This window comes from Falco cherrug, chromosome 7 (assembly GCF_023634085.1).
Source record: "Falco cherrug isolate bFalChe1 chromosome 7, bFalChe1.pri, whole genome shotgun sequence".
NCBI lineage: Eukaryota > Metazoa > Chordata > Aves > Falconiformes > Falconidae > Falco > Falco cherrug.
In genome coordinates, this window is record NC_073703.1 from 35,415,859 (window position 1) to 35,486,923 (window position 71,065).

At 49.0% G+C, this 71,065-nt stretch overlaps 1 protein-coding gene and 1 long non-coding RNA gene across 15 annotated transcripts; both read right to left on the reverse strand.

Annotated features, from left to right (window-relative positions):
• Positions 1-18,768: 18,768 nt before the first annotated feature.
• Positions 18,769-40,267, reverse strand: LOC114015504 (uncharacterized). 14 transcript variants are annotated; one of them, XR_008733143.1, is made up of 9 exons: positions 36,364-40,267; positions 34,847-36,269; positions 33,645-33,743; positions 33,232-33,440; positions 32,406-32,505; positions 32,009-32,111; positions 30,977-31,081; positions 19,778-19,946; positions 18,769-19,147 (listed from the first exon to the last, which is right to left on the reverse strand). It is a non-coding gene; the product is annotated as an uncharacterized LOC114015504 (long non-coding RNA). The 14 variants fall into 14 exon arrangements; XR_008733147.1 differs by having other exon boundaries at positions 30,977-32,505; positions 36,364-36,679; positions 37,529-40,267; XR_008733142.1 differs by having other exon boundaries at positions 30,977-32,505; positions 36,364-37,426; positions 37,529-40,267.
• A 496-nt stretch (positions 40,268-40,763) lies between these two features.
• TMX1 (thioredoxin related transmembrane protein 1) lies at positions 40,764-49,810 on the reverse strand. The gene is made up of 8 exons (XM_055715958.1): positions 49,616-49,810; positions 49,379-49,494; positions 48,501-48,546; positions 47,851-47,979; positions 46,623-46,668; positions 46,437-46,538; positions 44,630-44,699; positions 40,764-43,899 (listed from the first exon to the last, which is right to left on the reverse strand). The coding sequence occupies exons 1-8, from the start codon at positions 49,768-49,770 to the stop codon at positions 43,727-43,729; spliced, it is 837 nt and encodes a 278-aa protein (XP_055571933.1). The 5' UTR covers positions 49,771-49,810; the 3' UTR covers positions 40,764-43,726.
• Between the last annotated feature and the right edge of the window lie 21,255 nt (positions 49,811-71,065).

The window sequence follows — 71,065 nt, forward strand, 5'->3', positions numbered from 1 at the left end:
ACAAAGGTGACGGCTTGTGGCCGGGGGCACATCCCCTCCACCCCATCTCTTCCCCCTCCAGCAGCTGCCAGGACAGGAGAAATCCAGGGCTTGGTGTAGGCAATCACTGGAGATCATGCAAACAAAACCGAGGGAAAACTGAGTGGATCCAGCTGAGTGGCATTGCACTGGGAGCTCGGGGTTTTCCCGAGGCAGCACTATCCTCCACAAGCATCCCCGGGGACCTGCGCCATTCCTGTCATGCTGTGATAAAGGAAACCACGGCCTGAAGGAGCACGGCTGCCAATGCTGGGCCAACTGTGTCCTCACCAGGAGAAGATAAAGCTTGATAACACCATCACTGCCCTGAGATCCTCTGCTGAGTTTCCAGCAGCAGGAAAGCATTTACAACCGTTCACAAGCCACAGGTACCAGACGGACAGGCACTTCTCAGACAGCTTCGCAGCCCTGCGTCTCTGCTGGGAGCCAGCTAAGATGGCCCCTCCAGCACCAAGTCATCATCTGCACCACCTTTCCTTTCCCTTCTGCAGCCCAATGCCATTAAAAACCAGTATTCATTTTCCTACCTGGTGCTGGGAACATCTACGAGTCGGGTTCCTCCAGCAGCTCCATAGTGTTATCTCAGCAGAGCTGGAAAGCAAAGCCACCAAGAGAAAAGCTCAGTGTCCCTGCAGAGGTGGGACCCTTCAAGGCAGGTTCCTCCTGCGCAGCCAGCGGGAGGCCATCCCGTGGGAGCTGGTGGGACTGTGGGGCTCTCCACGTCCTCCTGGGCTGGTGAGGCACAGGCTCCCTGGGAATTGTGCTCCCTTTGGAGGGACCTACCCTTTTTTGACTGGTATCCAACCCTAAAGCGCATGTTCTTACCTGCTCGGTGGAAGACGGGGGAAGGCTTGAGCACCTTTCCAAGAAATACATGGGTCTCAGCAGGGTGTGGATCTCACTTGGCTCCTCCTGCTCTTCGGCCAGAAGAGGGTTAGGAAAAAGGGGGGATGCAAAGTTGCAGCAAGCTGGAGAAAAGAGGCCGGTGGTGTGAACGCTCCCCGCATCTGGTGTCTACACAGCTCTGCTGGTTGGTTAACAGTGGAGCTCTGATCAACAAGGTATACTGATGTCAAGCTGGGACTTGTCTCCTCAGCAAGGAAAGAGAACAGCAGAGATTACTAAGCAATGCAGGAATGTGGTTTGTTTAATATGAGCCATCAACACAGAAGAGTAAAATAATGACAGATGTGTAATCACATTTCCTGAGTCTAAAACCATGAGATAGAGAATTTAAACACCACTTTTCCCAAGATCAAGAAGAGGAGCCGTTTGGCTAGGAACTCATTTGGTTACTAATTTCCTCGGCATTAAATCAGCTGTTTCCCAAATCTCTTGACATACTTTGCCGAAGCGCTCCAAGGATGGGGCTGCTCCCCGGCTTGCTTTGATGTGAGGGTAACCAGAGCAAGAAGATGCTTTGGAAACACGGATATGCTGGCTGACCGAGCTGGCCCAGATCGAGGTTCCTGAGCATTGCCTAATTGGTTTATTTTAATGAAAGATGGCAAGATAAATTTCACGTGGCTTTTTATCTGGGGAGTGGCGGGTGGTGGGAGACAGAAATCAGGATTTGGGTTAAGCCAACCCTTTGAGGGCAGGATGGGGGGAAAAAGGAGCCCTTTCCCCAGGAAAAGGCTGGCAGCTCTAGAAAGCCAGAATTTGCTTTGTTTTGGTCTCTCCTGCATGGCTGGTCTGCAGAAGGCATGTGGCCGAGGGACACCAGACCCAAAGCCCACGGAGACTGGGGGAAGAAATTGCTGCTCAGCCTCCCTCTTTGCCTCCAGCCATGGCAATTTCCCAAAGGTCATGGGTGCAGGACCTGGAGGGGAGCGGTTACATGCCCTGGACATGCTGCAGATGGTGGGGAACGGCTGGGAGGGAATGGTGTCATTTGCTTGTTGGGTGTTTTTGTTTGCCTCTGAAGATCAAAAGTGGGAAAAGCACCAAGCAAGTGGAGAAGGTATTGCCGAGTGCAGGAGCCAGCTGTAGAGAGGCTCTAGTCTGCCTCTTTTCTGGATTTAGGAAACATGGCTTTTGCCACTGGCCAAATTACCAGCCCTTCCTCTGCCTCCCCTCCCTGGCTTTGCAGGACCTGTGGTCCCATGTTTGCTTCACCCCTGTGCATCCATGGAATTTCTCAGGTGGCCTCAGATTGTTGCAGAAACAGTGCTGGAGTGGAAGAGTCCCCAGCGCATCACATCCTCCTGTGCCAGCACTGCAGCGACGGGCAGGAAAGCAAGGCTCTGCAGACCGTGCAGCAGGCTCTGCTGAGAAACAGGGACCTCCAAAGCATCCCCTGGCATGGTGATGGCCATGGAGGGGTCCTACACCAGCCTGAGATGTTGGGGAGGACACCATCAACATTAGACCTAGGTCAGGTGTACTTTTCATGTCCAAAAGGTCTGAGGGTGTGGGTGCATGGCAAGAAAGGGAAGACCACCAAAGATCCTCCGCCTCTTGGCCCTGGACCCACCAAATTTGACTTCATCTTCTGGATACTCAGATCTCCCCAGGGACCCTATCTCCAGGAAACCCAGCCTGGTACCAGTGAAGTTTATGGCTGGCCCCCACAACAGCTCTCCACATCACCACAGTCTGGAAAAAAATCCTGGACACTCACCCAGAGAGCATGGAGAACATCAAAACAAGCCTTGGTAGCCCTGTGCTCTTTGCAAGCGCCTCTCTGCCCACCCAGGAGCTTGGTGGGGTGTCCTGTTCTGCCTTTGAGTCCTTTCAGGGGAGCAGCACCCAGATGGGCAGGGAATTTGCATGGCTCATCCACTGCCCAGAGACACTGTGGCTACCAGACACTGGCAGAGATGCCCAAAGCCAGGGGTTTGTGGAGCTGGGAAAGCCAAAAAGGAGGTACCCAAGGATGCAGGACCACTCTCCCAGGTCATGGGAGACCTTGCAAGGATGCAGTGTGCTGGGGCCACTGCAGCGCACAGAGAAAATGCATGTCCTAACTGGGACCTTGGTCAGGACAGAGTTTATTCATTTATTTTGTATTTGCCATCATGGCCCTGTATGGGACACCCTTGCCAGTGCTGGCAGAGCTCCTCCCTGCTCACTGCCAGAGGAGCTCTGCTGACCACACAGCTGATGTCCTTACAGACCAGTGATGCCATCAGCTCACTTCTCCCTGCTGTGAGCTGGGAAATGGTCCTTTATTTCCAGTTACTTGAGCAAACAATGGTTCCTTTTTCAAAGGCACCTAACGAGCAGTGTCCCCGTATCTGTGGCCACATCCATGCCACCCTCCCTGACTTTATCTGAGCGCGTGAAGCTGCTGCCTCCTGCCATTGGAAAGACAGCTCCTTCCCCTAAATGGACTTTAATTAGTCTGACTGCCTGCCAACAGCTATTCTGGTGACACCCATGCTCAAATTAAGTCTTGGTTTCACCCCAAATTGTGCAGAACCTCGGCATGGCTTCTCCCTGGCTGGCAGAGCTCAAAGGTCACATTCAGTGTGGGGAACTGGGGGACAAATCCCCCTTTGGACAGTGCTGTGGGGGTATCGCTGATCATTACAGATGATGCAAAGGGATAATGTGGGATATAGGGACAACCGCCCATGCAGTGAATTTGGGAGCCTATGGAAGCGTTCATGGAGCAGTAACAGCTGTCGAAGGCAGCGCAAACTGCCAGCTCTGCCTGTGCGGAGCAGGTCGCCCCATGCCTGGGGCACAGATGGGTTCCTGGGTGCGTCTCACAGCCGGATGGCTGCCATTCAGGACTGCAATTTCATCGCCACTTAGTTTATTAAGAGTCACCTTGGGTGGGATGCAGACATTGGCTGCGAACTGAGCTGAATCACACCCTCCCAGCTGGTCCTCTCTGCACAGGGAGTCTAGACGGCTGGCTGATGTGCAGACATCTCCTCTCCAAGATACCTGCATGAGGTCTGGGGTGCTCCCCACATCAAAGGGCCCCATAGCTACTAAAGTGAGGTTATAATTAAGCCACCCTGGGGCAAGAGGGAGAGAATTTCTCCCAGGGGTGGCTGATCTCCCTCCATGGCTCCATCGTTTGGGGTGGTGTCCTCTGCTGTCATCCCAGGAGGCTTTGGTGGCTGTAACAGGGGCTCCCACCCCACAGCTCGTGAGGATCATGCCTAGTGCTGACCCTGATCTAAAAAAAGAGAAACCAAAACCCTCCTTTGCAAGCCAGTCACAGCTACTTGGCTTCCTTGCACGCAAGGAGAGGAGCGCAGTGCAAGGAGAGCAACACAGATACATCAGGAGCTCTTTATACCCATTTTGCTGCCAAATTGCCCCAAAGTCCAAGGAACAGCCTGGCAAACTGCAGGAAGGGCTGTCCCGAAGGACAGAAGGAAGCTGACACCCTGGAATTCCTTGCAAACCCCACTGCAGCTGGCCAGTGACTCGCACCATAGATGACCAAGCGTTGCAATGCAGCAGGTTGCAATTTTCACTTCAGAGAAAGCCCAGGAAAGCAGCCATTTAATTAACCAGAAGAACCTGCTTTGTGTCACTCCGTGCTGTAAAGTGCATTGGAGTCTCATGTTTAGCTACGCAAAAGGCCCCAGGAAACCCAATGCCTTGCAGGTGGGAGTTGCTGGATAATGTTTTCCCCTTTTAGTGGGGCTTTGTCCAGCTGGACCATTCCACGGAGCCAGCCAGTAACCACAAAAAAAGAGAAAACTGGCAAAAGCAAGAAGGGCATAAGCTCTGGTGGGCAGGGAAAGAGGAGCCAACCCCTGATCCTACCTGCCAGCACCAGGAGGGACAGGTGTGACATTGCTGTAACAAAAGCAGGGACATGCTCCTCAATGCACCGTTAAAACCTAAGCTCTATAGAGCATCAATAAAGCCCACATGAAAGGATTAAGAACTAGTGAGAAGATCCCAGGAGGCAGTTGTCCGCCAAAAAGCCTCCATGAAGTGGAACGTTGCTTCAGGGGGGGATGTTCGCCGGGCCAGGCACCGAGCCAGCTGTCAGTCAGCCTTTCCACCTGTAATCTGGAGATGGCTGCAAAATCACCGCTAGGAAATGATGTGCGGCATCCCCCATGCATGCAACGGAACGCACCCACACTAGTGGGAGGATGTTTTGGTAGGAAGCCTAAATGATACAAATTTAAAGAAAACAATGGATTAACAGGAGGATCTGTCATCTATCCAGCCAACTGTTCAGATGAATAACCCTGCCAAAGGGGGTTATTTGGCAGGGTGACATTCCCCCCCATACGCAACACCAACTGGCTGAGCCTTAAGCAACGTGTTCAGCGTCACCCCACGGCAGCCCCAAAGCTGGAAGTCAAACCCAGTGGTCCCACACATCACAGCGTGTCCCCCCAGCACAGCCTTCCTGCCTCAGGGATAATCACTTCTCCGCCAAGACGATGCCCATTCCAAAATGCAGGGCTGGCTGCTGAGGCTGTAATTAATCTCCACACAGGGAAAATCTCTGTTATTGACTGGCCCTCCCCAAGCAGACACGCCAAGATGCACCAGGCAGACTGTTTCTGCAGAGCAATCGAAGCTGTCCTGATGTGCCTGTGCAACTCTGATGGCTTCATGGTCATCTTCTGTTCCCACCACAACTGGATCATCACTCCCTGGATTGCCTTGGAATTGACTTTCCATTTTCCAAGGGAACAGCTTTCACTTTGTTCTTCCTTTTTTCTATCAGTCATTAAATGCAAAGCCTGTTGTGGACATGATTTGGGCACATGCTCACAGCCACACAACGGCCCCAATTCCCAACAGAGGCAACTGGGGAAAGTTTTCTTGGGAAGCATACTGGGATAAGAAGAGAACACCCCTTTTAAATGTGGAAACCCTGCTTAAAGCTGAGCAAGGATTTAAGGTTAGTAATATGCAAGGAGCAAGCCAATGCAAAACGACTTTTATGATTCACTCTGTCTCCAACCTGATCTAGAAGTTGTTGCAGTCTTTGACTCAGATGATTAGTGACATTGGGATGAGAGGGACAATAGAGGTGTAAAGATAATATAAGATGCAGTGGCATGATTTTATGGGCTAATTTATATTAGTCCCTGCCCAGCCAGAGTTCACCCATGGTTTGCTGTGTTTATCCCACGGGGTACAGTTGTGCTGAAGGGAGTGGGCTAAAGCAGAGGACAAGAGCTGGTCATCAGTATGTGCCTTTCACCAGAAGCCTGAGGGGCCGAAGGGCAACAGCATGGGGTGACCAGGAGAACTGCTGGTACGATGCTCTGCTCACAGAGCCATTCCACTTTCTCCCACGGCTTTTGCAGATTTGTTCCTCATATGGCAATACTGGTTTCAATTTGAGGCAAGAGAAATTACCCAACCTCGCTGCCTTGAACAGTTCCAGGGCAATGGGTAAGTGCAGGAACTTGCCAGTGCTACAGTTGATTTGCAGATTATTTATTTGGTTATTAGATCACATTTGGCTAACAGTTTATGTGATGCTCCATAGTACAAGTTAATAAATCTTTCCTGGAGACCCACCAGCATCTTGCTTGATGGCCAGCTTGAAGGCAACCCTAATTAAACCAGTTTTGCCTTCCTAACAGAGCCCTAGAAGTCAGCCAGCAGAGCAGGAGGCGTTTACCTAGCTGCCACCCTTTGATAATAGGAGTGGAGGTGAGGAGGAGGAGGCTGGCCTGCCTGATGCCCTGCCACGCGTGTCTCGTTGCAGCCCCGACCTACTGAGACCTCACGCTGTGCCTGAGCTCGGGTCAGCATGGGAGCATGTGCTGTGGGCATGGGTCCTTCAGCGGCTGCTCCTCTCCCACCACCTCTTCCTGCATGGGATGGGGCAGGTGGAAGGGGCTCTCCAGGCAAGCAGAGGGTGCTGGGAGCCTTCCACACAGGGTCCCTGCAGTATTTTCGCAGGGGAAGTGCTTTGTGTCTGCTCTGCAGGGACACCAGTCTCTGCTTGGCTTGGAGCCATTGTACCAACGAAGCATCCATGGACCTGGCTGCCCAGTGTCCGCCTCCAGTGCACTGAGCACCCTTTTCCCATCCCAGCTTCTCCCCGCTTACAGCACCACTGATGGGCTCTTCTCCAGGGACCCAACGTCCCTCCCCAAACCCTGCTCTTCCCATCCCACCAACACGTACGCTTTGTCTCGTCTTGCCTCATCCAGGCTCTCACCCCTCTGGCATGGGGAATGCCTCTTCCTGACACAGCTCAAGCATTGCAAAAATGCATCCCAGCTGGCTGGGGCTGAGCGAGCAGTACACCGCAGGCAGGCATCCCGAATCCACCTCCTCTCCAGCCCGAGCCAACAGCCCAGGCCCACCATCCCTCACCCTTACTCGTCTGCCTCTCCCTCACTTCTGTCCCCTGCCTGCGAAACAAAAAGTCGTTGTCTGTTCCCCCCATTCGGAGGAGTGCAAATGGCTTGAACTTTCCCTGAGTGATTTTTTCCCCTCCAGCAGGACTGTGTGCTGTGCTGCTGCCAGGTATTAACTAAGAGGATGACTCAACAAACCAGTTCAGACCAAGCTAGAACAACCCTTCACTTTTCTTCCAAGACTCCGTCCTCAGCCCAGCACAGGCTGTTCTGGAGCATCAGAAAAGGGTAGTTAACTTGAAATATGGCTTTTTAAACAGTTTATTACATCTCCCCTCCTTTGGATTGCAGCTGGTATGGGAGGATGATGGAGATGCAATCAAGGGGATCATTCCAAGGTAGTTTTTCCCTAAATATTTCTGTCTGGTTTTCAGGTTTCCTGTGAGATTGTGGCATGTATTTCACAGAAGAGATGTACTACATGGCATGTACTATGAGAAGTGGCACATGCCACAGGATGGAGATGGAGGGCTTCAGGAAGGATGAGCTTCTTGGTTTGTGTTTGTCCAGGAGATCAGAAGAGACTCATGAGAGCCCCAGCATCCTGAGCTCCCCAGCATCCTGAGAGCCCCAGCAGCCTCTGCCAGATGGCTCTGGCTTATGATGGGGCAATGGCATGTGGCACAGAGGGACCCATCCTGCTCACAGAGGGTCAGTGGCTCCAGCTGTGACTGGGAGGAGAGGCAGCACTGAAGGTTTCAGCTTGGGGATGCTGAAACACTGAAATAGGCTGATACAGGCAGTAGTTAAAAAGAAAAAGCAAACTACAGAGGACTACAGAATGCCAAGCAGCATGTGGTCTGGGAAACGTGGCTGGGCAGAGCCATGCTGGAGGCTGGAGATGCTCTTTGGGAATGAAGCTGCCATTTCCATGGAAAGCATCATTAATGCTGTGCTTTTCTCTGCTGCTCTCAAGCCTCTTACAAGCCTCCGGTGCTGCCAGGAGCCCACTGGTAACAACCCGCACTGCTTGGGATTGGACCAGCAGCCCTGGGTGATGGGACACTGCAGGAGGTGGAGGAGCAGCCTCCAGTTTTCATGTTGCAGCCTCTTCTCTGGCTGCTGGAGGGGTCTGCGCTGGCCTCAGAGCTGCCGGCATGCTCATTGCCATGGGCAGTGCCCCACGCGTCCTGGCCGAGCCATCTTGGCTGCTGGTGGCCCTGCCACATCCAAGTCACTGCAGGGTGACAATGCATCCAGGAGACATCTCCTCCCTTTGCTTTCTTGTGAAGGACAAGGACAAGGAGAAGGAGGCAAGCCAGCAGCATGGTGTTTGAAGCAGCAGTGCCCAGGTGTGGGGCAGAAAAGCCACTCTGGGTTTGGGAGCATCAAGGGAAGATAAGGGGTTGATTTGGGCATGCCAACACACAGGAGCTTTGTCCTTCCCATGGCCAACTGCTGTTTGGAGAAAAGGAAGCCAGGAGGTCTGTAATGGCAACATAACATCGAAGTCCAGCCCCACCAGGAGAAATCCTGCAATCAGCTGGGACTGTCCCAGCAGAGAAAGGAGCAAGACCAGTTTAGGAGGATTGCACCAGGCTGAGCAGTGACCTGCAAATGCAACCCAGGGAGAAGAACAACTACAAAGTGATGCAGAGGTGGGAAACCAGCTCCCCCTGCATCTGTAACAGACTCCAGACTGAGGAGGTGCCCAGAGAGGGGCTCTGCAAACTGTGTCCTGTGGCCAAGCAGATGGCAAGGAGCACACAGCCATGCGCACACAGTGTGTCAGGATGTCCCCAGCCCTGGCAGAGCCCAAGCAGAGCCATGCTCCCAACGTCACAGTCAGCCCACCGGCATACTGTGCTCCTCACCACCCATCTCCTCTCCATCCAGAGAACAGACGGGCTGGGAATTGTTTGCTCTGTATCGTTCCATGGGGACAGACAATTTCTGTGCAGTGTTACCTGAGCCGTTGCAATTCCAGCCTGATGGCTTTGTTTTCCTCTGTGATACCTGCCAAGCATGGCAGATAACTTGTTTTCAGCTTGGGAAGGAAAATCAGGGTGCTGCCTTCACTTCAAAAAAAACCCCCACTGGGTTTCCTGGCGAGCTGACCCGTGACTGAACATGGTGTCTCCGTGATGGAAGGCATGCCATGGCTGTGCTTGTCCCTGGAGCGCTGGGTGGCAGGGCTGGGGCATGATGAGCACTAGGCGAGAGGGTTGCACAGTGGGAAAGTTCCTCATGCCCCAAGCAGAGCAGGGGGACAGGGATGAGCTGTGGGTTTGTAATGGGACAGGGCTGGGGAGCAGCAGAGTTGCTCCATGCAGAGAACCAAGCAAGGCCAGGGTGGGAGGGAAGGTTTCCCAGTGTTGAAACATTTCATTTGGATGTTTTGCTACATGAAGCTTTCTGCTTCCAAACAACAAGAGCTTTCTGTTCAGTGGCTGACCTCAGTGGGAAGAAAAATTGCTGCACAAAAGGGACAGCGAGCCTGACGCCAGAAGCATAAACTCGGCACTGGTCCCACGAGCAGTTCTGGGTGGGTCCAGACAAGGCGTTTTTCAGAGCTTTTGTTAAAAATAGTGAAATAAAAAGCCCTCAAAAATCTGATTTTTTGAGAATTCTAAAGCATAGTTGATTTGGACCCCCTACGCCAGCACCCTCCCTGTTTTCTGGTTTGGCCCCTACACCAAAAGCATCCATATCTGCCCCATTACTTCATCCTCTCTGACATCCTTTTGCTCATTCATGTTAATAGAAAAATATCACCCCGATTAACAAACTCTGCAAGACCCACTGAAATCCTGAGTGTCTCATCAACCCTCAGAGTCTGGTTTTGTTCCTCTTTCTGCATCATTGCCTCCTTTACATATTCATGCTTTTATTGATTGCAGAGAGCCCGCTCATCTGTTGCAGAGCAGATGCTTTTATTGATTGCAGAACACCGGCCATTCAGCCCCTCTGCCCATGCAGGGCTCCTGGACACGTGTCCATCGGGAAGCCGCCTACCCGTTGGGCATGCGTGGCTGAAGGACCCCAATGGTCCTTAATGATGTTAAAAATAAAGACGCTGCCCATAGGAGCAATAGCATTTTGGTGACGGCTGATGGGCCTTCCCAATAAGGTCTTCTTCAGAAGGAGGAGATGTTTCCCAGAAGATGCTTCACTATTTTGACTCATGAACAGTTTGTTCAGGGTGTATTGCCCTGTTTTGCTCTCCAGGGAAATGCCACCACGGAACACATCAGTGCGGGTAGAGACCTAGGATATGGTGACTGTAAGCATATCTCCCATTATGACAGCTGGCAAAACCAAGCCGTGGTTTGGCAAACTGCTCAAAATGTCTCAAAGAGAGTTTTGGACTAGCTAAAAGGTCCTATTTCTGCATGTTCTAAAGAAACTTGTCCAGAGTTGTTGTGTTTTTTCAAGGCGGGGCGGTTATTTCACTCCAATACTTAGCTCAATAAATTTTAAAATATGCTTAGGAAGAAAAAAGAGAAGAAATGAAACCTGGACCCAAATTTTCCATAGTATTGGGCCTGTGCCAAAGTACATCTGAGCTAAGCCACCCATGACATTTGCTTCTTGATCCCAGGCTGGAAGTTTTCAAAGGGACGCATGGGCAAGGAAACCCAGCCTGGGAAGACCACTGGGATTCAGGAGTGGTGGCAGCATTGGCCCATTGGGTCATCTGAAAGCTTCTGTTTGTGGGTTTAACTGCTGGTTTGAGGTTCAGCTGCAGCATTCATCATTTTGGATGCTCCAGTGAGCATCCCTTACTACAGCTCAGTGCCTGACATGGCTGTTGTCCCTGACTCCCTTCCAAGCACTTCCCTGGATCCCCAAAACTGGCATCTAATAGGGTCACTGCTCTCATTGGCAACCCATCCGAGATCTAGACATGGCAGACAAGGATGCGCTTGTGGGATTTCTAAGAAAATGCCGATTAGGTGCTTTGGGACCCTGTCCTGACATGTATGTTGCTGCTCCCAGGACTGGGCATCTCTGACTCCCCAGCTGCCACCGTGCCCTGTTATGACCCCACTTCACTACTTTAATTTGTTTTGCATGACCCCGCAAAGGTGTAAATCTCTACATCTCCCACTAGGTATCGAAGCTGTTACTTGAAGGAGTTAAAAATGCCTGTAGAGCTCTCTGAGTCTCTTTAATGACAAGAAATAAAGGAATGCCTCCGCAGGGTTGGGTGCTGTTCTGCACCAATGAACCAGTGTATCACTCCTGCAAGAAATTATCTTGTTATGGTCTCCTGTAACAAACTGTCTCCCAGGAGCTGCCCAAGCTGCCTCAGAGCCTGATGGTAGAATACAGGCTGTGTTATTCAGCCAAAATTCACAGGCAAAATGTTTTAGGTGAGGCACCTGCACCGACCCAGGATGCCCCAAGCCACCACAGCATCCTGGGTCTGGGAGCAGGGCAGCAGGCCTGCAAAGCCCAGCATCCAGGTGCTTTCTGAGCCTGGCTGTTTTCTTGGTCCCAGCAGCATCCCATGGCAATGAGCTGCAAGGCCCAGTACTGCGGTAAGTGCAAAAATGCTGCTTTTGACACTATTTGGGTTGCAAGCTGCTGTTTTTTGTTCTTTTGTGTACTCCCCGGTGGCGATGTTAAAGGATGCTCTTGCCTTCAGCATCACAGCCAGGCTGAATCAGTCATGCTGGCTGGCAATGGCACCTGCTTGGACTTTATTTCTGATGCCAGGCTTTAAATCCCAGACTCTCATCCCAGGCTGGGAGAGTGGGAATAGATAGGGGTGTCTGCAGGCAGCAGCTTCGGGGCTGGCTCACAAAATATTGGCTAAACGACGCGCTTGTGTAAATCCCAGCTGGGTCCTCAAATCTGTACTTGGGTCACCCACATCCACCCAGCCCCTTCAGCCACCTGCCCCACTGAAATCCAGGCTCGGGACCTCAAACACACATGGGCTTCCCAATCCTCTCCTTCCCCAGGGTTATTTGCAGAGCCAAGGAACCAGTGCCAGCTTTTTGACTGGAGGAAAACTCCAAGAGAGGAAAAGAGAGAGTGAAAAGCATCACTTGCAAGAGAGGGTTTGCTTGGGTTGGCCTCTAGTAGGAGCCTGTTTAATTCAGCATCATTTGCATGAATGAACCATTGCAGTGGAGGGGCTTTCTCCATCCCTTGGTTGCTCTGCTGTAGCATATTTGGAGCTGCTGCCTGCCAGGATTGCTAGGAGCGTGCTCCACATTTTCAAACTTGTTTCAAAAACATTGTGAAATTTCCCAGGACTTAAATTTCCAAAGAGGAACTGGACATTGGGACGGATCTGGATCTTTTATTCCAGCTGTGATTAAAAAAGATAACCTGTCTTGTCATGGAGAGGAAAGTTTGTCTCTAAAGGAAAAGTCAAAACATTCCCTTGCGAGGAGGGTTAGCCATGTTCCCGCAAAAGATGAAACCATTGTTTTCTGCCAGGAAAATTGCTTTATAGCAAAATATCAGCCCATGGGAGATGGGATGTGGCAGAAATCATCCATCACAACCATGCCAAGGAGGAATTGCTGTAGCGAGCCGACCGTCCAGTACCAGGACCTTGCTGCCCCAAAGGCGTGCTGGCAGATTACCCCAATTCCCCAAAGTTTTCCTTGGCTCCAGAAAACCCTTCCAAGCAATTAATGTGCTTCTGAGCTGACATTTAAAATGCTGGGAGGTTCTGGCTGACTACGGAGTTCTACTCCGATTACGTTCCAGTGCGTTGCTTGTCATGAACTTGTTACTAGCCTGACCTGATCCAGTGTGGGCAGACTGCAAGAGTCATATTTTGTCCGCGAACACTTGCGTTTTGGACCTCCTCCTTGTCAGAGACTTACCCCAGGAGGGCTTCGAACAAGAAGGACTCTTTCCAGATTTCAGGACTTGCAATGACTTCATCGTGCTTTCTCAGTGCAGATCAGAAGTTTAATGGGGAAAAAAAAAGCGCATTAATCCAAAGATTAGATTTGCAGGGAATGTAAAAAAGCAATGATCTGGGGAAAAACAAGGGATAAGAAGACATGAGAATATCAGTTCAATACCACAAGCATTAAAAAAAAAGACCAACCCACAAACAAAAAAAGCTGCAGAAAAGGTGAAAATTTCTCCCTGCTATTCAAAGGAAGTTTGTTATGCTGCTTTTTTTTTTTCTTTAAAGACTAATATTTTGATATTAAAACTTCTGCCACAAAAACAATTCAGCCTGCTCTATGCCCAAGAGCAACCAGCGAGCTTTGGACGTGCTCCCTTTGAATGAACTGATGACCTGGTTTTGGGAGCTGCCAAACCAACTCCCTTGGCTCTGCTGGGCTCCCCCCACCCATGGATGCAAGGCAGGAGAGGAGCTGCAACACAATGGGTTGTATCTGCAGCGGGCTGAGGTACATCCAGGTGGTGGTTTGGGCTGGAAACTCAGGATGTGCATAGTTTGCTGGCAATGTGCAGAAGCGATCGCCCGTCTGGGACCAGTGGTGGGGCTTTCATCCCAGCTATCAGCAAAGTGGGGTTTAATGATGCTGTTGCTGCTGCTTAGGCTGAAGACTACACAAACGGCCTCAGAAACCTATCAGAAGGCAACAGGGCTGTGCAAGGCTAAGCTCAGCCCAAAAAGGAGTTGCTTTGCTGGTCCTTCTTAATTACGATGCTCCTGAGTGACAGCGGAGTAGGAGCAAGGACTGCTTTTCTCTCCCCAGTCATCTCTGTGCCATCTATCTCCCAACAGTTCGTTTTAATTACGCAATTACAGTGTGTACAAAGCTTTCTGTGAGCTTTAGTGGATAATTAAAACAGATGGTGAGCTTAATGGGACCAACTCCTTTTTCTTCTTTTAATTAATGTGTTAACAGTTTATGGGCCAGCCTGTGGAAATCTGTTATTCAGCAGCTCTGTGGATCTACAAGCCTTCCTCGTGTATACAGACCTGCCACACGCATAGATACACACACATGGAGATGCTGCCCCAAACATGGTGGTGGTCTCAAGCAGGTCTCCACACACCTCATGTGTCACCTCCATGGTGTCATGTACCTCACTGGTAAGGCACAAGCACCCTCGAGGCAATGCTGAGTGGATGCAGGTCTTCGAGGCATGCACCAACGTCTTGCAGGACCAGGACACCCAAGCATCTCTGAAGATGTTCGTCTCAAACCTCTGCTGAGGGAGGAAGAGGAGGAGGCAGGCATGGGCTAGGCACACGGACGAGTCCCAGGGCACAGGCCCCTGCACCTCCAACCTGCAGGCAGAAAGGAGGATGGCAAAAGGTTCTTGGGGTGAAGGTGTGGGGGCCAGCAGTGGTTGGGGAGCCGGTGACAAGGGGTGGAAAAGCAGGGAGGGGCTGAGGCAGGATAGGTTTTGCCCGTGGCTGAAGCAGTGCACCAGCATCTTAATATCATTTCATGACATATGGCCGGCAGCAGCCTCCAAAGTGATGCCAGGCACTTCGACACATGGTGCAAGCTTTTAAAGGCCAAGAAAAGCTGCAGATCTTGTGTTTCCTCGAGGAGCTACCCCACAGCAAATGCCAGGTGTTGGGATGGACATGGGGCAGGGTGAGAGCAGACGGGACCCAGAAGCTGAGGTTATACTACAAAAAGAAGCTCGGGGACAAGCAGAGCAGGGTGGCACGGTGTGGGGAAGGTGAGGAAAGCAGGGCAAGGATGGACATTTCTGAAGGAGCCCTCTGTTTGTCCAAGGTGCTTTGAGGCTGTAAGATAAGCCAAGAGCAGGCTGTGAAATCTCGGTGGCCTTGGGAAGGAGAGGCTGTGCTCGGTCCCTGCCAACGCAGGATCATGCAGTCATCAAACAATACCAGTGGGAGCCCTGTTTCACAGCACCCAAAAGAAAGTGGGTCCTCAAACAGCATGTATTTAACTTGCTGAGCAAGGATGCTGAGGATGCCAGTGGGTTCAAGAGGACACTGGAGAAGTTCACGAGATGGAAATCTAGTGGGCTGATAAATTCACCAAAGCACTATCGGGAAGCCCTTGAGCTGGACATGTAAGATGAGGTATCCATCACTGAATGGCTCTCGCGAGCCTTTGGCAGTGGGACAGGCCAGTCCAGGAGGATTAACTTCAGCAGGGCAATGCACTGTTCGGCAGTCACAAGTGTGAAGACTACAAGAAGCAAGCGTTTGGAGAGCTGCTTCCAAGCCTGTGGCTTTGCTGGCAGGCATGGTACAGAAGTGGCTAGCCAGATGAACTGATAATTTTTTGTAAACTGGCCCTGATTATAGTAACAAACAAGGAGGGGAATCCCACCCAGCCCACCACTGGATTGGGGATAAATCATGGCCAAGGCACTGGCTGTGCCTTGGGCTCAGTTGGGTCACTGGGATTAGCTTCTTGAAAGAGCAGTGGTTTCAGGCGAATGATCCCCGTGCAAAAAGGGCCACTTGATGCCATTAAACAAGAAACATCCCTACAGAGTTTTGCTTTGCCTATGCCTGATGCTCTTCCAGGCAGCAGGGACTGAGCCACCCTCCCTGCTGCAGGGAAGGGGCTGTTTCTCACCTACCAGGCAACACATGAAGCTCTTGCTGCCAAAAGCATGGCTGGAGGATGAGCACAGCTGGTCCAAGCAAGCTGGCAAGCTGAAATAATAATTCCCTGGTCAGGGGGAAAAACAATGTTTGTTATTTCTGAGAGCACTGGGGTTTTGTCTGGTTTTGATCTCATGCTTTTTAACGCGGACTGGACTGCAAAGTGGCTCTGCAGCTTCGCAGAGGGATGCAGTGTGCAAGGTGCTGTGCATTTAAGGATGAGCCCTGTTCAAGGATGTGTGCCCCGTGCACAGAGGGCAGACAAGGCTGGAGGACACGGGGATGCACACTGATGCTGCAGGCTGGCGTGGGTTTCTCTGCACATCTGCAGCCCAGCTGCTGGGCTACAGCTCAGCATTGCTCAGCTTTCCCAGCCCCTCGCGTTAAAGTGACATTGGAAAATGTTAATGGCAGGGAGAGGGACACCTGGGTGAAGAAAAGCATGGCTCAGCAGCCATGTGCCGGCACCAGGAGTAGCTCTGTACGGCACTGCAGGCATTTGGAGACTGGGGAAATGGACTCGGAGAAAACCATCCAAACCTTTCTGGGCCAGACCACAGGGATGTACTCACCCATGCCAAGCATGCTGTCCCCAGCGAGGGTCACACAGTCAGGCCAGTATTAATCACCTTGTGATAAGCCCTGTCCCCCGCCCAGGCTGCCCCAGTTCCCCCAGTGCCCCTCTCTGACCACAGCTCGCCGGAGAACCACATGCCTCCTGGCCCTTCCATTTCATCAGGAGCTTGTTGCTACAACAGAAATTGCAAAAACCATGGAAACTGCTTGTCTCAGCCAACCCCAAACTTAACCGTATACACAGCATAAAATTTAGCTGCTTTAAACTTGCATTTTTTGGCTCAACTCTCCTGGCCACATCCTGAGACCGAATGGATTGAATTACTGAGCACAAAATAAATTCCATCTGAGCAGGCTGTGGCCCTTGTCTCCCTGAACAAAGGCTGAGGTGTTTTCTTTGCCTTTTTTTTTTCCCCCTCAAATCTTCTGGAAGAAGACGAGCTAATTTTGTCCATGTGGAGGCCAGGGTGCTGGGGAGAACCGTGTTAGCTGTGAGGCCCTGACATCAGCCACCTTACCTGCAGCTCCACGATGGGGACCAAAGGCGAGCACAGCCAGAGCTGAGCTGGAGCAGAGCTGGAGCAGAGAGCACCATGCCATTGCCTCTGGATCAGCCCCATGGGCCACGACGCGGCTACCTCCAGCATCCTCCTGGCAGATATCATATGACATGTCTTTGTCCCAGGACCTCCTCTCCTCCTTTGGAGCAGGGACCACGTGCCAGGTGCTGCACTAAGATGGAGGGAAGGAAGACTCCAAGCCTTTGGGAGGGTGGGTAGCAGGGGACGGGGCTGCCTGTGGGCTCTCTTTTATCCTTAAATCAGGCAGGAGAGTGAGGAGGAAGGAGGAGGGAGAGGGAAATAGAAAGTGGTTGCAGAAGAGCTGGAGGGGAGCTGCAAACACCCACCTAGCATCCTTGGCAGCTGGGGCGTGCCTCTGAGCCCCCCACCCTGCCATGGCACACAAACCCTGTACAAGCAGGGAGAGAAATGCCACCAGCAGCTCCAGAACTGCCCAAGCCGAGGGTGTTGTGGTGGGGCAGGAGGGGTTTGCCTGGGCAGGCAGCACGTCTAGGCTCCAGGAGCCCACCGTGGCGCGAGTGGGCTGTGGGGATCCACTTGTGCAAACAAGGCATCACACGCCCCAGGTGCATCCCACTGATTCTCGGATAAACCCACCCCGATGGGGGGTCAGCAGCCAGAGCCCCGCCACCATACTCTGCTCTCACCAGCATGGGGTGAACACAAAGGAAGCCCAGGAGAAACCGCCATGGCCCCTCACCGCTGCCTCCAGCCCGCAGCCACCACGGCGGGCGTCTCTGCATGCACGCGTGGGAAGCGGCTCAGCCGGCTCTGCCTGTCCCTGCCCTCCGCCAGCTGCACCTCACCTGTCCCGGCAGCCGCTCCACCCCACAGCCGGCACTCCCCGGCCCCACGGCGCTGGAGGGGGCTTAGTCCTCTGGCTCACGCATGCCCACAGACCCACTCCATGGTCTCCTCCATGGAGAACATCTCCACAGGGTCTTGTCCCAAGGGGCCACAAAAGCCCCTGGTCCACGCTTGAATAAGCCCAACAGGAGGGCTGACCCCAAAACCATCCTTAATGAGAGGGTCCTCCAAAACATCCTTTAGATATCCCCCAGCTCTCTGCTCCCAGCCCAGCTATGCACCAACCAGCCCTGCAGAAGTGCTATGGGGAAGGCATTTCTGGAAAGTTTTCCTTGACAAACCGTAATTTACCCCATTAATTCTCTGCTGGTGGCTTATGTACCCTTAGAGAGTCTGGTCAAGGTGAACGCTGCAGCCAGGAGGGAAAGCTGGAGCCTGTGCCCCCTTCCAGCCTGTACAACAGTTGCTTGAGGATATTTTGGCTTATTTATTGACTTTACTATTGCCATCCTTTTTGGAGAAAAACAAAAAGCAGGCTGAAGTTACCATAGACACCCTCGCTATGGGGTTTGTGCATTGCATCAGTGCACAACCCAGCTAAGAGATAGGGCTGTGATGGCGATGGTTTGCTGTCACCCTAAAGCTGCCACCATTGCAGAGGGCTGTCACCGGCTCCTGTGCCAGCCCCTTCTCACAGCCTTCCCAGTGACCTGGAAATAATGGGGTGGCAGTTGAGGACATGGAGATAGTCTTCTGTGTTTCATCACATCCTATTTTTCACGCTGGGACGGTAAACATCTTCTCAAAGATAGTCTTACCCCAAAATGATGGGTGTCCTGGTGTTCGGGATGCCCCTCTTCAGGTGGGCTAACCGCCCAACCTCCCTTCCCATCAAGGTGTAACATCCCTGGTGCTGAGGCTGAGCCACCTGGTGCAAATTCTTCCTCACACCTTCTCAATCATTTAATAATAATTTAATAATAATTTAATAATTATTTGCATATAGTCTGTGGAGCTGTAGAGCAATAATTGCCCAGTTCCTTTATTGAAAACCACATCTAGCCGGGAAAGCTTGGTGCAGCTGTGGCTTTGATCTCAGGTCCCCATGACTCCCGTGCACCCATGCTTGCTGCATCACGTGTGCCGAGGCTGGGTCACGCTTCTCTGTCATGCCACAGAGTACCTGTCATCAGCTCTCCGTGAGCTACCACCTTTTTCCCAAATCATTGTACAGGTGTGACATCACCATTTCCACAAAATGCTGATGGCACGGCTCTTTCCTGCAGCTGGGCTGCTCCAGCCCCTCCACGATGAGTGGGTATGGCTGAAGAGGATGTCTACAAAGGGGGAAAAAAAAAATAATCACATGGGGTTCCCTCCTCCTCCTCCTGAACCACCGAGTCTGCTTCTTGAGACAAGCAATTGCTCAGAAAAGGGAAACCTGTCTTTCAAACATCAGCAGAGCTGTTATTAAAGTAAATGAGTTTTCAAACAAGGATGAGAAAAACAAACAAAACCAAGCCCCAGCCCTCTAGCCTGTGATGGAAAGAAGGAAACCAGCCACTTGCTGTGACCCGTGGCCACTATCCCAGGCCCCCTGCAAGCCCACGCCCAGCTCTGCTGGGGTGCAGCATGCCACCAGTAACTCCAGCTCCCCCAGAAGCCTCGCTGCCATGGGACCCCACCCCCAAATCCACCAGGGCCAGGAGCAGAGCATCCTGCAGGGCTGGCACAGGGTGAGCAGGTAGCTCAGGGCAAGCTCCAGTTTGGCAGCAAGATGGGCATGTCCTCCATGGGAGTGGATGGAGGAAGAGGGACCTTCTCAGATGAGCTTTCCCAAGAGATCAACACTATCTGCCCAGCCATTCCAATCTGAGCCAAATCCAACCGCTGGCTTGGGCTAAAACGGAAAGCTTCATCCTCACCTTCCCCATGACCATCCCACCCATCAGGGAAGGGACATTCACCTATGGGGGGAGGTGGTCTGGGGTCTTCTCTGGCCCCACAGCCCCAGCACAGGGCTGTTGCCCTCAGTGCATGGCTTTTCTCCAGTCACAGCAGCTGACACAGCATGAGGTTGGGATGCACCATGGGTGCCCGGGAGCTGAGAAGCTACAGAGGAATCTTCTGCCAGACCTGCAAGGAGGGAGAAAGGAAGAAGCACGGCTGCAGGCACGTTATTTGCAGACAAAAAGCATGCAGGATCCGGTCTGACCTCTCATTACATATGTCTGAGGGGAGATGTGCATATTAAAATAATCCCTTCAAAGAGACGGGTGAGAAGAGAGCACTGAAGTATTGAGCCAAGCTGTCACAGGGATTGATCTTGATACATTTATGATTTTTATTAATAACTTTAAGAGAGGGCACACAGAACCCTGGCACCACCACACACAAACATGTCCCACTCACTGTTGCCCTATGCCGAGCTGTGAGAGCTCCCCATCCAAGGCTGAGGGATAAAGAGGTCCCTTTACCCATGCCCAGGCTGGTACATCCTTTGCCCCACCACCACGCTGACTCTGCCTCTCCAAGGCCCAGAGACTTGTACTCTTAGGGCCTCACAAAGAGGCACAAATATGAAATAAAGGCAGAATTTGAGGCTTCAGATAAATAACAATTAAAATCAGGAAAAAAAGAGCATGAAGCAGAGCTTCAAATGAGATTTCAGCTCTGCCTCCTCTGGGCTTTTTCAAGCAATAGCACGGAATCCCCCACATTCCTATCTTCACATGTCCTCTCCTCGCAGCTCAGGTCAGCCTTTGTTCCTGCAGAGCATCTCAGCACCCACAAAGGTGTCTTGCTGCTCCTGACCCAGAAGAGCTGAAGCAGCTCTGCTCTGCTGTCGTCCCCCCCGAGTTCTCACCCCAATATGGATCAGAGGATTTTCAGGACTCTGCTGCGAGACTTGCTGCATCTTGTTTCCAGACTGGCTTGGCTCTGCTTTCCTCCCTGAGCTTCACAGGTAAGTCATATCAACAAGGGCTTAAAATGACCCCCAGTCCTTGCTGCAGACAAGCCAGGGTCTGGTGGGGCAAGGGGCACCCAGCCCTGCACCTCCCAGGCAGGAGCTTGAAACTTCCCAGTTGCTCCTGGAGGAGGAGTGGGCTGGATGTAGGGTCTGCTTTCGCCTGCCTCCTCCTCGCCCCCAGGTCTGTGCAGCCTGGCTGCTGGTCCCAGCCCAGACCCCTCTGTCCTGCGGGGAAGCTGCTTTCCCAGTCCCCTTTGCATTCCTGTTAGACGTATCTGCTGAATAGCTCAAGCCTTGGAGGGGAGATGTGACATATCAGAAGAGCCACCGGTCTCCAGGCAGGTCTGCGGGCTCAGAGGGACACCAGCCACCCCCCAAGACCACATCCAGGACCTGATCCAGCATCCAGAGATGCTACCCATCCTGTTGACTGCAGCAAGCGCCAGCTCTCTGCATCAACAAGTATTACTGAGGTCACTGAAAACATCACATGTAAAAAATGTATCCTTGCAAAACACCAGGAAACCCAAATCATCCTGTTGTGCCCATTTTAAGGGCAAACAGAGAAGGGCTGAATGAATCCCCTGGGGGCCTGCAGTAGGATCTCCCCTCCCTGTGCTCCTGCTCTTGCCATCAACTCCTCTTTCTCAAAGCAAAGACTGCCCCCAGCCCATGGGACCTCCCCATCCCACACGTCTGAGAGAACAAGGAGGCAAAGAGAAAAGGAAGAAAGAAAAAAAATCAGTTATTTTCAGAATCTCTTCAAAGACTGGATTGTTCTTTTCTCCCCCTCTTTTTCCCAAAGGCACAGCTCCATCTCACTTGATTCCTTCAGAGCAAAGCTGTGCCCGGTCCCCGCACAGAGGCACCTGCGTCTCCCCCCACCTCCCCCGTAGGGCACACCATGCCCCTCCCCAGCTCCTCCCAGAGCTGCAGCCTCCCCAGTTAGCAGAGCAGTTGGTTTCTCTTCAGCCTCTCACCCCTGTACTTGTAAATCCTCGAAACACACATGGGTGAGCAACCTGAGCACTGTCATCTGGAGCCACTCTGATTCACCGCTGATGGACCCAAAGCAGGGGGAGCAGCCGAAAAACACCGGGCAGCAGTGATTTACAGCCCAGCTCTCCAGCTGCTACTACCTGCCAGCCCCAAGGTGACACTGCCTGTAAAGGAATTAAATTTATAGGGACAAAGCTCTTTCCTCCCACACCTCTGCTGTCGTGGCGGTGACACTGAGCTGCGCTTGCATGATGGCCATCCCCCAGCCAGCCAGCAAGCTGGAGAGCATCTTGAAAGAGCATCCCCCACACATGGTGCATGTTACTCTCAGACTGGGAATAGAGGGGTACTGTGTCTTGGGCTGCGTGGGAAGGGTGGCCCCTCCTCCTCTTCCTCCCCATTTAGCCATCACTTCCAAGACAATTCCCCCAGTGCTGGCAGAAGTCCCTTGCAGCTAATTATCCTCAGACTTTGAAAACTGCCCAGAAAGCCTGACAATGCCAAACTTGTGGGTGAGGAGCCTGCAGTGGCTGGCCTGGCTGCAGTACACTGGATATTGCCCCACCAGACCGTGCCTCCCACCCCAGAGACCCCTGTTTGGCACGGTGCTTTTAAGAAAAACACCATCTTAATCATATCCTGCTTCGGAGGGAGATGGTGATGCATTGCACACAGCTCAAATCATGGCCATGGTCTATCAGCTAAAAGCAGGGTGTTACGTTCCCAGACACGTTCGTTGCTCTCCTCTCCCCTCCCCGTGCCATGACTCCTTCTGGGCTGTATTTGAACCCCTTGTCCCTGGGGCCATGAATTATACAGTGACACAGAAGCTGGGATCAGGGACTGGAAGCAGGATTTGCAATTCAGAGCAGCTCCAAGACCGAATGAGACATCTCAGACCGGCAAATGAGAGAGGGCAAAACCTGAGACACAGCCAGTCAGTGCCAAGAATAAACACACCCTTGGGTGCTCCATTGGATGCAAAGCAGTGAGCACCCCATCAGAGCCTCAGCCAGCCATAGGGCCCCAGTCTTTCCCATGGGGCACCCCATTCACCCCTGCGGTGGTACAGGTGCCCCATGGGATGCTGCAGAGCTGAAGGGGATGCTTGAGGGCGGGATACCTTCTCTGAGATCAAGCTCCATCCCTGTTGAGCAATCCCCTGGGATGCTTGAAGCATTTGGGTGGATTTGGGGTGTCAGAGTCAGCAACATTTGCAAGCCAGAGAAGCTTTCTGATAAAATAAGGCTCCAGAACCTTCATCTGGCAGTGCTTTTTTGGGTTTACTGATGAAGGTCTGCAGGTACTTAGATGGGAAAGGATTCCTGTCAGGTGCTTCCTCATCAGCCTTGAAGAAAATTGCATGGCAAGAGTGAGCAGATGACACAAGACAAATTAACTTGGGAGATAAAGTGCAAGGGGGGAGCTCTAATGGGGTGAGAAGGAGGTTAGAAGTATTGACTATCTCAAGGATGAGGGAAATAGACCCACCAGAAGCAGGTTCTCATCCAAATACTGGCAGCGATTGCCACAGCTTACACTCCCCAGAGCCATCAGAGCAGTGAAAACCTGGTCCTGTGCAGAAACCACAAACAGGAGAGAAGAGACAAGAAGGCAGGCACCAAACCCCAGAATTTGTGAGGGTTTTGGGTGGGGATTTCTGTAAGGCAGGTGAAGAAAGAAAATAAATCACAGTAGATGAGCTTACATCCCTCAACACTTTCTTGTGCTACCACAGCACCACATTGCACGACGGGACAGCCCCAGGATGCAGAGCAGCTCTCAGAGGTGCTGATGTCACCCTCTCTCTGGGCAGCCACGAAGCTCAGTGGAGCAGCAGCTCCGAAGTGACACAGGTGACCTGCAAAAGCAGCTGAAGGCTGGTCCTGGGGAGCTTCAGAGGAAACAACAGATGCTGAACTTCCCTGTATGATAAATATTGCAGGAATGCCTTGATTTCCTTTTGCAGACATCCCTCACTTGGGAGCAGGGCTCAGAGTGAAATACTCCACATGTGGTTTGGAAATGGCCAAGGCACAGAGGCATGCTGGCAGGAAACACTATGAAAACCAGGTCTAGCCCACAGCAGGGACCAACGAGGGGATGCCAGAGGTGTGAAGAAGGTGATTTGGCATTTCTCAAAATACAAGAACTAAGGCAGCTGAAGGAGTTATCAAGTGTCTGGTTTAAAACTGACTGAAGAACAGACCCATCACTAAATTGTGGAATTTTCTGGGCAGGATACTGTGGAGACCAAAAGTGTTCATCATTTCAAAACAGGAAAAGACAGGTTCACAAATGATGGCTCCATAGTCATTTAGCATGAGGTTCCTGGTGCAGCTTCTCCAGCCCAGGAGATCCTGACACCACTGACCTTGTTGATAGCCAGGCTGTGGACATGGGGGTCCCACGGTTCTTTGCTGCATCCCTTGTTGCCAGAGAGAAGATGCACACCTACAGGGGCTTTTTATTAGATGCATGAGGTGGCTAGCCTTGAACACAATCCAGCTCTGTTGGTGTCGGTGCTTCAAGGAAGATGGAAGTTTGGGAATGAGGTTGGGATGTGCTGATTTGCACATAAGAAAGGGAGAACAGCAGTTGTCTCCATCCCACCAGCTGGCAGGACACAGACTTTTGCTTTGACCAGCCTAAGATGGCCTTGAGTAGCATCACCTGAAGGAAAATGCCCAAACGATCTTGTTACAGCAGCAGACTAGACTTTTCTTTCCAGCAGGGTCTGCTCTCAGCTGTCCTCCCAGGCAGAGGAGAATCCTCCTGGTACCTGCTCGGAAGTGCTGGAAAACATTTTGGGTAGCCTGGTCTCCTGCCAGTCTTCCTGAGGAACAGGATCACTGATCCAGGCCTGCACTGAAGATGCTCATCCCTGTCCAAATACAGAAGAGATACCTGAGTGATTTCAGCAGGAGGCACATTTGTGCCAAATGCTTAGAAAAAAACACTACAGACATCAGGGCATGTCGATGTTTTGGCTGACACCGCCAACCAGGCAAGAGCTTTCCAGGGAAGGACTGATGGCAGCAGAGCCAAGCCTCGACACAGGAGGAGGGCTGAAAGCTGCCCGGCTGCCTCCTCTGCCAACCTGCTGCCAATGTTTTCCAGGCCAGGAGGGATTTTCTCTCCGTTGGAGCCAAGTGATTGTGATCTTGCGTTGATAAATGGGTTTTGATCTAATGCCCACGCACAAAGATAATGTGCTGGCAAAAGCCAGATTCAATGACTCTGCAGAGCTCATTCCAACACAGTGCATCAACAGGTGTCAAATTTGGGGGGGAATTAAGGCCCAACACTGACTATCATTGCTCTGTGACATCTATGAGGTCTGTTAATGCTAAACATTAAGTCTGTTTCCGGAGAAGGTGATGAAATGAAGCCTCATGAGATGAGAGACAGAGGACAACAAGCTCCACTGGTTCAAGGGTTTCTTTGAAAAACAAGGAACTCTCCAAGTGTGATCACTTCGGTTCAATTAAAAAAAAGAAAAAAAAGCACAATTCAGCACTGGTCTGTTTTAAATATATGTGTTAGCATTGACAGTGTCAATAACAAAATGTAATTATTTAAAAGCTCCTATATATATATCAGGGCAGTGAAAACTGCAGATGTCGGCTACCCTTGAGTATTCTTCTTTTACACCTGCCATTAAATCAATTTAAAGTTCCCATATCAATGTATCAGAATTAATTATGTGCTTTTAGGCAAAGATTACTGAACGACGACCTTCATTTTCTGTTGCACAGGTCTGGCTAAAGGATTATCCCATCTCCAGTGCCCATACAGGAGGGTGATGCACAGCACAGGCAGGGACCAGAGTATCAGGCAGATGCATTCTGCGTCACTTGCTGGCCACTTTTGCCCTGAAAGGTCTGAAGGTGCTCCAAAACATGTCACCGAGCATCTCTTATCCACAGCAGGAATAGAACAGAGTAGACTATGTTGCCCAGAACAGGTTGCCCAGAGAAGCTGTGGATGCCCCATCCCTGGAAGTGCTCAAAACCAGGCTGGATGGGGCTGGGAGCAACCTGGGCTGGTTGGAGGTGTCCCTGCCTGTGGCAGGGGGGTGGAACTAGATGGTCTTTAAGGTCCCTTTCAACCCAGACCAGTCTGTGATTCTATGTCAGTTGCAAGGAACCCACAACAATCACCTAGTTCAACTGCCCGACCACTTCAGGGCTGACCAAAAGTTAAAGCAAATTATTAAGGGCATTATCCAAATGCCTCTTAAACATGGACAGGCTCAGGGCATTGACCACCTCTCTAGGCAGCCTTGTTCTTCCTGCACACACACCACTACAGCAGAAGTTTATTCATTCCTGTCCAGAAAAAAGTCCACTCCTGGTGAACTTCAGCCCTATGTCATGTGCTTTGGAGTTTTTGTTGGGGTTTTCTTTCCCCTGTTCTTTTTTTTTTTTTTTTTTTCAAAAAAAACCAAGACAAAAACAACAAAACCCAAAAAAAACACCGAGTTTGGAAAGTTGCAGGAAATAAAACCAAGAAATTGCTGACAAGTGTCCCACTATAATTGAGTGAGAACACAGAGCTCAGCTCTATAGATTCCCAGAAATACAGTCCAGATGTGGCTCTCCATGGCGGCACAGCCAAGCCACAACCCCCAAAATTACTATCCCTGCAACTGGGAAACTTCCCCAGCACCCCTTCCAGCCATGCACGGTGACAGACGATGCCCCAGACAGCACCCAGCCAAACACTTGAGAAAACACAGGGTTGGCACCAGAGCCCAGAGGGGCCCTAGCAGTCCCTAACGTTGAAGGTCTGCAGCAGGGATACTGGAAACTCATTTGATCCACACAAAGCCCAGATTTCTTACCTGTGTACACACCTGAGCTTGAAAACATGACCTTCTACAGCTCACTTAAACCCCAGCTGCCTGCAAACTAGGGGAAACTGGGAACACACTGGTTTTGCAGCAATCCTCTGCTGCAGTCATCATCAGGGACTGAGTGTCAGCTCAGTCCAGGTGTCACCTGCTCTGTTGCAGGAGCAGCTCTCGGGACTGGTGGTCCCCAGACTATCCGCCCCCCCCCATCCCCCCCACCAAGAATGCAGCTAGGGAAGTGACAACACTGCGAGCATCCACGCACCGGTCTGCAGTGCAGCCACGCACACAGCCAAGGAGCATGATTGCGGCTACACCAGCATGTGAACGGGAAAAACCCAGCACAGCTAAAGGCGGCAGGAGGGTCAGTAATGGCTCCAGTGAGTCTGTCTTCAGCTTTTCCATGCCAAAAAGTTTTCCCCTTACCGTACCCCCCGCTCATCCTTTTATACAAAACCTTGTTCTCCATCCATCGTATTCACAAAGGTGGCAACAAGCACCAATGATGAAGGATGCACAGACAATGGCCGAGACATTTTGACGTTGTTGTATTATTTACCGTCAAACACTCAGCATACGCTAATTAGAAGTGTTCACCAGCACACAGAGCTCACATCCTCAGTACTTGACATGCTTCAGGATGGTTGCAATGGTATGGTGGGTCTGCAGTGATCACTCAGCTCCTGGCAAAGCCAGCACTGACAGCAGTGAGAAGTTCAGAAGCAGTAACAGCCTCCCACGTGGGATCAGAGCACTTAAGACTTAAAAAACAAACAAACAAAAAAACTAGTCCCCAAATCACTCCACTGGTTTCAATTGGGCTGCAATCTTCCAATCCATCTATTGAGCACAGTGGCACCATGCAGCAAGCAATTAGTCCGGCTCTCCGGAGGCCAGGCACTGGCACAGACAGCAGAGCCAAGCAGAACTCGCTGCCTGCAGAAGCGAGAAGTATATTTTGGTTATGACTCCCAGTATGAAGCCTGTTAGATCCAAGTTCTCTTCACAGCTCCGTTACAGGTGCCTTGCAAAACCTCAGGTGTGCTGCTTCATTTTCACAGAATCATAGAACAGTTTGGGTGGGAAGGGACCTTTACAGGCCCTCTAGCCCAACCCCCCTGCAGCGAGCAGGGACATCTACAACTCTACCAGGTCACTCAGAGCCCCATCCAACCTGGCCTGGAATGTTTCCAGGAATGGGGCACCTACCACCTCTCTGGGCAACCTGCGCCAGTGTCCCACCACCCTCAGCATAAAAAAAAATGTCTCCCTTATATCTAGCCTGAATCAACCCTCTTTTAGTTTAGAGACCATTACCCCTTGTCCTATCACAACAGCAGATACATTTTCCCTTTCCTGAGGTGGGGCAGTCATCTCATACTTGCTGAGTTTTCCCCAGGCACCAACTCACCCCAACTTTGCAACAGGTTCCCCCCAAGCAAAGCAGCTGAGCTGGAGGTGGCAGCAAAGCCAATATAACCCTCTCTGTCCTCCAGCTGAGGAAATGAAAATGCTGGGGACACGGTGAAGCCCTGTATCCTCTTCAGCTGAGCATCAGCTGCCCTTAGAGGTCAGAGCAAACCCACCAGGCAGTCTGTGGTCTACCATGGGGAGAGCAAGAAATCCATATGAAGATGAGGAAATGAATGCACCTTCCCCAAATCACAGGCTGCGTTTTGTTCTCCAATACTGAACATGAAGAACATAGCCCTGGGGGGGTGAAAAAGTCCCTCCCTCCCTGCCAGTGCAAACTCAGCCTGTGACAACCAGATGGCTAGCCAGTAAAGCAAGGCTGGTTCTCCAAACACCATCAGGTTGGTGTAAATCACATGTTTTTGACAGATGGTCCTTTCGTCAAGAGTATTTGCCCAGCCTTGCCCTTCCCGTGTGTTTTCTGCAGACAGATCGCTCTGTGCATCCACGAGCCCCATGCCAGCCCACGGCGTATCTGAAGCGTGGCAGCTCCAGCCACAGGGCACTTCTCATCCTTTACAGGGCATGATGAGACATCCCCCTCTCCTCCGCTGTGCGCAGTGAACCACTTTGGGAGAAAAGCTTACCAAAACCAGCAGACATGCTTGCATTATTTAAGTTGGAAACAAAAAAGTTACCTGCCGGCCAGGCTTGCACTGCAGCCCTCCTGCCTCCCTAGCCAGCCGGTGATGCTATCCCCTCCCCCAGCACTGCAGCTCTGCTCCAGCTGCCCAGACACACACATTTGTATTCCTTATACCATAATAGGCCACTAAAAAGGGCCAGTGGACAACCTCTCCCATCCATCCAGGAGGAGCTGAGTCTACATTTCACTTAAATCCCCAGCGAGACAAGCCCCGCAGCAGCACAGACAAAAGGGCACTTAGGCACTGTGATGCCCCATCACAAGCCCCTGGCCATCGGAGGCTGCGCAGGGCAGGGGACAATCTCCCCCTCTCTGCTTTCATGCGGCAGGGCTGGGAGGCAAAGCACAAGCGCTGGGACACTGCCTGGGCCACAAAACACCCCTGTGCATTTTGTCCACCTGCCGTGGCAGAGCAGGCAATGCAAGGTGCCAGGCTTTGCGCACATCAGGTCTCTGGGATGGCCGATGGATGCTCCTGGAAGCACAACACCAGGCTAACCCTGGGCCATCTGATCCACCAGCTCAGACAAGGGCAGCCCAGGGAATCCCCATTGACCCATTTCTGATCTTGCCACCCACTCCTCTCTACCTGCCCTGACAGGTAAGGGGATGTCTGTTTTAATTCCAGAGTTTAAATGACCTCTTTCTCCTGGAGGACCTGCAGCTCTTCTTACCTAAGTATATAGAAGTTCCCAAACGAAGAGTGAGTGTGTGAGTCAAACAGTCTCTCTTGCAGCCAAATCCTTTCCCTGCAATGCTGGATGTCCCAGGGCCTCTTTTTGTATGCTCTTCATTCAGGGAAAACCTCCCGCTGCCGTTATTCCCCTGGCTGGGAAGTGTTCTTCTAACGGGAAGATTTACTCCCTGTACAGTAGAGAAGATTTACTCCCCATATTCCGCAAGGAGATTATATCCAGTTGCTATTATTCCCTTATCAATAATTCACCATGCAGCCGCACTTCGGATCGTGCCTGTGCTGCCTGCATAGTTTCTAAGCTCAGTACTGACTGAAAGAGCAGCCGTGAGTAATCACATCTCCTCTGATACTGCTTATGCTTTCAGCGAAGCAGAACAAGTAACTCACACTGCAAATGAGTCATGTCCCCTGGAAGCTTCTCATTTTAGCATCCCGTCAAGGAGAGCAGCTTTGCAGAAGCACCTGCTAAGGATTGCAAGCCCTTGGCATTTAAATAAATAAATAAAGGGGAGATAATTAAACTCCATTTTTCAGTCTTATAGGAGGAGTTCACATAAAGGGACTCTTTCTCCTTCCAGAAAATCCAATACAATTAAATGATTAAAACAGAAAAGCAGACATAAAACCCAAGGAGGAGCGGTCAGACAAGCCATTGTGAATACAGATCACACACTAAAGTCTTGATCAAGACTCACTCACTCCCCCGTTAGAAGTACAAGCTTGTCGCTGTTCCCATTTCTCTCTCACATAATAACAACTGTGATGCACAAAGCTCAGGATTAAACCAGCATAATTTCTTAGCAAGAGCCCATTTGAGTAATTTATCCTGTACACACACACAATATACATGCACAAATGCCTCATTTCCCACAGAAGAGATGATCATCGGCATATGTGATACGATCTCAGCACATGAGCCTGCCATCTCTGATTAAAACCTAACCATTAGAGTGATTTATGGCTCTGAAGATGCACAAACGTCCTTCGCAACTAAATTAGGCACCGGGTGAGAGATGAAAGATGATCTACCCCTTCCCAGTTGTCACCGGGAAGCTCCATGATCGCAGCTTGGATGAACCATCTCGGATGTCCAAGACATCTGTGCAGTCATTGACTAAACCTTTAATCTTGCAGGCTGGCTTTTCTTCGAAACACCCTGCCAGAGACTCAAGCCAAACAGCATTTGAGTGCTCCTCGTTCCAGCTAGGTGGATCTGTCTCCCATGGATTTATTGGCACGTCTCTCCCCAGGAGACGCACCTCCCATTTCTCTATTCACTTGCAAGGTTCAACACATTGCTTCACAAATCCTTCAACGGGAAGGTGGGAAGCACCCCTCTGTGGGATGCTCTCCAGGATGGTTTGAGCAAGGCAGGGGGCAAAAGATAGGACTATGGCAGTTTGGAGAAGGCTCCTTGAGGGTAGTTCCCCACTGCATTGCCCGGCTGGTGTCATCAGCACACATGGGGTTCGCATTTTCAGCTTTACCTAAAAGGCTGGCTTTTCAACTCTCCAGGCTTACTCACCTGCCCCCGAGCATCTCCAGCAGCAGTCTGAAACCCCATCTGCAGCAGCGATGAGCACCTGGGAAGATCACTCTGCGGTGAGGCAGCCGGGTGTCAAGATCAAGCCTGGGGACAGCGTTGGCCACCATCGGAGACAAGTTGCTATTAGAGCCATCAGACCTCTGGAGCCAAGCCTTCTTCCCTTGGAGGAGAATGATGAGGCCAGAGCCTCCGTGCCCCCAGGCTTGTGGATAACCCATCCTCATGCAAAGCTCTGACTCACGCCTGGGCAAGCACGCGCGCAGCCCTGGGCACCAAGACTATTAGTCTATGCCTGGACCCCTTCCTATTACTTCTAGCTGGGTGAAATTAAATGGAAAAGAAATTCAGTTAGGAAGGTCTGGTTTAACACTGAGGGATCCTTCAGAGTCACTCTCTGGAGCCGTTAACAGGTCTGACAGGATTAGCAGCCCCTGGGTTCCCTCCTCTCCAGCCATCAGCTCAGGAAGCCTGTGGCTGCAGCAGGCTGAGCTCCAGCCAGGATCTGCTGCTGGTGCAGCCGCAACCACCCCAGCCTCCAAAATGGAACTTGCTGCCCAGCTGTTTTCTGGAGCCACCAAAACTCAGTACTTAACAGCAAAAAGAGCTGCCTTCCCCTGGGAAGCGAGCAGCCACCAGGTTACACACCCCACATGGAACAACCGGAGGGGCAGCCATGCCAGACCCTGCCTGCTCTGCCATGGAGGAAGACACAGGTTTGGGTAAGTGGGCTTCTCACGGGCAGCACTGGGCCAGGCTTTGCAACAGCCTGGGAAGCAGAAGACCAAAGCGTGGAGGAGACCTTTGCGCACCAGCCAAGGACAGGGTGCTGAGTCCCTGCCAGCCCCACTACAAGGGTGCCATGGAAAGGCAGGATGGGAGGTGCTGAGGGCTTACAGTGATAGCCAGGCGGGGAAATTTCCCACTCCCTCCCATGCTCTGCCAGCTCTTCATGTCCCCAGTATGCTTTCTGTGATCAACGCAGCCTACAGCACGGGAAATTAAAATGCCTACCAGACAGTTGGCTGCAGCAGCTTGCTTCAGTCTCCATTTATCCAGTGACTTGGACACGGTAAGACAGGCTAATATAAAAGGAGATGCTGTGGTACCTAATACACTGCAGAAGATGATAGTAGTTTCAGACTAATGGACAACGCTAAAGACAGTGTGACCAACGTGATAAATCAGAGCTGTGCCGCTTCAGGGGAGCAGAGGAGGGGGGAAAAAAAAAAACCCAAAATGAAGACTTAGAGCTTTCAGCCCCAGGAGTCAAAGGAAAGGCAGTGTCCTTGGGAAGGCTGAGCCCCCGGGCCCTCCCTGCTTACTGCCCCACGAGGCAGATGGGACCTCCAGGGTGCATAGGTTGCCCCTGCCCACAGAGCCCTGTCCCCCAGCACAAGCCACTACTCACAGTGCGTGCGAATCCTCAGCTACTCACACCATCCCTGCAGTTCTGCTAAGCAGTTTCCTTCAAGGCATCTGATCCCTTATCTCACCATCCAGACTTGGACCTACAAGTGGCAGAAGGGATAATTAAAGCTGAGCTGTTTCAAAAATATCTCCCTGCAGACTCCCGCCCTCTGAAAGGGACAGTGAGACAGCATGGGATCCTGTTCCCCTGGGACTCCAGAGTCCTTGCAAGAGCAGTTTAACAGGGTCATTTCTGCCATCCCCAGCACCCCTGGCAAACCCAGCACCCATGTCTGGTATCCATAGAGCAGCATCTCTTTGGCCCTTGGGTGGCAGACAGAGCAGGAGGATATGGGAGAGGATCAGAGGTAGAATCAGAGAGGGAAATAGTGTTTTCCAACCTTTGGGCTGGAGGGAGCACAAACCAGCATTCAGCATCAAGAGCTGAATCACCCACAACATGCTAGCTCCATGCTTCACCAACAGCCTGCAGTAAAACCCAGCAAAGCTACACGTGGTGAGCAGCCCTGGCAAAGCCCCAGGGGCTGCCTCCGCTCCATCTTTCTCTCAGCCACTTGCCTACACAGCAGATAAATCCCAGGGCACCTACTACAACCGTCCTCCATCCCTGAGCGTGGCAGAGCCCTCGTCCCCCCTCAGAGACCCCACTCCAGGCAAGCTGAACTACCCCTAAATGCGATCAGTGCAGTGAGGTTAGCATCCGAGCATGTGGAGGTGAAGCATGAACCTTGGGGTCCCCCCACACCTGCCCACTGCCTGCCCTTAGGACTGCACTTCTGAGCGGTGACGGAAAGGAGAACAGGTACCACAAAGGAAGAGCAGCAAGTTGCTGAGCATTACATCCTTCCCCTGGCAGAGAAGCTCTCCCCAGAGGAGAGAGCGCTGCTTCCTCCAGTGCTTTTTGGATCCTGCCCAGCCAGGCTGTAAATCCCCCAGGGTGAGGACAAAATGCAGTGCAGGCACAGGTGTCACACCACTGTTCATACCCTGTAACCTCCACCCCAGGAGCTGAGACCTGGAAAAAGCAACAGAGAGGGGCAGCTCTTAGCACAGGTGGGACAACACCTACCATGATGCCCATCGGCTCTAGCAACCTTGCAGGTGATGTCTTGTATCAGTGTGGGATGCGATGGGTGCTGTGGGTTGGGTCCCCAAGCACAGGGCCAGTGAGTGATGCCACCCTCCACCCTGCTTGGGGACCCTGCAGACGGCAGCTCACCGTGGCACAGGCATCAGGGCACAGGAGAGCTGGCAGCACTGCCAGGGAGCAGCAAAGAGCCTAAAGCACCTCCAGAATGTGCTGGTGCCTCCTCATGACCTTTCAAAATAAAAAAAAATCACTCAGTTAACCTAAAAACATATAAAAATCTGAATTGATACCATTTAAAAACAGCAACCTCTCCTAAGCACAGTTTTCATCCCAGGGAAGAAGTGCCAGAAATGAACTCAAAATTGCAGTCGATTCTCTGTGGGAAGAATTCAGCTGCTTTGCTGATAAGCAGCTATATAAATCTCTAAGCTGGAGAGGTAGATCATTAAGGAGAAATGTTTAGAGAAATTAAATCCTTTTTCCTGCTTCTTATGCTAATAGGGAAAACCAAGCTGATTTGCAGGAGGACAACATTTAGCAAAATCTAATTCATCAAAGTCCCCATCTGTTCTCATTCTCATGCTGAGTTTGTCAAAAATCAGCTTTCCTTCAACCAACACCCGTGTCCCTTTTAACTGTAAGAGGCCAATTCTGGAGAGATTTGTAAATAAACCACTTCTGCAAATCCAGCCAGAAAAAACAGACAGGGGAAGGGCTTGATTAATAGAAATACGTGTCAGGATTGAAGGGATTGAGGAGAAACAGCAAAGTGAATAAGGAGACAGGGAATGACTAATCAGCACAGCTGGCAAAATAACCCATAGCAGGGGCCAGCATAGGGTTAATGATACCAGAATGGGGAAATCTTCAAAACAGGATCCTACATCCATGCCTCCACTGCAGTTTTTGCTCCTGGATGAAGCAGAATCTGGAAACAGCTCCATGACGGAGCCAGTCTGCGTGTAGGGACTAGCAAGCTCCTCCCGCAGCCCATGGGGGTCTAGAAAAATCTCCTAAAAATGTCTTTCTGTTCCTTACAGGAAGCAAGGCTGAACTGGTTTGTTACACTGTTCTACCTATTCAGTTATCAGAGCAAACAGGTTATCAACATATTGAAGCAAAACACACTATGGAGCACATCTTATCTCAAAACTTGGCAATTTGGGATTTAAGTAACAAGGTTATATTCCTGTATTCTTCTTTAGGGGCGGGATTATTCTATATGCTCCTGTATTCAATTTATTTGGCAATTTAAACTGTGCACATATTTCCTGCAGTATTTTCAGCAGTGGGGATTCCACTTTCAAGGTGGGTAGCCCCATGGGTCATACCTGTCATTCAGCGCAGGTCAGGCCAGGCATGGTCAGGTTGGTGTGCTCCTCCAGGATCTCCAACAGCCGATCCCTGCCTCGCTGGCAGCTCCAGCAGGGATCCTGCTGGGGCATGCACACCAGGCGTAGGTACAGAGCCGATTTGGCTTACATTGCAGCAAGCAGAGGGGAAAAAACCCTGACATTTGCTGCCCTGAAGACAAAACTGGTTTTTATCCTTACTCACGGGGCAAAAAATCTAGCCAGCTGCAGCACAGGCAGGAGCCCTGGGGCAGGATCGCAGCTCTGCTCACCACCTGCCCTTTCCAGAGCCTTGCTTCCCCTCCCAGCCCTGTGTAGCCCAGCTTCTGTAGAGCCCCAGAGAGGAGCATGCAAAGATAAGCCTGGCTCTCCCCACAGCAGCCAAAATGTTGCTCCTGCCCTGTGGTTCCCCCATCACTTGCCCCATGGAGCCAGGACTCCATGGCACCAGTCGTCTTCGCTGTTGCCAGCTGCTTTCCAGCTCCATCTTCTTGGTCAAGCACGATACGCAGCAGAAAAAGGAGCAAGGAGCACACAAAAGCTGGGCAGGGAAAATGGCGACAGTTTTGAGGATGCTCTTGCTTACGTACAACCTGCCATTGAAGACTGTGTGCTCTGGCCAGCTGCGAGATGTGCCGCAGTGCTGGGGATGTGTTCCCAAGGGTGCTGCGAGCCATCAGCCTGCGGAGGAGCAGATCCCCCCAGCAAGGCACTGACCCACTGGGGATGTCACCCAAAGGCTGGGTACATGCAGCTCACGTATGTGACACTTTCTTCTGAAAGAGAAAGTCTCACATGAAAACAGAACCAGCCAAAGAGGGTTCACACCACCTCCTACAAATCCAGAAGAGTTTATTCTCTGCCTGTTCATTGTTTACTCCTGGGACTGGAAGTTCAAGTGGTGATCCCAGTCACCACAAAATAAATCCATCCGTCGAGAGCACAAAGCAGGAGTTAGACATTTCCTTTCGCTATCATTACCTCCAGCCAATCCCCCTCCTGCTGTGCTTCCTCTAGCTCAGTCTTAATTATTCATTTCCTAGTGCCCTTTCATTCAGAAAAGTTCTCCCTAATCTGTAACCTGCTTTTTCCATTTGTTTGGTCCCACATAGCTATGCTATGGGCATCCACAGCATAAGGTGACACAGCTTACTCATAGGTACGTATTGTTCCCATACCTATTGTTTCCTTTAGAACAACTGAAAATATTTACATTTCAGGCTTTTACCATTCTCTTTTAAGACATAAAATTACTTCAGGTCTCTCTTTAGAAGGAAGATTTCCTCCAGGGGCAACACAGATCCAAGCAATCTTTCTGTGGCATCTCCATATTGCCACCACGTGGTAAAATGGTTCCTTTTGCTTGCTCTCCTTTTGGTCATGCAATTTCTTCCACAACTCTCTGGAATAAAGCTAGAGCAGCCCTTCCAGAGATGTGCTCCAAAGCCCTTTAAAAAAAAATAATTAAAAAAATATAATAACCTATATATATATACCCAGAATGGAGATCCGTTTGGAGGCTCTGAGGTTCTTAGAGCAGCATGGCAAGCATTAGCTCTTGGTCAGCTACCTAATTATAATAGGCAAAAGTAAAGAGTGATGCCCTTGAGCTCCTTCTGAAGTGGGGAGCGCCACCTGCACCTCCCCCCATACAGCCCTGCACCCAGATCCAGCCCCAACCTCACCAGGAGCTGAAACCGCTGTAGCAGGCTACAACCGAGGTCTTGATTTCTCAGATAACAAATGAGGCGTCTTCCAAAGTGACCACAGGACATCAGGATATCATGGACAAGCTGAGGGACATCAGCACATCTTGCAAAAATAATAATAAAAAGCCACCTCTTTATTGTGCCTCCTCTCACCCAGCAAGGCGTCACTACACCACCCCATGGTGGTTTGAGTTTTAGTCATTGCTGCAGAACTTCAGCAGAGCACCGAGACAACTCTTTCCCCGGGGGCCGACAGCTCCTGGCAGGGTTTGTTCTTGCTGTCTGTCATGCTTAAGAAAACATACAGAAACCTCCAAGAAAAACTCAGATCCCACTCGAAGGGGGGGACCTGGCCGGCTTCAGCGATTGCTCCGCTCTCTCAGCTGGGCTGACAACTGGCTAGAGCCTTGACGGATCTGGAAGGGGATGGATCATCCTCGTCTAGGGCTCTGACAACTAATGCATCATACCAGACAGTTCCTTTAGAAATCTGTCATGACAACGCCCACCACACACATCAAACTGACTACAAACTCCTGTTTTTAAAAATACACCATAGCAGAGATTACACACAGATTATTCCCCCTGAACAAGAGATACTTCAGCAATACTTTGCTTTTATTCATCTTTACACAGGATTTATCAGCCTTTGTGTTATGGTATCACCACTCACAAAAGATCCTTCAGCAACTCAAAACCTTTGGGAAGTTTGGCCATGGGCACAAGCTCCAGCCCAGGGGGGACACATCAGACGTAATTTCTCTTTCTGATCAGCTGGGCATACACAAGAGTCCACACCACAACCTGCTTAACACTGAGCATTTAATCTCAAGTTCATGTTCACAAAATCCTGCTGAAATAAACTCTGTGTAAGACCACACTTCACGTCCTTCCCAAATACTTCACAAGGGGATGGAGAAAAGAGGAGGAAGAGAAGGAAACTGTTACTTACCCTTGGAGAACCACTTCTGCAATCGTCTAAGTCAGCTTTGCAGTCCAATAAACAGCCAGGAAAATTCAACACGTGTGCTATTTTCCTGGGAGACCCAAGGACTGAGCCTACGCGAAGGAAACAGCCAGGCTCCACAGGCACAGGTAAGGAAAGGCTTTGTTCAGCCACTATTTGTTATTGAGGAGTAACAACGTCACCCCCCTCGAGAGCCACACAGGTCCTCACCCCCCTCTTCCTTCTGCCGTACAGCTGTGGACCGCGTTCAGTTTATATCCTGCCTGTTTCTTCGTGCCCGGCGTCTCTGCTGGCTCCAAGCTCTTCCCATTGACGCAGACGATCAAGGAAATTCAAGCCATCCAAACCCAGCACTCGGCCTCCTTGGGGTTTTGGTTTTTTTGACAGATTAAACTGCAATTCCAAGACAAACAGACACTGTGGTCTGTCAGTGAACAAGATCTTGGCTAGTCCAAGGAGTCAGGTGGAAGAGATTCACATCAACAGTGCTAATAGCAGGCTTGAGCTTCACCGAAATGGAACAAGCCTTGTGCGGTGACGCTAATGGGGCAAGCAGCCTTCCCTTGTCACTGTGGTGCCTATGCTGACACGGGGAATGCAACAGGGAAAGGACACACCAATTGAACTTGACCTGTGGAAACAGCATGCTGTATCCCTGTGATTTCAGCCACAGGCAAGAAGAAATCTTTACTCTGAACCCCGCTTTCCCTTCAGCTGATAGTCTTGACACAGCAAGCGTTCAGAGGGGAGTAACCATCCCACATGCCAAGGAGGTTAAAAAAAGATTCAGAGACATAATCTTTCTGAGAAATTACTAGTCACATGGTGGGGGCACACAAACCCCCCACCAACGACACTGAAGTCTGGGCTCAGCAAATCATGAAGACTCTGGAAGGCAAAGCGCAGCTAACAAAAATATTATCTTTAATGATGGTCATGCATTAACAGGTTCACAACTAGCATTTGAAAATCTCCTTGATACAGGAGGCATAATTTAACTTATAAACGGACCTTTTAAAAAGAGACACCCAGAAGATTTCACTGGTGTCTTTTTCCCCTTCTGATACTCACAGGTGCCTGTCACTTCAAGGACATCAGTCACGTACAAGCCCACATCCACCATCACCCCTCAGCACATGCTAGCACCCCCTGGGTCTTGGGGAGGTTGAACTGGAAGTCCAGATCCTTCCCATGACTTCAGCCTCAGGAGACTGACGTGCATGCCAGGGCAGCTAACAGCCCAGCAGCTGCTCCCAGCCCCCAAGGCACCATGCCATGGCTACTCAATGAAGCGGGCTCTCCAAAAGCAAGGCATCAGTTCCCACTGCAGGAAAGGCTGGGTCTCTGATCTACTCTGCACTTTAGTCCACGTGGGATCCCAACACCAGCTGTTCCTCCAGTTATTACAACTATCAGCACAGAGAACTTAAAAGCACCCGTAAGCCAGGAGCAAAAGGCAAATCCCAGCATGCAGCCTACAGCATTGCTAGGAATCTAGTTCTAGGGGCTTTTCAGAAGGCTGGCTTTTATATGCAAGAATTTAAAAGTCAAATACAGTAAGTGCTACAACAGGGATATGCATATACTCAAGTACCTCACCAGATAAAAGAAATATATTTATTCCTTTCACAGACTACAGATGGCTATTAAACATCAGATGCATACCTAAGTGCTAGCTTTCTGGATCTGCCTTGCAGTTAAAAGAGAATTTCTGTAAGCAATGCTAAATAGAAATGAAACTTGTATCTGGAAAGTTTTAGAGTGCTAAATACGGAATAGTGAGGAAAAAGGGCACACTGAGGCAGAATCTCTACAAAGTTACTGAAGTTCATGAAGCCCACAGCAAGGTAAGGAGTTCAGCAAGGCAAAGAAAAGCTGACCCAAGAGCAGATTGTAAGGTATTAAGTAGTCAGAATAGCAGTCAGAAATAAAAGTCAGGGAAGAGCCAAAGATGATGCTGTTCAGGTCAAACCAAGAACTTGCAAACAAGGAGGCAAGACAGCTGCAGGAGATAGAATCCCTCTTCTTTAAAGCAAAGAAGCCTTAAAATTGATGTTGTCCTTCGGTGTTTCGAAACAGTGCTACAGCACACTGACACTGAAGTTTCTCCTTCCCCATCAACCTTTGTCATAACTGAAACTACTCACTTCAAAACTAAACTTACAGCTGACTTTGGCGATCCGGCAAACACCGATTGCTGCCTAAGCATAATTGCTTTTTTGTTTCTCATTGGGCTAGTCCCAACAATTTTAACTATCTAAATATACTTCAGTTTGACTTTTTGCCCTGTTTTTCCTTTGGACTGGCAATCACTTTGTTATATGCAATACACTGAGTGGAAAGGGAGGGAAGTTAGGTTTGTATGAGCATCCACTGAAGTCCCCAGGCAATCCGTATTCCTTACTCCTGTTGGGGAGGAACTGCAAGAGTCTTACAGCACTTTTCCAGAAAACTCTACGCATTCAGACTAAGCACTCACATGCTAGAACTACCACATTCTCAATGCTCATTCCTAAGAGAAAAGATGAAGGAAAGAGTAAGGGAACAGGCAAGACAGACCCTCTGATGGCAAATTTTGTGCTGGGCCGGCTGTTACTCATTAGTGCTGTGAGCATACCTTGTCTGGATTTGTTTCCTCCTCAAGCAGCCTCTTTCATTTCAGATCCCATATAATTCTGAATTGAGCTTCCCACTCCAAGACAAACTCACCAGTGTTGACCCCTTCAGTTGTTAAGATTTGATATACAGTGTGTAGGTGGAAGAGGGGAGGAGTCCATCTGTAGCTGAAATACAATTTGCATGCATTTTACGCAAATACAGGAAAAAAGTTACAAAGAACTGAATTTTAAACAGAATTTGTCCACTCCAGCCTACATTCTTTTTGCAGCACAAGAACTCACTTTACGACCATCACTGTTGAAGCCTGGTACGTGTGAAAGTGCTTTCCCCAACCATACCAACCATCTAACCAAAATGAGAAGTAGTCAGCTCACTGTGAGGTACCCAAACCAGTCTCAACTGAAAAAACCACAAGTATACCTCAGCACAGCTTTACTTTGAAGTATTATTCAAACTTTTATTTTCAGAAAGACTCAGCACAAATGGTGTGTTAGCTATAGTGTTATGACAATCATGTTTCCATGGAAATAGCTGCAGTTTTGCTTCATTGCTAAACAGCAAGATACAGTGTTAAAAAAAAATAAATACACAAACACAGGAATCCAAAGCTGGTGATTATTTTTTACTTGAAGACTCTCAGAAACATCGAAAAAGAAAAGTACTGTTACAGGTAATTAATTCTTCTGGAATGAAACTGGCTGGACATGCTTGGTCAAGGTGGTAATACGGAAAGACTGTCTGACTTTTACAAAATTGATACTCAAGCATCATCAATACACACAAAAGACAAGCTCTTATACACATTTGTTACATTGCAATCTTCGCTCAGCCTCAGTAAACATCTTTGGAATACAGACTATTTTTTTAAATTATTTAAAAAAAATATGAAGAAACTTAAATATTCACAGGACAAAACCATAACGTTATTAAAAATACAAACAGTAAGATTTACAGAGATCTGCAAACACAGTCTGCCTATGGATAATCAAAACAGAAGTTAACACTAATCACAAGCATAGGTCTGCCACAGAGGCTGGATTCCAGAAACACTTACCACTAAGAGGCAGTTTTGAAATTTGGTTACTTGCCTAAGGCAGGGAGGCAGTAAGAAAAGGTAGGTGTGCAGAAGGCAAAGGCAAGGTAAATTAGTGCTAGAAGTTCTTGTTAAACCAGGAGTCTAGAAATACAGCAAGAAAAAAAAGAGGTGGTTTGTTCTGTTAAAAGTTAGCCAAAAGTTATCAGTATATACTTTCTATATTGCACAAACAGTTTTAAAGTAACTGAAAAAGTAGAAACCCCTGCATGTATAACAGCTACATTTAAATATATTCCCAGGAGTCAGCCCGTATAATTCCACTTTTAAAACAATTCAACACTCTTCCCCTAACAACACAGGAACAAAGGAAAGCATACAGCATTCCTGCATCCCGTCTTCTCAAGCCCTCTCAAAACTAATGAAACACACCATTTATCAGAGACTGTGCTACTAGTTCTCTTCAGCATATCACAGATTTATTGCTTTATTTTACTAGTGACAAAGGCTAAAATCTAAGCTTCTAGAGAATTTAAGGCAATCCCATAAGCCCAACACCTTTAAGGGCATTTATGGCACACAGTGGTCTTCATTCAAACACCAGGAAAAGTTTGGTATTTAAAAATGACAGGAGCACTCAGATTTTAATTACAAGGACCCTTTCAAGCATCAGTTATATCTCCCTAACATTTAACCCAGCACTGAAGTCCTAAGTCGTTCCAGGGCACCAATGTCCAGGAATAGAAAAAAGAAGTTGTCAAAGGAGGAAGTTCCAGAACATCTTACAGAACAACTCATTCCTACTCACCTAAGAACTTGTTGGAAGATTCACTTGGGTAGTTGGATAGCTGAATCGCTTTTTTCCATACGCAACGTGGAGGATGAGTTATGATCTATCAGATATACTTCAAATGCCACTTACAAAGAAGCATTCAAGACTGACAAAAACCATGGTGTATTCCTGACAGCTTTACAAGCAGATTCACCTGCGAGAGCTCCAATTATTGTTTTTTCCAATATATCTTTCATATCCCACAGAGTTCATTACGAACTCCTTGTCTGATGCTCTGTCCTCTTAATGATCACTAGGAGAGCCTGGCTTTAGAGTGAGGCTGCATGAAAATATCAAGAGGTTTTCTAGGTTTGTGGTCTTAATTACTCACGACCAAGTTTACTATCGACACAGATTTATCAACTGCCAGTCCTGCAAACCCACTCAGATCAACATCAAAAAAAAAAGCCAACTAAAACATAAAAACAAACAAAACCCCAAACTGAAACAAAAAAAAAAAAAGCAAAACCAGGCTTGTCAAAACACCTATGTGTGCTCAATATTAGGCCAGTTCTTCCCTCACAAATAATTTGGAAATTCACTGAAAGAATATGGAAAATTCTTTACAAGCGATGCAAGGTAACACTTGGTCCAATGCGCATGTGCATTCTTTTTATTTCTATACAGAGTAAAAACAAATACCATACAGAAAACAGCAGACTACAGTTTTTTTTAAAGAAAGAATCAGGGTATTTTGTTTCAAGAGGGTTTAGCAAAAATAGAAAAGATTACTTTCTGCAAAAGAAATTCAGAAGCAGTTACTTCAACTTCAGACCAGATACAGCCCGACTGAATTTGCAGTAAAATTTGATTGAGCAGAAATCACTGATGATTTACTGCCACTCAGCAGGATGAATGAACAGGTTTTGCACTCAGCAGAGAACCCTAGATGTAAACTATTCCTACCTGAATCAGAGTCACTGAGACAAACAAGACTTCATGGTGCTACTTGTAATTTCTCTAGAGAAGAATTACTTAGCCAAGAAACTCACATATTTTTCTACAGCCTTTTCTAAAAGAAGTCTATGTAAATAGTAGGTTTCTGGTCAGCCAGAGGATCCACGTTACACAAAGTGCTGGTGGTAATTTCCATCTGGGAGGATGGCAGAGACAAGCTCTCTAGTTTTTGTTCAGAACACAACCTCTGTTCCTCTGAATGAAGACAGCGACTTTAACCTCTTTGGAAGAAAGATTGGAGGGGTTTATAGCACTCATTGTCACAGCAGAAAGCAGTTTTTGTCACATGAAAAGCCTGGAACATGTCCCATAACTGAAGGAACTTTTCCCCTCAGCATTTCTTCAGAGTACAATTAGATAAATTTATACTGAGAAACCTTTCTGAATACTTTAACAGCAAACAGGTTAGTGCATTTTCCTTGCTAATGTTCCCTAATGCAACAAGTACACTGCTTTACACTCTGTTAAAAAAAATAAATCCCTATAGAACAAGTCATTCAAGAAGCCACACAAATTACTTCTTGGCACTTCTCTGCACAGACAGGAGAAGTTTCAGCCATTAGCAACAGCATATTTTAGTTTTGAATATCTGATGCCAAAAATGCTTTTTCCCCCCCCCAAAATTTGTGAAACACATCAGTATTACCATGACAGGAGTCATTCTTCCCTTCAAGCTGAAGGATTTGATATTTATTTCCTTTTGAGTTGGTGACTCAAACACTAATCCTGCATGCAAATAAAACTAAGATTTAGCCGTTGTAGCAGCAGTGTTCACTGGGCGCTGCCTAACAGCATTCGGTGATGAGGTGGACTCCTCTTTACCCTCCGTTTCACCATCTGAGATATCTTCCTCATCTGCTTCTTGCTCTTCATCCAGCTTTTTTGGCAGCTGAGCTGACTCTGGAGCTAGCTTTCCTTAAGGCGAATGGAAAATGTGCATACACAAATACCATTACCATGTGAAATACACTTTTTTTAACACCACAGGCTAGCACAGAATTTTATTTAATTTAATCCAGGTAGCACTTTCCAGTGTCAGTCACTTAAGATGACATCTTATGTAGAATTGTTGCTAGCGTGAATTTACCCACAAGTTTTAACAGATTACAGACTACCTAGAGTAATATAAAACTTCCTCCAGCTTTGAAAAAAATGAGTCAGGTTACTACAAACCATAAACCAGCATTCAGATCTTCTTCCATTACTTTTTAAGACCACCTTGAAAAATTCCAGAGACTAACCCCAAACTGAACCACTTACCATCCACAGAAACACAAATTCATTTTTAATCCTCACTTTGGTCCTAAAAACCCCCATCTTAACAACACTGAGAGCTCCACTGAAAACTTTTACCTCCCTTCACATATGGAATTTCCTATCTTGCAGGTATGAAAATGCTGTAAAAACATTTTTTTTCCTCTCCTAAAAAAATTTGTTTAAGAATAGTTTAGCTTTAGCTAAATAGAAAATGCAAGCCCACTATAAACCCTAAGGGCAAACAGCTGCAGGTAAAGCAAAGTATCAATCACAAGTGTAAGATTCTACATTAAATCTCATGTCCTGCAGACACAAGTTACAGACCAATATCTATTATATAAGGTTTACCAAACAGCTTCACTGAATTAAAAGTATACAGTGGGCTTACCTGAATCAGAGTACTGTGGGGGTCTGCGCCTTTTGGATGGACAGATGCAGTCTGATAAGAACACCATCATCTGAAACCAAAGACAGGTAAGTTTAAATCTCCAAACACCCTGCGTATCAGAATCAAAGAATCATTTAGGTTGGAAAAGGCTGTTCAGATCAAGTCCAGCCATCAACCCAGCACTGCCAAGCCCACCATTAAACCCTGTTCCTAAGCACATCTTTCAAATACCTCAGGGATGGCACCTCCACCACCTCTGTGGACAGCCTTTCCAGTGCTTGACAACCCTTTTGGTGAAGACATTTTTCATAATATCCAGTCAAAACCTGCCCTGGCACAACTTGAGGCTGTTGCCTCTTGTCCTGTCGCTTGTTACCTAGGAGAAGAGACTGACCCCCACCTATCTACAACCTCCTTTCAGGTAGTTGTAGGGCACGATGGAGTCTCCCTTTAAGCCTCCTTTTCTCCAGGTTAAACAACTCCAGTTCCCTCAGCCAGTTCTCATTAGACTTGTGTTCTAGAAGCTTCCAGCACCTCAACATCCCTTTTATAGTGAGGGGCCCAAAACTGAACCCAGGATTCAAGGTGCGGTCTCACCAGTGCCGAGTGCAGGGGGATGATCACTGCCCCGGCCCTGCTGGCCACACAGTTTCTGACACAAGCCAGGACACTGTTGGCCTCCTTGGCCACCTGGGCACGGTGCTGGCTCATGTTCAGCCAGCTGTCAACCAGCACCCGCAGGCCCTTTCCCGCTGGGCAGCTTCCCAGCCACTCTGCCCCAGGCCTGTAGCGTTGCATGGGGCTGGTGTGACCCAAGTGCAGGGCCTTCTTGAGCCTCACAACTGGCCTTAGCTCATCGATCCACCCTGTCCAGATTCCTCTACAGAGCCTCCTGCCCTCAAGTAGATCAACAGTCCCGCCCAACTTGGTATCATCTGCAAACTTACTGAGGGTGCACTAGATCCCCTCATCCAGATCATTGATAAAGTCATTCAACAGGACTGGTCCCAGCACTGAGCCCTGGGGGACACCACTTGGGACCAGCCGCCAACTGAATTTAACTCCATTTACCACAACTCTCTGGGCTCAGCCATCAGCCAGGTTTTTAAATTCGCTTTATCAGCAAAGAGTGCAGCCCTCCAAGCCACGAGCAGCCAGTTTCTCCAGGAGAATGCTGTGGGAAACAGCTTCAACACCTTTGCTAATGTCCAGGTAGACAACATCCACAGCCTTTCCCTCACCCACTGAGTGAGTCACCTTGCCACAGAATGAGATCAGGTCAGTCAAGCAGGATGTGCCTTTCACAAAGCCATACTGACTGCGCCTGATCACCTGGCTGTCCTGTACATGCTGCTGCGTGATGGCACTCAGGATGATCTGCTCCATAATCTTCCTTGGCAACAAGGTCAGGCCGACAGGCCTGTAGTTCCCTAGATCCTCCTTACAGCCCTTCCTGAAGATGGGCGATATATCTGCTAACTTCCAGTCAACCAGGACCTCCCTGGTTATCCAGAACTGCTGACAAATGATGGGAAGTGGCTCAGTGAGCACTTCCACCAGCTCCCTCAGTACCCTGGGGGGAAACCACCCAGTGCCACAGATTGTGTGTGTCTAAGTGGTGTAGCAAGTCATCGACCATTTCCCCTTGGATTATGAGGCCTTCACTCTGCTCCCCGTCCCGGTCTTCCAGCTCAGGGTGTTGGGTACCCCAAGAATAACTCATCTTACTATCAAAGACTGAAGCAGAGGAGGAATTAGTGTAATACACAGTAGTCACAAGCCAATCCATTTCAAGTGTTTCACTTACAAGTCCCAGTATTACTCCTGAGAATACAACTGTCAACGCAATAACAGCATATGAGCCCCAGACCGGTATTCCAACATTTTCTGTTAAATAGCCACGGCAGTGCTGGAATAAAAGACAAGAGAATCATTTCAAGAATAGCTGAATATCATGTCTGTTAAAAAATAAAGTAGAGATCTAAGCACATACCCTGATCCACATGGACAACTGAAACAAAGCTGACATACTGCTCATCCTGAAACAAAGCAGAAAAAAGTAATTGAAAACATCTTTAAGCTGCTCACAAACCTGTATCTTCCGATCTGCCTGGCTGGTCATTACTTAGTCCCATGTTGAACAACTTTCTGCTCACAGCTGGTTTTCCTTCTAACTACTCTGATTTTTACCTTCTTTTTTTGTCTTGTATGCCAATAAACACTCATTTCCCATAAGGCACCTTTGGTAACAACATCAGCTTGTACAATGTTCCACATATGGACAACTATGAATTCACAAACTTCCTTGACTTGGATCTGCTAACATATGAATTTAGTTGCTTTTGCTTCTGTTCTAAGTTACATTTGGATCAACAGGCTATCAGAAACCAGCTGGAGCTCTATTCAAGATATTAAGAATTGAGCATCTACGGATTTTATTGAAATAAAATTCATAAACTGAACGCTGCTATAAGCACAGTACAGTTAGCACAGAAGTGTTTTAGCCATCATTGCTCCGACAGAAGAAAAACCACAAACAACTGGGTTCATTTGCCACAACCAATGGTGTCCCCAACATGCTTTATCCCTCACAGTTCATGAAGTACTCTGAAACCACCACACAGCACGTGCAGCAACAACTAAAAGCACTTCAAAGGCACAGAAGTAGAAAAAATTCTTCTTTTTCTTGAGCAGGTTTCTTCTCAAACTACAGTCTCCCCACTTCACTTGTCCTTCAGTGAAGGAACATTCACCCTTCCACTCTGCTTTTAACTTTGCTACAGATGTGTCTTCTTAAACGGCCAGCCCATATCTTAAACTACATTGCTGTATTATTTTCCAGGTTTTCTTGCTGATCTCCTAGAACTTAGCTGGGCAAAACACACATCTGCTGTATAAACAAAAGAAGAACTTCAAGTGTAAGTTACCTCCAAGAGTTCAGTAAAACAATACAGCCTATAACTATTTAAAGCCTTAAAGTAAACCTTCCTCAGGACATCTCTGCTATGCTAGCGCACACAACCCTCCCACAGCTGTTGCAGGAGGCATGACCACCCACCATCATGTTCACATACTTCTCACCAGCACAGAGCTGCTGCACGAGCGGCTCATCATCAAGGAGGTAGCACCAGGTGTGGCACACCTAAGGACCTGTACCAACATGTCCTGAAAGTGGGCATGTTTGACAACAAGTTACCATAAAAACCCTACCAAAAACTCACAGGAAAGAGGAAGGACCAAACCATGATGAAACTGGTTCAATAGATTTCCATTCCTGGTCACTGATGAAATTTACGAAATCAGCTACAGTTCTTGCACCCTGGTATCTCCTGAACTCCCCATCTTTACAGCTGTAAACCAAAAAAAGTCCTTTATTTTAGACAATGCAAGCATGCAACATTTGCTTCCACTCAACATCTTCCCTCCCATTACCTCACCTTTTTTTTTTTTAAAGTTTTACTTTGCTTTAGATGATATTAGCTCTAAAACATTTTCCAAAAAATATTGTCTACAAGTATTTCTAGAATCTTGACTCCATGTGTATATTGGCTAGCTTTAGGCTGCAATTCCATAAAAAGATAGTGATCTTCCTAATGCACTTGCCACACAAATGCACTGCAATCAACCTGTGGAGAAAAGATTGCAAAATAGAAACACCCATGAAAAAATAGAATAAATAAGGCCCGAAGGGAAAAGAAAAAGAATCAACTGGCAGTACTGTAAGGTCACAGCAGGTAAGACAGTGGTTGTCTCAGGGTAAAGTAACTCACACTCTTTAAGAGCATGGTAAATCTCATTCATGTGCTCCCAAGAAAAGGAAAAAAAATATTTCCCCTCTCCTCCAAAAAATCCTGCTGCATTGCATACTTACTGATAGATGGTAGGAAGAGCTGTTATGATAAATCGTCCACTTAATCCTGCAAGAAAACAGTTATCTTCAGAACAGTAGACCACTCTTATGTAAGAAAAAGTAAAAATGCTATTATACACCAAAATAAAAACAGCTGCTACCCCAGGTATCAAACTCTGTGATCAAGCTCAAACATATGTATATCTAAGTACTGCACATAGTCTAAAAAAGAAAGGTCTCTGGACAAAAGGTGAGAAAGTTTCTCCGGGGGGGGGGGGGGGCGGGCGGAGATGCCTGGAGATAACTATTCTACTTGACTATTTTGGCTGCAGCTGTTTAGAGAGAGATGCTCTCCTCTTCCCACCTGATCCGCAACCTCCAGTGCTTGCAGAAGATAATCCCAAGTGAGGCACATTTCAAAAGTCATGGTGACTTTGGAGAAAAGTATTAGCATGGAGAAGGTAATTTTTTACATATCCCACAATCACGTGAGGGCAATTCAGAGCAGTGAGTTTCAGCTGCAGGATACCAGACTTCTCACTCTCACCCCTTTTGCCAACAAACAGAGGCACTACCACAGGGAAGGCAGAAACCACATTTTCACCCTGGATGGTGCTTTAAGAGTAAAGCAAAAAGCCTCCTTGAAACCCTCTGAATCACTCTCTAGAGGAATCCTCTTGTCCCCTGTACCTATTAAGAAAGACCTGAGCGTTTAGTTCACACAGACCAATCTGCCTTCGGCAGAGTTCCATGGAAGATCTTCGTTACTTCCTACTAATCCCGCTTGTTTCCTAGAAGCACGTACACTGGCAGGGAAGGTTTGCCCCGAGCGCTCGGCAGCCCAAAGCCCCGGGGAGGGCGCCGGGAGCGCCCAGCCCGCCCCCGCCACAGGCTCTCACCCGGCTGCTCCGTGACATCCACTTTGGCAACGTTCACTTCCCGGTCCTCGCCCCACCCGGCGAACTTCTCCCACTCGGGCTGCAGGCTCTGGCAGGCGGGGCACCAAGGGGCGTAGCTGAGGGGCAGCACAAGCCTGTCACTGAACTGCACCGCTCGGGCCCCCGCGGCCTCAGAGCGGGCCGCTGAGACCCCCACCCCGCGGGCCCAGCAGCCCGAGCGACCCCCGAGCGACTCACAACGCCACCATCCACTCGCCCTGCAGCAGCTCCCGCCACGTGCCGTCCGACAGCTCCTTCACTGGGCCCTGCTTCCCCAGCGCGGCCGAGCCGCCCGCCAGCGCCAGGCACAGCCAAACGCACAGCCGAGCGCGCAGCCGCCCGGCGGCCACCATCTTGCCGCGCCGCCCGCCCCTGCCTTCCGGCGGCGGCACACACTGGCGCCTGCGCACTCGCGCCTCCGGGACAAGCGCATGCGCGTAACGGGAGGCGTGTCTAAGCTCGCTTGTTGTGGGCGGGCCCAAAGGGAGAGCCCAGGGGGCGCGGCAGCCTATTGAGAGTGGACCTGTAGGGGCTCGCGGACGCTGCCCCGGCCAATGGGGGGCGCCGGTTCTCCCGCCTCCGACTCTAGCCGGCACCGCCCCCCCGCCGCGGTCCTCACTGGAGGTGTGGGACGGGCGGCAGCCGGGACAGGCTTGGTGACGCCTTGCTATGGCAAGCCCTGCTCCCGGCGTTGTGGACAGTCATTGCTTCCCCCCTGCTGCTGTATGTGGGATGCCATTTCCCCAGGGAGCCCAGCCCCCCACAGCTGGACAGCAAGGGGGCCTGCACAGGCTGCTTGCTCTCTGTGCCCAATGCACGCTTCTGCTGCTGCCTCTCCATTTCTGACAACTGTAACAAAGCAAAGAGATGCAGAATGACCAAGCTATCCAAACTCACTTATGTCTCATGACCGCTCCAGAGCAACTGGTAACAATGTAGACAAGGGTCTGAATACGCAGCTAAGGAAAATCTTCAAAACTCCCAATATAAAAGATGTGCAACAAAATTATCCAGAGAGATAAACGTCTTTATGCATCCTCACCACACTGAATTGCAGAGCTAGAGACAGATACAGGCATTTCAGACATTAGATGGTGAAGACTCAGTTTAGGACCCTCTGTGTAAGGCAGGCATTTGGAGTGGGATTTATTTGTCCTTTCTTGCACTGACACTTAAAAAAACACCTGCATTTTGGAATTCTGAAAGTTCTGCTTTTTGCACCCAGATGACAAACAGCTGCAAGGTACAAAATAAGCCACAGTAAATACTACAGCTGTGTTATTCCCCTGTGCCCCGTTCCCAGCCTGGAGAACGGGAGAGAGCCCTGAGCACTTGGGGCAGATGGCAGGCCACCGTGAGGGGAGGAAACTGCTGTATGAGGTCACAGGGAGGACAGATTCCCCTCACTCCAACCCCTGCTTCTCTCTGCCACAGCTTTAGTTACTTCTGGCAGAAAGTAACTTAGTACTTGAGTACTTAATCCTCAAGCAAAAGTCAGGAAAAAGGTCACCAGTAATGAGCAGACAAATCCCACATCATTTCACTGCAATCTGTCAGCACCTTGAGCTTTTCAGTGGAAGGAACCTCTTTTTTTTCCCCATATGCACATACTTTCTCGACCACAAAGTTTTCTCCAGCTCTTTGTCAGGAGTGGCTGTGATAATGCCACCTTGCCTTTTCCGCCTGGATCATTTCCTTCCCTGCATCTTTCAAAGGGGCCTTTGCTATAATTTCATAGCCCACAGCTTCAGCCCTTGGCAGGTGGGGAGAGCTGGACTGCAGCAGCCATTAGACCAGTGCAGGAAAAAGAATAAATCAGCCTTTGGGGTTCGGGTTTTTTGGTTTTGTTTTTTTTTTTTCTTTTAGATTTTGGCAACTTTTCTGCAGTACAATGTGTATGTTCATTTCTGTAGAAGAACACTTCAGGGATTAATAAGCACTTGATGAAGCTTGTTATTCACTGATTCAGTAATAAATCACTGCTTACAGCACTCTCCCTGCTCACTGCCCTTCCATTTTAGTCATAATTTTTTTAATTTGTTATTGATAATCCAAGAATTTCTCCGTTCTGCATCAGTGATGCGATGCGAAGAACTCCCTTCGGTTAATGGTTGGACTCAATGATCTTAAAGATCTTTGCCAACTTAGGTGATTCTGTTCTTCAAGGTAGCAGTATACATCCTGATAATTTAAGATGCATTGAAGAATAAGTGCATAAACAAATGTGTCCCAAGTGGAGCAGAGGTTGGGTGGCTACCAAGCAACATGGCTCTGATCTACATCCTGGAGAGAATGAATAGAAACATGTTCCCACCTTTTATTCATGGTGAATGAGAGGGTAACTGAATGTCCCTTCCTTCAGCACATCCAAACACATGACTGCATGGAGGATGAATTTGATTTAATTCATGTGCAGGTTAATAAAAGAAAAAAATGTGACGGCATACAGGCAACAACAGAAGAAATTGCAACACAGCCTTTAGACGATACCACAGCAGAACTCTTCTGGGACCGAGTCCCACATGGAAGAGCACCTATGGAACTGTGAGGCAGGAAAAGTGATTTTGCCATTTAATGGTCCTAGGCTCAAGGAGAAAGGAGCTAATAGGCATTCACTGTAAATAAAGAGTAGCTTCAAAGGCACACCAAACTCCCTAAGGAAACAGCTTGGAAGACCCTGAAAAGTATGACTTTATGCAGCATTTGCTTGGTTCCAGTAAAAATTTTAAGGGTAATTACTGTTGTGAATTATTTTATCTCTGTTATTATTACATTAACATTGCCTTGTTTCTTTGTAAGTTTTTGAGGCATTTGAGAACAAGAAAGCCTTGACCACATCTTTTATGCATTCTTCATCTCAGCCCTCCCAAGCTGACTGGAGAAATGTCTGCCTCATTGCCCAAGGATCAAGAATAAAGAAATTTAACAACAAAGCAAACATTGAATGGCCCTGAGCGATATTAAAAAATAAACACATCATCCAACACTACCTCTTTTCCCTTCCTCTGTGCCTGCTCTATTACGGTGACACCAGATTTGCAAAAAAAAAAATAAATGTTGCTTTATGACTTACTTTCAGAAATGTGCAGTGTGGAGGGACAGCACAGGTTTAATCCAGTAGTCACTGTCGCAGCACAAAAAAACTAGTAGGCTGCAACAAGGCTTTTACCATCACATACCAGGTTAACTTCAATAAGTAGTTGTCACACCTTGCCCCAGCACAGCCACCAATCCCCCACAAGGTTTCAACAGTTCATCTACTGTCCATGCTGTTCCTTCATCCTCTTCAGGCCACTCCACCCGCTTCTTGCCTCTGCTGCATCCTTCTCCTTGTCTCTGCTACCTCCAGGGCACTCTCTCTCCTCCCTCTGTTTCTTCCAGGTCTCTCTTCAGTGGCTGCTCCTCTTCCATACGGTCCCTAGAGCTGTTTCACTACTTAGCAAGAGCCAGGACAGCTGCATGTTATCCACACCAGCCAACCCACCGCCCCTGAAGCAAGCCCACAGCTGTATATTAATAATGTTAATTAACCTGCCTTCATTCCTTTATAATTCCTCTACAAGTCACCACAGCCCAATCCTCTTCTTCCCCTCAGGCTCTCTTGGAGGTGTGATACTCTTCCATGGGAGCAATACCAGATACTTTTACGTTTGTGAGGCTGTGGAGCCCTGTGATTCTGGTCTTGACCAACTTGAGTAACTTGTCTCTAAGACCATCCTGGCACTGCCCTTCTCTGCTTAGTCCTGAATCTAAACAGGGATCCTTGGGTATGGCTCTTTCCTTGCACAGTTGGCCAGAGTTAAATTGTAGGCCAACACACGCTAACGAAGTTTTACTACAGGTCCTTAACCTTTTCTCTTATTGCAGAGTTTGTCCATGCTTTCTTGCATACAGAAGCGAGGAAAAATGCCTGGGCCTGCCTGCCAGAGGTGCTATGCTCGTGTTAAAATTCAGTGATGGTGTTTGCAGGAAGGAGGAGGTTTGTCTGCTGAGATCTGTGCTGAGAGCACAGTGTATCCTGCCTTTACAACAAACGTCGGCCTCCAATTGCACCATCACTTAAAGAGGAAAGTAGGATCACTAGTGAGAACTCTCCTGAGCCTCGGGGACCACTATCAGACTGCCCACAGCCTTCCTTTCAGCAAACCCTGATATCCACATCCTCTGAGAAGGCCCCAAGCAAAACACTGTCTCCTCTAGTGGAACGAAGTTCTGCTGGTGGAGGTCAGGAGGTGCAAATGCCTGTTTGCAAAACTGACCCTACAGTGCAGAGCAGGGACTTTTCTGTCCTCGTGGGCTGAGCTCCACCCTGCTGAGTTGATTTGTTCACTGGTTAGTGAGTTTTTTTCATGTTCTTTTTCAGCACTGCCACGCAGTGGTAGAGTTGAGGCTGCTTCTAAATGGGGAAGAGAGTGAAGGAAGAAAATCCTCCTCAGTTAGAAATGAACTGTATTTCCTGCTAGGGGCACCCTGATGTCTTTCAAGCTGTTAACATAGAGGGTTTTTTCCTTGTTCAAGTACTTCTGGCTTTAGGCTGTTTTTCTAAGGAGCTGAGGTAGAGGGGATTTTGTGGTCAGTCTACAGTCCTTTGTGCCAACACAACCACAGTACACAAGCTCACATTTTGACCAAGGCTGGCATTACAAAAATATCGTCTGTATGTTTCATTAAAAGAGTTGTTCAGTTACTGACTACTGCTGATGCACAGAAAGAGGCTGAAGCATAAACCCAGGTTATTGCTTAACAAAGGGAAAAGGAATTATGAGTATCTTAACCACAGGGAAAGCTACAGTCGGCAAGATCACTTCTCAGACAAGGGGACATTCAGCTGTGAGGCACTGAGCCCAGGAAACAAGGCTGATACGTTCTCCTGCCCACAGAGTTGTTTGGTTTTGATACAGGATGAAAGATGATAAAGTAAAAAATGCCTGTGTAATCAAGAAATCATCCTTTTCTGGATGACATCTCTGCCTCACAAAATCAGAACCCACAGGTAGGAGTGGGAGTAGAAAGACTCTGCTTCCTTTGGGTTTTGTTTTCTTTTGAGCTGAAAATGAAAAAAAGACTAAAAAGCTTGAATGTCTTAACATTTTCCCCAAAGTTAAAGCCACAGAAATGAAATTTTCATAATTCAACTCATTCTGTAAGTGGTCAAAATCATTTAAAAAAACTACACGCAAATTCACCCACTCTTTTGCTTTTTTTGCAGAATGTTAGTTCATCTATATTTTAAATGTGAACAAATTGAGCCCACTCTATTTTTAAGTATTTTCTCCTTTTTTTTTCCTTTTTTTAAGTACCCTTATATGTCCTGACAATGAGTTGAACACTAAACCAGATGAATGAGCAGTAGGAGCACAGAGGCTGTCTGCCCAGGGCTGACCTTTTGAAGGACCACTTGAAGATGTCAGTGTGCTGGGCAGGTAAGTATTTCAAAACACGGACCAAGGTCTGCAGCAAGCATCCCTAGATGAGGTATGAGCATCAGAGCCCTGACCTCATTTACAGAGCCTGTATTTATGAAATGCCAAGAGATGATGCAGAGAGCTTTCTTGCATATAATCATACGAGGCAGGAGACATGAAGTCATTGTTCTAAAGCCCAAGGTGAAATCAGGCTGACCCTGGAAGTCCCAGGCAGGCCTACGGATGCATTTTGTAGTGCTGTAGGAAGAAAAACTGCCTGCCTACTTTATTTGACTGTTTGCAGCTTCATCCTTTTGGGAAAGCTAGCATTTAGAATTCCACTCAGAAGAGTTTTCTGGGCTTCAGTGTCAGAAGAATTAAAGTCAAGAGCTAATTACCTTGCTGTAGCTCTGGATTTCATTCCAGGAAGACAATCCATGCATCAATGCTTCCTCCTACAGAGGAGAGATACCCTCTGTATCAAGGGTATTAATTCAACTTTACCTGCCTAAACTGAAGCCTACAGAGGGTGCCACTGCCTTCCCAGAAGCAAGACTGGGCTTGGTGCCTGTTAGCATGGCTTTCATGCTGTACACATTTGGGGGAGGATTAGCAGACACCTCCCCTCCACAGGGGACTGTGCTTGGAGAACCCCCATTGGAAAGCACATTCCTATCCAACAGCCTCGGCCTTCTGCTCCCCAGTACCTGAGCTGCCTCAGCACAGAAGCCCCTGTGTTAGGGGCTCAGGTTCTTGACAGCTTCAGCGTGAGCAAAGAGTTTCACAGTCTCAGCTTTTGCCGTTATGCAATCCATGCCTGACTGCAGTTTGTGTTGGCTGGTGAAAATGCTATGTGCAGCAAGGTTTGCTCCTTCTCACTTTGGAAAACTGCTTGGAAGACCTCAGAGTTGCAACAGCCCTTCTCACAACCACTATCCATCAGCCTTTCCCCTATGTGCTAAGAAACTCCAGTAGCTGCAAATTATTCAGTAATTAAGTGTCTCTCTAGGGTCATAATTGTAAATCTGGCCTCTCCCAGTCACTGTTTGCTCATTAGGTAGCACTTTTCTCAATGCAAAAACAAATACTCTTCTTTACATTTGATTGGATTGCAAAATTGCTTTAAACTCTGTGGAGATGATTAGGAAAAGTGTGGTTTTGCGCAATAGTTACCATAGGAACTAAAGTGGAGAGATCTTTATAAACCAAAAGTCAAACAGATTGTGTTTCAGACAATTAGTATTGTCTCTCATGTTTATTCATTTGCTTTACCTCTTTTGTGCCAATATTCTGAAATAATTTTTATCTCTTTTTCCATATCAAATGCTGTGTCAAAGAGATTCTGCTCCCTTGAAGATTCACCCCTCCTTCTCTTGCAAGGCCACCCTGCAGCCCTGGTGAGCTTCATCTTCCTCTTTGCTTTGCCTCTTTGGTCTGGGGACATCCAGGTGGGATTTGGTTTGGGATCGTGACACACGTGTGGGGAGAAGCGTCAAAGTTCCTGTCCTGTCAGTGGAGCCCAGAGAGCTCCCGCAGACCAGGGCGCACTGGCAGGTGAGCTGAGCTGCTCTCATTGCTTCTCCTGCGCAAACCCCTCTGTCGTCTTTTCTAACACTCTGGATTCCTCAAACTGCATTTCTTCTAGTTCTGTGTTTGACACTTCAGGGAAGAGCAGCTGATAAACTGACCAAGTGCCAGTAGCTGTCCCTCTGCTCTCCAAACCCTCCTCTTACTCCAGCAACCTGACCCCTTCCCATCTCTCGATTTCTTTCTCCCCTGCCCTCAGCTTTTTCCCCAGCATCTTGCCATCCTTTGGCTCTTCCCTCACAGCACAGTCTATCACATCTTAAAAATAGTTAGCGTTATGCCAGAGAACAGTTTCCCACTCCAGCAGTTTCCATTTGCCTTTCTCCACATTCAAGACGTCAAGAGGACTTCATTATACTCAGCTGCCACCACACTAACGGCATCACCTTTTGCTCTGTCCACTGTTGCCTTTGTGCTGCCATCCCCTGCATTCATGTGGGCTTTCTGGGGCAAGGTTTTGTCCTGCATTAGTACAGCGTTTCTCAGAGCAGAGTTTTGTTGTGAGCACACCTTCAAGGAAGAATAAATAAGAAAGGAATGTCCTTATTTCCCCCCAGACTTCTGCCTGATACCGCATACAGGAGGAATTCCCCTACCAAAGGAATTCAATATTCATGTATTTAAAAACCAGCCTCTCCTCAGTCCCCTCCCCTGTGTACTGCTGACCTCCTTCCCCTGCACTGCATACAGAATTACTCATTTCCTCAGAGACTGATCTTTCATGCTGTTGTTTTAGCTCATGTTTCACTTCTTCACAAACAGTGTTTCTGTCTCCTGTCAGAGGTACAGTGAAGAAATCTGCGTTTGGTGTAAAAGCCAGTTAATTTTCAGACTGTTGTTCAGATCACAGGGCCGTGCTGTAACAGCTCCTAGGTTAGATCCTGCTTCTTTCACCATCACACCTGTTGTCACAAGAGCATCATGCAGCCACAGTTCGGCAAGCTTTGATGAGACTTGCAAAAGGCGTATTCCCGAAGCAAGGGTTGCTGAACTGCCAAATTTCCAGTTTCTGATCAAAATCAGGGAAGAGTGAGATAACCTCAGAGGAACACAGGTGAGAATTAGCATTGCATGAGACAAGCCTCCTGTTTGCCCCAGCTTCTGTCTCAAACTGCTGAACTGATTTTAGCAGAAACCTTCCGGAATATTTGTTCTGAGGCAGCTAGGTGGTCTGGAAAACATCAGCAGGCAAGATTTCAGCTTGGGAAAATGAGAAGAGACGGAAAGCAGGAGCTTGCAGTGGGAAATTTTGGGCAGCCAGAAATGTAGGTGTTGCTACTTCCTCTGCTGATAATGTTTCGCTGCAAAAGATATACAAACCGGAGTACACAGCAAAGCTTGTGTGTATAGAGGGATAGCTGGATCAAGTACTGTCTTGCACACTCAACTGCAGAGCTGGGCACAAAAAGACCATCTCTTGCCTTCCAAGTATTTATTTACTCCAGAATGATATGGCTGTAAATCCCTAGTGACCTGCTGGTTTTACATCACTTTGCACCAATCTGAAAGTTACCCTTGGTTCCAGGAGACAGTGGATATTGTTCTGATTGAAACCCATTTACTGTATTTTAGTGACAAGAAACCTGTTGCCCTGAGGCCAGCACAGGAGTCTGCCTAAGGGTGTCCAAGGACATATTAGGGAAAATGCTCTTAAAACTGTTCTCTTGTAAACTGTCACTTTTGCAAGAGGAAGGTCTGTGCAGGTATTTTTGTACTGACTTTGGAACTCCATCAGATGCTACGTGCACAGGGGCTCGTTCAGACAAGACAGAAATAGGCCATATTTAACTCATTATACTCAGCCAGTAAAGACCTTCCAGTTCAAGCCCAGTTTCTAAATTCTTAAAAATTCTTAAGTTCTTAAAAATTCATGAGGCAGAGGAGATGTCAGTATACCTTACATTTTCCCTGTCACCATGGGAAATGAAGCCTACATAATGTGAGAAGCTGGATCCAGGCAACAAGAACCAGAAAGTGTTTATTGTGGCCAGTGCTGCATGTGGATGTATTCCCAGTCACCAGCCTGCGTAGCAGAGCAGACCAGCCTCACTTGCACAGGCTGTAACAACCAAGCCTGCGTTTTCACTGCAGTCTCTCCAGCAGAGGCTGGAAGAGGTTTTTCTGGGTAGCTAGTGAGGAAGTAATGTTGCTTTTGAAGCCAAAAATAATTCTTGCAGATAGACAACATAATCTGTAACAGGCCCATTACTTCACTGCTATTAGATAATACTGGTGAGATGCAGTTCATGACGCTCTTGAAGATTATGCTGGATTATTAGATCAGATTAGATTAGAACATCTTCGTGGATATTGAGGTCAGAAGGGCCATGGGGAGAGGGGAAGATAGTCTGATTTTCTGCATATCCCACAGGTATTCTTTGTGGGGAATTGCCTCATTTCTCCTTTTCTTTACATCCCTTTTTCACTTACTTCGGCCTGCCCTGCGTGGGTATTGATGCCAACCTCTTTCTAGTTGTGTCATTGCTATTGAGATCAAACCGCACTGTGCCAGACAGTGCCACAAATAGCGCTACAGCACCTTGAAAGCAGGACGCATTTCTGTGTTCAGAAGGAGACAGAGTGGCTGACTCTTGGCAGAAAGCCCGCTGCTGGTTAATTGGAAAAAGAGTTTTGAATCAAGTTGGTATTTTTTCTTTAAACAAGACATCTCAAATGGAGTGTTTAGCATCAAAGAATCAAGCAGAGTGGCACAGAAATAGCAGCAAGAGCATCTAATGAGGCAGAGAACAAGACTTCTGACCCTAGTGAAGCTAGCAAGGGAGACAGCACTTCCAAGTTGTCGTCTTTGAGCACAGGGGAACATTTTTCCTCATGACTTTTCTATTTTCCAGGAAAAAGAGAAGCACAGTGGTAGTATGGCAACAGAACAAAAACTGTTCTACTAGAAGGAACCATACTTATCTAGCCAAATATCTTCTCATTGACACTGGTGGGCTCTGAATCAGGCTTACAAGAGTATGAACAGCACATCATGATTTTGCATTTAACACCTCTCCTCCACCTCTCTCCCCAGGAAGTCCTTCTGTGAGTAGCCCTGTTGCTGGCTGGCACTGATGGGTATTTGCTCTTCTGGGCTGGGATTAGGATGGCAGGGACTTGCATGGAGCCCAAAATAAAATTTGAGATCCAAACTCCCTGAGATTGGAGGAGTTTGGATCTCACTCTGGACTTTATTGTTTACACTTTCTTTTCATGGCCCGGATTTGTCATACAGAGTCAGTCTCTAATTGCAAACCCAGTCAACAAAGATCCTCTCTCTGACTTGTTCTCTTTTCCAGCTGACCATAGCAGTACAAATCCCTCCGTCCTCTGCTAACATCAAGAAACCCAGTGGTGGGCAACTGAGCGGTTGTAAGTGGCAGTGAGGGACGTGGTGGTACCAATGTAGATCATGCTGTATGCTTACCCTGTTGGTTGTGGAAACATGTTATAATCATATTTCTGCTTGTGGATAGTACCTTTATGCAGTGGGTGTGCATTTGCCACACTTGTTCTAACAGACATCTTGTAAGGGTTTCTAAAAGCTTCTCATACTATTTTTATAGCTAAGGTGAGGGTTTTTTTTCCCTGCTTTGGGGATTGCAATCCCAGACAGTGTTCCCAACACAATCATCAGGTATGCACACTGCCAAGCTGCATGATAAGGATGGATGTCCTGTATTACTCGCAGCAGGTCTTTTTTGTCACACTGAACTTTTCTCCACTGCTCTCTGCTGGTGCTGAGGGCCTGAGGGGTTACACTCAGCTACCTGCAGAGCAAGAGCTGGCTGATCTTGCATGCCCTCTGTACATTCAAATGGAACCTATTTGCACTAACAAAGTATGGATTTATTAATCCCTTTGCAATAAAAAACAGAGTAATTTTAATATGCTTTCAGGGAATAACTGAGTCAATAATTCTGCAATAAGAGCTCTGCCCTCTGTTCCTCGGAAGGTGTTCTCTCTGGCACATAAATCTGCATTTCTGTTGTGAAGAACCCTGTACAACTTGCCCACACACTGCTTACCAAGGGTGTTGTAATGCTGTGTAGGCTGATGCAAAATGTTCCTTCACCCACAGATCCCTGCCTGCCTTTGCCTTAAAATGTCATTGAGAAACTAACGAAGAAGCTTATTAGAGAAGCTTCTCTCCTAGGAGTCCACTCCAGTGTGTACCCACTCACCTTTAGGTAGCAAAGGTAATGCTGGGCCAGAAAAAAAGTATTCTACAGCAAAGCGCGCTCCTCTGACAGAGCTCAGTCTACTAAATCAGGGAAGAGAAATACCTAAGTGAGCATGAGGAAGCTTTCGCTGCGATCATCACAAATGCTTTTTTCAGTCAGAATATGCTGAATAAAACTAAATGTCACAGCGTGAATCAGAAAGCCAGCAGGGAGGTGGTGATTATTATGCTTAAACATTTTCTGAGCACCTCTGGAGAGCACTACCGAGTAATTTTTTGGTGATGCTGGTGTGGGATGGGCTGGGAAGCAACACGAAAGTCTGTGATACCCACAGACACTGGGTAGCTGCTTGTGCAGCCCCCCACTCCCCTGGCTAAGCCAAAATCACCCGTGGGGTTGTGGTGGCTGCATCCAGCTTACTCTGGACTTTGGGGGATGGATGGCAATATGGTAGCCAAAGGCTGTCTGGGACAGTGACCCAGACGTCTTGGCAGTATGCAAATATGACTGATAGTCAATTATCTTACTCCATAAATAGGGGCAGCCCAGGGCCTGGTGAGCTCTCCTGCATGGCGGTGGGCTGCGTGCCAGGATCTCCCTCTGAGTAGGGCGCCTCTCAGGGTTACACCTTGGGGTTGAGAGATTCCTTGCCGCAACATATCCTCAGCAAGTGATTAAGTGTGCTAAACTGAAATCTTAGCTAAGTGATTGACTGTGCAGGTATAATCCCTTAGACATAAACTGTTGACCAAGTCTGGAACTAGGACTGGATCCAGCTACATGTAGACTCCTCTCTGAGAAGGAGTTTAGAAAGCAAGGGTGTACAGGAGGCTTGTCCTGATGGCTTGTCTGACCCTGTCCTCTCTGCAGTAAATAATCAAATGTACCTTGCCATTGAATCTTGTTAAGCCACTGTCGCATTTACCGCTGGAGTTCATCAACTCACTATTTTATATCAATAAAGTCTGTCATTGCTTCTCTCTTACGAGTGAAGAGCATGACTCCATCTGTGATAAGCCCCAACAGAGCTGCACAGCCAGAGGTGTTGAACTGGCAGCTGAGAAGCCTGCTGCATGATCCCATCTCTGCTGCAGAATTAGTTTGAAAAGTGATGGGGTATTTGCTGGCCATTCAAAGGAAAAGCACATGGACCTTTCATTGCACACCATATACCAGCGTGCTTCTGCTGCTGAGCATAGGACTCCCGCCCTGCAAGGGCAGAAGCTGCAAGTGGTGCGGGAGGGTCTGAAGGTCAAACACCAAACATGGGAAAAGTGGGACCCAGGGGTTTCTATCAAAGCATCTAAATCAGAGGCTGAAGAGACAAGAGGGATTTTGACAAAACAGATCCATAAAGGAGCAGTCTTCCCTATTGCTCAGTCCTGCATTTTCATTTATTTATGCTTTTCTCCCATGTTGACAACAGCCCAGCCTGCTGCATGCTGCTGGAGTCAAAACTGAATCTTCAATCAAGCAAACCAACAGCCAATAAAACACTCCTCAGCAGAAACCGTTTAATTTTCTTGGTAACATAATGCAACACAGTGATAGCAGGGAGGCGATCTGTCATTGCCACAAAGGTGAACTCCGCTTTTCAGCAAAAGCTATCATCGCTGCCTTCCCTTCCCTCGCAGTGCCTGTGCTGCAGTTGCATGGATCCGATGGCTCTTGAAGGCACCTCCTGCAGAGGCATGTCTCATGCTGCTTGCTGCCATGCCTTCCGCAGCAGCAGCTCCCACTCGCCTCACTTGTCTGCTGGTTGCATTATGATAATGTCAGGCTTGATCATTTCCAAGTCTTATTCATACAGTGTTTGTTGTGTTTCAGCAGAAATATGGTGGAGCTCAGTGATGTACGTACTGAACTCTTTGAAAGGGCCAGTTTCACCAAGTTCAAAACAGCTGTGAGCTGGCAGCAAACTCTCAGCAGTTAATGCACGGAAGAAGGGGAACAGTTTAAGGATGTTTCACTAGAGACCCAAACCCCCATAAGTTCACCACAGAGAGGGAAAGCCAGGCTTGCTTTAACCCGCCAGATTTGCAGGGGCTGGGAAAGGAAGGATAGGCACCATTGGCAGCAAGCCAGCCTCCCTTCATCAGGGCTGCTACAGAAGAGGGGTGAAGGGCATCCCTGGCGTGGTGGGGATGTGGTTCAGAGAGTTTGTGGGCAGAGCTGCTGTGCTTCCCATGGGACCTGCTCTCGCCTTCTCTGGCAGGGCCCAGGTGTGCCATGGAACAAAATCCTGCTGCAAGCCCCTGCAGAGGGGGCTCAAGGTGGGCAGTGCATTCTTGGTTGCAGCTGGACATCACAGGAATGAGAAAGGGAGAGGAGACCGCTGGGACACGGCTGTAGGAACAGCACAGGTCACACAAGAGCCAAGAGCCCAGGGCAGGAGCTGAGGTGCGACGTCCTGCTCTGCACACCTTGTCATCACCACACACGCCCAGGCACATGGAACTGTGCACACCTTGTCATCACCACACACGCCCAGGCACATGGAACTGTGCACCAGCACCAGTGACCCTGTTGTTTGGCCGGCAAGCTCCCCATGTGTGGCAGCTGCAGAGAAAATCCACCCTAATAAAATGCTTCCCTGCAGTAATTGGATTTCCACTGTAAATGAAGTCATTATGCTGATTGTCCTTGCACTTTTGAAGATTAGACAATGCCAGTGAGTGGAAGCTCTGGCTGATGGACCCATTTATGTATCTCTGCAGCAGGGAGCCAAGCAAGGGCCTTTCCTGGCTCAGGAGAGCAGGGGCTGGTGTTTGCAAGGTCAAGATGGCCACATGGCCCCAAATGCTCTTGGCTCTGTTCCAAAAAATGGGCAGGGGAGAGGCTGTAAAGTGGTTTGTGCAGCAACCAGAGGAGTTTCCAGGTCTCAGCTACAGTGGCATTCTGGGCACGGCGTGCTATCCCTGTCTGGGCTAAGCTGCAGGCACTTCCCTGTCCGTGACCAGAGAGCTTCTTGGTGAAGGGCTGGCTGTGTCTAGCATTGGGAACACAGAGGTCTCCAGTCTACAGGGATGAACAATGGGAGAGGGAGCAGGAGAAGGGTGTGTACCCTCCACAGAGCTTGCTGGTTTTGGAGCCATGGTGCCCTCAAGGGAAAAGAGGTGAAGGCAATTTTAGGAGACTCTGGGAACACCCACAATTCAAGCTGGGACATGAGCAGGGCTTTGTCATCATGGTTCGATCAACACCACATTTCTGCCTGTGCCATCTCCTCCCCCTTTTGTTTTTAAGGTTCTTTAGTCACATAGGAAAATGTCACGCTATAAAAAACTCACGGAACAAAACCCAAAGCCCAAGTGAAAAGAAAAATACAGCTGCAATTCTGAGGTAACTTTTCAGGTTGGCTGCAACCAAAATTCTTCCAGCAGGTCTCAGGAACCAGGGCACACTGCGCAGTGCTGCTAGGCCAAACAAAGATGCACAATTGGAAACAGAAGACAAAATGCCATTTGAGACCAAGATGCCTGGTTGGATTGGGGACAGATCAAATTAATCTAAATCAGTGATTTGAATCATCATGTAAATCAACAAGTGAAAACTATTGGATTGAACAACAGAGAAATCTTGGTTTGCCTTCGTACCTCATTTCTTTCTAGTGAGAATTTATTGCAATCAGTGGTGCAGCTGATGAAGGACACTGATCAGGAGCCACAGCAAGTCTCTGCTCCCTGAGTGCTGCCTTTTGCTGAGAGGGGCAGTGTGTTCAGCTAAAACACACTTGGAGGCATTGCTCTGCTTCGGCAGGTGTTTATTCTGTGGGATCACTGGTCTCTGCTCTCCTGAACCCCTCTGGACTCACTTGGAACCAGGCTGGCAAAGGGAACTCACTGATGCACAGGCAGCATCATTAAATGGCTGCAGGGTGCAGCTGGGGCCAAACACATCAATGAGTCCAGGGAGGGATTAGAGAGGCGGGCTCCTTGGTGGCTACTGAACGTGGTGGTCCACAAGCCACTGCCACCTCCGCAGGTCCCTTCTGCCAGGGCACAGCCAGGAAGGGATCAGATCCCTCCAAGCCCTGCAGCTGTTCTTGTGTCCCCAAGCTAAGCTGGTCCCCTCTCTTCCTCACACAGCCCATATGCCTGAGTCCCTCTCCCTCCCAGAGCCTATCCCAGTTCCCAGGCAGGCAACAGGGAACTCGGTGCTGGCACAGCCAAGTTCCCATCACAGCTCTGGGATCACTCGCCTTCTTCTCAGCCTGCCAGGGAGTCCCCTTGCGTCCCTGTGGCCAGAGGCCAGCAGGCAGAGCAGAAACCCCACACATGGCCAGCTGGCAGCGGCAGGAGCTTCACAAACCCTGAGGAGCTGGAGGAGACAGATAATTTATTTCATCTTCAACTCAGCGCTGTGAAGGCCCGTGTCTCTGCAGAACTGGTGCAGAGCCAGGGCTCAGTCCTGTGAAAGAAGCACCAGAGCTCCTGCACAGTTTTTCAGGGCTGGCCCCAGAAAAGTTCTTCCTGAGAGATTTCAGTGGTTTAGCTGCCCCAACCCATTTTTAACACTGGGCAGGAGCAACGTGGAGACAAGGGGCTGTGTCATCATTACTGGGGCTGCAGGAGCCTGTGGTTGCCCAGTGCCCTGACATGGCAGGGTACAGCCACACCATAGCCCCAGGCCAGCTTTCCTGTGCTGTGGTGGGACCCTGTGCCTGTCTCCATCCCTTCCATGTGCCCCACATGCCATTGCAGCGAGCATGGGCAGACAGGCTGGCCCACACTGATTCCCGCAGAGCTGCCTGCCTCCCCACCACGAGGCAGATGGGACTGGGAACTGGGGCTGGATTCAAGCGGCCAAGAGGCAATGCATTGATGCCAGGAGCAGTCTTTGAAGAAATCTGGGCTCCAAGCCACTGCTGGAGCAGTGTGCCCAGGTCACAGCATGATGTGTGGAGTGCCTGCGTTAGGAGAGGCAATGGCTGCGCGCAGTACCTCGCCAGTGCACTGGATATGTTAGGAGTGTCTGTGCAATGTGCAGCGAATTAGAGGACGGGAGCATCTCCCTGATGAGGACAGGGTGAGAGCTGGGGCTGTTGAGCCTGGAGAGAAGACTGAGAGGGGATCTCATCAATGCCTACAAATATCTTAGGGGCGAGCACCAAGAGGACGGGGCCAGGCTCTTTCCAGCGGTGCCCAGCGCCGGGACAAGGGGCAACGGGCACACGCTGCAACACGGGGAGTTCCACCTGAATGTGAGGAAAAACGTCTTTACCGTGAGGGTGCCGGAGCGCTGGGCCGGGCCGCCCAGAGAGGCGGTGGGGTCTCCTTCTCTGGAGACATCCAAACCCGCCTGGGCTGTGCAGCCCGCTCTAGGAGACCCTGCTTGAGCAGGGGGTTGGGCTGGGTGAGCTCCAGAGGTCCCTTCCAGCCCCACCAGGCTGGGGTCCTGTGGGGAAATCTTTGCCAAAGGCCTTTGGGAAAGCCAAAAGTTGGAGAGCCAGGGTGACTTCTTGGAAGGGAGACTTCTTGAGATTTTGCAAACAGACAAACCTTGTACAGGTGAGGAAACACACAGGTGCTGAGAGAACACCTGGGGAATAAATCCTATATATTGCCCTGCTGTGACAGCATTCTCATAAGCCCATAGCTGGAGACATGAACTGCATGGACCATGAGCTGAACAGCACAGCTGTTCCTCTGATCTTACTACCCTCTTTGGTAGTATTTGGCAGTAGAGATCTTCCAAATGCGGCTCCTAGAAGAGAAGTGCTAGAAAATTCAGAGAAAACCAGAAAGCTAATATATATGCCATCAAACAACACAAAGGCAATGCAATCCCACTGTGCCATTCCTGGGGGAAGAGATATGTGTTGGAGACCTTTCTGATCTAATAAACAGTGCATAATGATATCCAATGGCAAGAAGCTTAAGTCTGAAAAATGCAAGCTGGAAATAAGATGCACCTTTATAATGGAAGGTAATGAATCACCGTAACAGATTGCCAGGGGATGGGATAAACTCTCCATCATGCAGAGCCTCGCAGTCTCGCCTGGCTCTCGGAGGGTGATGCTCTATTGCAGCACTGCACCGTACAGAACCGCTAGCTGTTGTTGGCCCATGCTTAGCAGATCAAAAGTGCTGCACAGCGTGATGACTCTGCTTTAAAATCTAGGAGGCGTATTTTCCAGTGGAAAATGGTCCTACATGTGAGAGAGACAGCTACAAAGCCACTACTTTTTCTCATACCCTATTTGCCTGTCTGTTTCCCTAACACTTTTCCTGGCTTACCACAACAGAGAGCAGACACCAGCATATTACCTCACACTTTGAGACCTACTGATCTGAAAATAAGGGGCTACATGTAGCTGACTTTGGTTCAGCTTACCGCTGAGACACAGCTCTATTTGCCCAGTGGCCCAAGATGCAAAATCATCACATCTTAATAGAGCAGGACACAGGCCCAGGGAATATACTTCTAACACTGTCATTTAATTTATTCACAACAATCAGATTAGTAAATTAATATATGATGAGCCCCATCACTGTTACAGTCCGTGGATATTTTTCCATGCCTGCATCTGGACATCTGACAGTTTGTTTACATGATCACTGAGTTGAAAACCTCAAATGATTTGGCTTAGCATCAAGAGCAGCCTCTATTTTAGCAGCCTGCAGTGGCAGCCCCCAATGAATTTTCGTAAGCCATTAACAATGAGTGCATGTTTTGTTGTTGTCAGCGGAAGTGTGCAAAAGGACAGGGTGACATACACTTGTTGTGGGATTCAAAAGGATTAATAATCTGCTTCCCACACGTCCTGCATGGCTGAGCTGCCTACCAAGGTAGCTCATCCCCTTTTGCCGTGCAGGCAGCAGAGCTGGGTGCCAGAGCACGGACCCTTCCCTGACCTGGCAGGATGGCAGGAGCTGTGCTGTCACTTCTCGGCTTGTCCTCCTTGCTGTGACTCCCTGTGAGGCTCATCAAAAACGAAAGGGGCCACAGTTGCTGCCTGGTTCTCCTCCATCCTTCTGGCAGGTTCCTGTCCAGTGCTGGCTCGTGTTGCCCAGAAGCAAGTGGTGCAGAGTCCCCTGTTTTGTAGCTCAAGCATTCAAGCCATCAGATGGGTGTCACTGGGGCTCTGCTAGCAACTGGGTTGGGTTTCCAGCTGCTGTGGGGTTCCAGAGGACCTTACTGCAGCCTTGGCAAGCAGCTTTGCTCCAAACCCACCCACGTGGCAGAGCGTGCAGCCATGGGGAGCCACGTGCTGTTGTGGCTGTGTGCCACGATAGTTATCCACTGGAGGAAACAGAGAGCGGGTTCACACAACATGAATAAGGAATAGGCACATTCCCAGGAATGGACAATACAGCAGACACCCAGCAGCGCCGTTGGGGTGTTCAGCTGACAGCCTGCATGTGCTTAGGGGGGGTTGTGTCTCAGCCAGCAAAGCTCCTCCAGATGCTCCTCCAGCCCTGGGCTTGGACCAGGTTTGTGCTGAATGAGGGAGAGGACCCGAGGGACTTGGAGGCATCAGACATCCCTGTCTTCCGGATGGAGGTGGAGTCCCCCTTCCCCAGCAGATGCCCACAGCCCTATCCCCCAGACTCATCCCCCCCGCAGGTGTCTCCTCAAGAGAGGGAAAGCAATGACACTGGGAGGGACCATGTGGAGCCCTCACAGCCTGCAGAGCATAGGGTGCCCAGCAGTCCCCAGCTTTGGGGGTGAACTGGAGCTCAGCACCAATGAAAGGCATGTTGGCAATCCCCAGCTCCTTCCTGATTCCTTCTCAGCTCAGTCCTGGTCCTGTGTGAAGCTGTAATGAGGAGGCACAGCGGGCTAGGTTTCAGTGACCTCCCTGGGGGGCTGCTACCTTTCGGATGCTAATAGCAATTGGCAGAAAAAGTGTTGCCTCAATTGCTGGCCAGGTAGGTTAATGAGAAGTGGCGAACAGCATGTGTAGGTGGTGGAGAAATCTGCTCTTGGGAGTTTAGGTTGTTCATCCCAGCTGATGGGTGAGCCACAGGTGGCCACAAAAATGCTCAGAGGGCTGGAGCCCCTCTGCTGTGGAGACAGGCTGAGAGAGTTGGGACTGTTCAGCCTGGAGAAGCGAAGGCTCCGGGGAGACCCTATAGCAGCCTTTCAATATTTAAAGGGGGCTTGTAAGAAAGACAGGGACAGACTTTTTAGCAGGGCCTGATGCGATAGGACAAGGGGCAATGGATTTAAACTAAAAGAGAGTTGATTCAGATGAGATATAAGGGAGACATTTTTTACACTGAAGGTGGTGGGACACTGGCGCAGGTTGCCCAGAGAGGTGGTAGATGCCCCATCCCTGGAAACATTCCAGGCCAGGTTGGACGGGGCTCTGAGTGACCTGGTGGAGTTGAAGATGTCCCTGCTCATTGCAGGGCGGTTGGGCTAGAGCGCCTGTAAAGGTCCCTTCCCACACAAACTGTTCTGTGATTCTATGTGCGGCGATGACAGAATTTGTCTAATGGCCAGATCAGACAGCAGCAGACCTGGAGGACTGGATTTCAAACAGAAAGGCATAAAAAAAAAAAAGGGATTTTATTTTACCATCCTACAAGGGAAGATTTTACAGTGTAAATATTGCAGCTCTGCACCATAGCCATGGGACTGTAACCAGCACATGGGGAAATGGCACATCCACAATTTGTCCCAATCTGAGGAGCTTCTAAAAAAAACTGAAAAAAACCCCCCAAAACCAAACCCAAAAAAAACCCAAACCTTTTACAACTAATTTATAAACTCAAGCAAAGTGATATTTTAACCTCACTCTTCATGCCCACTCCAGTGGGTACAAAACAACATCCCAGCAAGAAAAGTGCCCTCCCAGACACAGGTAGCATGCAGGGAACACATCCACAGCAAGAGGAGGTGACGAGGGCTGTGAGACATAAATCCACCAGCGATCTGTGGGTAGCAGCCCCGCAGGAGAAAAGGCAGGAGGCTCGGAAGGAGCAGCTAAAAAGACATTTGCGCACTCTTCTATTTTAGCAATGCTTTAGTCAGAGCAACACATATTCCCTGGATATTTTTATCTGTTGCAGTTTGGGAGTGCATCTTTGGGTATCCGTCTGGATTATGGCACAGAGCCTGCCCCTACAGAGCTCAGCTAATCAACACGTTGATGTTCCCACCACCTGGCAGCCCCGTGCCCTGTGGTCCCCCATGCCCCCACGCCTTGAGGGGTTTATGGGGAGCTTGGCAAGAGTTTGTGGGGCCAGCAGGAGTGTTGCATGCCCTTGCTGCCATGTGTTAGAGGAAGGAAGCACCCTTCTGGTGCTTGAAACCTTTGGAAGTTGAGTCATTTCCCTCTGCAATGACCATTTTGGAGGGGAGCTTGGCAGCGGCCATCCTCCACATCAATCAGGAAGGAGTCACAACTCTCCAAGAGCCTCCCTTCTCCTATAATAATGGTTTTAATGGTTTTAAGCTGAAAGAGGATGGATTTGAATTAGGTATTAGGAAAAAATTCTTTACTGTGAGGGTGGCAAGACACTGGCACAGGCTGCCCAGAGCAGCTGTGGATGCCCCATCCCTGGAGGTGCTCAAGGTGGCTGGATGGGGCTTGGAGCAACCTGGGCTGGTGGGAGGTGTCCCTGCCCGTGGCAGGGGGTTGGAACTGGATGGTCTTCAAGGTCCCTTCCAACCCAAACCACTGCATGATTCTATGATTCTATAAAATCCTCAGGTATGTTGACCAGGCACCTGTGACTTCTGCCTGGCTCCAGCTTTCCCTGCTGCCCTCTCGGAGTGTCTCTGGGAATGGCACCTGCTGCTGGGTACCTTTCCTTGCCAGGAATGTATTGCCATATACTTTTAAAGGCATTTGGGGGAAGTGATCAGCCGAGGTTCCCTGGGGGCAGCCTGTAGAAATGCAAATGTGGATGAAAAGCAACGTGTAGGAATTAAGACCAGCAGCAGTGGGGTTTCTGCTGTATTTTTTTGCCTACAGATTAGGGCTTCCTATGGTTGCTTGAAATTTTCCCATGAAAAGTAATTTCTCCTATAAATATAATGAGTCAGTGGTGCTTTGGACCTGTTGTGTGGAAAAGTTTTTTTACTTCTAGAGTCATCCTCTTTCTAAAAGGCAAATGTCTTATTCACTCCTTACTTGGATAAAGGTTTATCTTTAGCATGTATTATTTCCTGGTACTGCTCTGTGAGTCAGGGCACCTTGTAAGGTTGTGTTATGCTACAGCTGGTTATTTATGTAAGGTAGATAATTACAGCCATTAATTGGGAATTAATGAATTGCATGTGCTCGTATCACAGAGATGCAGTATTCACAGATCCAGCTCTCAAGCCCACTCTTTGGGGATGCTTTGAGTTTTAAGGTTTTTTGGATGCATCTGCAAGAGCTCCTCTCTTTGCTGCCATGGGATGTAACAAACTTTTTCCGCTTTTCCTCTATTACAACTGTTTAGACAAGCAGTGAGACTCCCCTTAGCTTACATGATATTTTTTTTCCACAGCCAGGCAGTACTTGCAGTGTGGGG

Excerpts from the sequence above, each read along its gene's own strand:
- TMX1 (XM_055715958.1), bottom strand. The coding sequence starts at position 49,770 with ATGGTGGCCGCCGGGCGGCTGCGCGCTCGGCTGTGCGTTTGGCTGTGC. Across the intron at positions 46,539-46,622 it reads AGTTGTCCATGTGGATCAGG|CACTGCCGTGGCTATTTAAC; the intron begins GTATGTGCTTAG and ends CTTTTATTCCAG. Across the intron at positions 44,700-46,436 it reads CAGGAGTAATACTGGGACTT|ATGATGGTGTTCTTATCAGA; the intron begins GTAAGTGAAACA and ends CTTTGGTTTCAG.